The sequence below is a fragment of the Ornithodoros turicata genome, chromosome 4 (genome assembly GCF_037126465.1).
Source record: "Ornithodoros turicata isolate Travis chromosome 4, ASM3712646v1, whole genome shotgun sequence".
NCBI lineage: Eukaryota > Metazoa > Arthropoda > Arachnida > Ixodida > Argasidae > Ornithodoros > Ornithodoros turicata.
Genome location: NC_088204.1, coordinates 52,006,992 through 52,067,939, shown reverse-complemented (window position 1 = coordinate 52,067,939; position 60,948 = coordinate 52,006,992). Strand labels below are relative to the sequence as shown.

Here is a 60,948-nt window from a genome sequence, read left to right as displayed (position 1 = left end):
CCGTCTGTTCACATCTGTACGTCGCTCATAGCCATAGTTGCTTCGCGGCGCTAACACCCAATAAAAAAAAAACCTTCTATACCACTGTACCCTGTAAGTATAGGGTACAACACCTCTCTACTTATAAGGTACGCTTTCATACAATGATTACGCCTTCTTTTTTTCAAAGGTACGCAGTGTTTTATACGATACGCTGCTATTTCATAAGGTACAGGAAGGGTTCCGACACGCGTACCTTATGATATGTACCTTATAAACAACCTCACCATTGTCCGTCACAAGGATAAACTCGGAGGGTCCTTCTCTCACATGCCATAGCTCTCATTGTGCACACTGTTAAAAATTTCACCGTAAAAAAACGGGCAAATACCTGGCAGCAATGCTGCCAATTCTTGCCCGTTTTTTTTACGGTGGCCCGTATTCAATTTTGCCCGTTTTTTGTTACGGTATTTGCCAGTTTTTTTTAAACTGTCATCTGCCGTAATATTTTACGGCAAAATACTGTTCATATTTAATTTTTACTGCAGGTTGCAAGCTGTAGTAAATATGGTGCAATGCATGCTCTGTGTCACGTACTATGAATCGTGCCGAAGCGTCATCTTGAACATACGTAGTCTGCATGTGGTCATGTTAATGCATGCTGCAAGCGAGCTCGAATTAGCTAAGTGTAATACCAGAGACGTGGAGACATGTCTCTGTGCAATGTAAGTAATGAAGCAGACAGACCTACTGTGTTAAATATTTATTGAGTGCAATGATGATTATGTATGTTTTCTGGAAGCCCTGGAAAAGTCTGGATGTGAGATGCGCTTGCATTCCATTAGCACAGCATAAGAGTGGCCATGTGCCCTATGTTCGCCCAGTCGCTGATGGAACACTGGAAAAAACTGGAAGAGAAGCAGCATGTACGCGTCATGATCCCTCGGGCAGGACAAGAGAGGCACGTACCTTCAAAAAACGCAGCATAAGAGTGGCCATGTGCCCTATGTTCGCCCAGTCGCTGATGGAACAGTGGAAAAAACTGGAAGAGAAGCAGCATGTACGCGTCATGATCCCTCGGGCAGGACAAGAGAGGCACGTACCTTCAAAAAACGCAGCATAAGAGTGGCCATGTGCCCTATGTTCGCCCAGTCGCTGATGGAACAGCGGAAAAAACTGGAAGAGAAGCAGCATGTACGCGTCATGATCCCTCGGGCAGGACAAGAGAGGCACGTACCTTCAAAAAACGCAGCATAAGAGTGGCCATGTGCCCTATGTTCGCCCAGTCGCTGATGGAACAGTGGAAAAAACTGGAAGAGAAGCAGCATGTACGCGTCATGATCCCTCGGGCAGGACAAGAGAGGCACGTACCTTCAAAAAACGCAGCATAAGAGTGGCCATGTGCCCTATGTTCGCCCAGTCGCTGATGGAACAGTGGAAAAAACTGGAAGAGAAGCAGCATGTACGCGTCATGATCCCTCGGGCAGGACAAGAGAGGCACGTACCTTCAAAAAACGCAGCATAAGAGTGGCCATGTGCCCTATGTTCGCCCAGTCGCTGATGGAACAGTGGAAAAAACTGGAAGAGAAGCAGCATGTACGCGTCATGATCCCTCGGGCAGGACAAGAGAGGCACGTACCTTCAAAAAACGCAGCATAAGAGTGGCCATGTGCCCTATGTTCGCCCAGTCGCTGATGGAACAGTGGAAAAAACTGGAAGAGAAGCAGCATGTACGCGTCATGATCCCTCGGGCAGGACAAGAGAGGCACGTACCTTCAAAAAACGCAGCATAAGAGTGGCCATGTGCCCTATGTTCGCCCAGTCGCTGATGGAACAGTGGAAAAAACTGGAAGAGAAGCAGCATGTACGCGTCATGATCCCTCGGGCAGGACAAGAGAGGCACGTACCTTCAAAAAACGCAGCATAAGAGTGGCCATGTGCCCTATGTTCGCCCAGTCGCTGATGGAACAGTGGAAAAAACTGGAAGAGAAGCAGCATGTACGCGTCATGATCCCTCGGGCAGGACAAGAGAGGCACGTACCTTCAAAAAACGCAGCATAAGAGTGGCCATGTGCCCTATGTTCGCCCAGTCGCTGATGGAACAGCGGAAAAAACTGGAAGAGAAGCAGCATGTACGCGTCATGGTCCCTCGGGCAGGACAAGAGAGGCACGTACCTTCAAAAAACGCAGCACAAGAGTGGCCATGTGCCCTATGTTCGCCCAGTCGCTGATGGAACAGTGGAAAAAACTGGAAGAGAAGCAGCATGTACGCGTCATGATCCCTCGGGCAGGACAAGAGAGGCACGTACCTTCAAAAAACGCAGCATAAGAGTGGCCATGTGCCCTATGTTCGCCCAGTCGCTGATGGAACAGTGGAAAAAACTGGAAGAGAAGCAGCATGTACGCGTCATGATCCCTCGGGCAGGACAAGAGAGGCACGTACCTTCAAAAAACGCAGCATAAGAGTGGCCATGTGCCCTATGTTCGCCCAGTCGCTGATGGAACAGTGGAAAAAACTGGAAGAGAAGCAGCATGTACGCGTCATGATCCCTCGGGCAGGACAAGAGAGGCACGTACCTTCAAAAAACGCAGCATAAGAGTGGCCATGTGCCCTATGTTCGCCCAGTCGCTGATGGAACAGTGGAAAAAACTGGAAGAGAAGCAGCATGTACGCGTCATGATCCCTCGGGCAGGACAAGAGAGGCACGTACCTTCAAAAAACGCAGCATAAGAGTGGCCATGTGCCCTATGTTCGCCCAGTCGCTGATGGAACAGTGGAAAAAACTGGAAGAGAAGCAGCATGTACGCGTCATGATCCCTCGGGCAGGACAAGAGAGGCACATAACGCAGCAGAGTGGCTGTGACATTAGGTCAAATCAGCAATGCAACAGTCTTATGCAGTTGCTTGGAAAACTGAAAATAGTACTGTTTGCAAAGAGACTGGAGGAAAACAAATAAGATGCTCATCTTACCAAGTGTTAAACATGCCACTCAAAGTGCGACAGCTTGTCGACGAGTCGCAGCACCTTTTTATTGACAGGCGTGCGCTGCCTCTTCTCTGCTCTTGAACCCCGGTCAGGGTTTATCCCGAGAAATGTCCTGCGAGGACATGAAGAGCTATACAAAAACAGCATGCATGGCTGACAATGTGCACCTCTGCAGGAACTCCAGCAATGCTTGACTTTCTTGGGCATATACAAGATTCAGCACATAGTGGAGAGCAAACCAGACGCTGATTGCCGTGATAAAGTCATCGATGAGGTCTGTGACAACAATCTTGTCTACACTCAACATGAATGAGGACGGGCACCATGCAGAATCACCTGTTATATAATAATCACCAACGGCAAAAATTGAAAGACACGAGCAGGTCCGATGGTACCGGACTATCAATTCACATGCATGTACCAGAAAGCTCTGAAACCTCACCAATAACAATAATTCTTGGGCTTGCTGGAAGGTCAGACTGCTCCACATCACGGGCAGTACAAGGATCCTGTAATGTATTGGGAAAATATATATTATATTCGTTGATTTCTCAACGTATGGTACAAGCATGTGGTACGAATGTGAATGAGATGGTACATGTTCTCATCACTTATGGCAACAAGGTAGTAATAGGTAACAGTATGTCAGCTAGGAAGCAGGTGTCATATCTGTCATTAGCATGTGACATATATACCACTTACGCCACGAACAATGAAGACGGCACCTTCATTTTCCTCTAAGTAGTGTAACAGGAGAAGGGTCACTGCGACTGCCTGGTTTTGCAGTTCTGTGCCTGGCGCATCTTCCAGCTCCGCCAGGATTTGCGTGGCAGCATCACTTTTCTCGCACTGTTGTGCAAATTTCAAAATGCTCAGTCCCTTTTCCTTGAATGACACTGGGAGCACATCCTCGACGTGTATGCCAACAAGCTCGTGAAAGTGGATGAACATGCCGTCGGGCATGAAGAGGTACGGCCATTCCGACAGGAGTTCAGGGGTCTTGATTTTCGAATCGATCATTTTCCGTTGCAGCAAGTATGTCGCCTTCATCTCCGCTTTGATGTCATCTTTTTGACCAGTGTTCGTCACATACCAATGTTTTAGCGTTTCTTTTTTTTCTTCCAAGCACTCCTCATCAATGTTTTCAGTGGTAGAATCCTTGAAGCAACCGTACATGCGGGCCTTCTTTCGTCCACTCTTCGTCAGATCCGCCGTCTCACCAGAGCAACGGTTCTTAAAGCGTACACAGTTTTCGGTCCTAAAGACCAGCTGATTAAGAAGCGAATCGTGACCCGTCCCAACAACCGTGCCTTCAAAGGCATCTTGAAATGATGCTGGATACTGGCCCACAATTCGTCTTGCAATAATTTCGTAGTGTTTCTTGAGTGGGCGCTCACACATGGCTCTGGCTTGGTCAACTACCAGACGGACCATTTCACGACGCAGCCTGCTAGACGGGCGCTCCTTTTTCTTCAATGCGGATATTAGTTGTGGTGGCATGCTTTCCCAACAAACTTGGAAGTTTACTGGCCAGTTGGGGTCCACGTTCGAAGCTTTGCTTTCACACTGATGTTGTTGGGTGTCCGGCACTGAGGGGACTTGCAAAGGAGATGTGCAAGGTGGTGTCGTGCTAAAAGAGGAACCTGACTCAGGAACAGAGCCATCACCTGTAGATATATTTACAACACGTATGTATGAGAAACAGCCAATTACACTGGTCCCACTAAGGGAATACAAACAGAAAGGTTAATAAACTATCAAGGCTACAGCATCCCTAGTCAACACAAAATATTGCAACACTGTTGCGGTAATACTGTGCAGTGCAGTGTTGAAAGCATGTTGCCAACTGAATGAAATTAAAAATGGCAGTGATCGAAAAAGGAATGTATTTGTTAGTTTCATGTTCCGCCTCTGAATATCGTTTTGGTTGGTTCGTTCTGAATGAAATGTTGTCATGTCACGTCTGGATGCTGACACAGGGTTACATATACTGCGTTGAGAGAGCATCGCAGCAATGTTGACAAAGGAGTGTTTTACACATCACATTGAGGAAACACTGCGAACACATTGACAGTGCGGATGGACAGTTGCAATAATTTTACCATAAAATTTGTACAGTGTGGGCGGTGTTGCACCACTGTAACATAACACTGGCGATCATTTGCATTGCAGCAACATCATTTTGTTGCGCATACAATACTGCTGCAGTATTATTGCAACAAATTTTGTGGACTGGGTTCTGTAGCAGTCACCTCAAAAACTGCCTAAAATAAGAAACAAAAGCAAATGCTAAGTATTCACCTCTCTTTACTGTGGAGAGGAATCTCCTAATCTGTATTGGTTTCAGCACCCCACGAAGGTCTGGCTCTTCTAAGAACCTCAAATCTTCCCCTGTTTGAACACCGATTTCTTTTAATTTTGCAAGAACTGTGGAGACTTCCTGATCCGAAAGTGCTGGCAGGGCAGTAGAGACCTCGAGCTCAACAATGTCCATCTGCATAAGGTACAAAATTGTGCAATTATGAAAATTAGCAATTCCAGCAAATTGAAGCTCAGTCTTTGAAAAGAGGACTTAGCAATGCAAATTGGCAATCGTAGGTCGAAATAAAGCCGCACGGTTACTTTAACACAAGATTCACATTTTACCAATGGCAGAAATAATATTGAACGTGCGACATATGCAGCTTAGGTTCACAAATACAATTTCCATTAAGCAAGCATGTGAAGAGACGTAGAAGGATTCTCACATCAAAATAAATCCGGGTATCTTATAAGGGCCTTCCTGACACGATGTCTTCCAGGGCAAAATCAAAACAAAATATTAACGCTGAGTACAAAGAGCTTGATCACAAGTAGCCTTCCAATTCCCTGCGCCTCATCCAAACTCCCTTTAACAGGCACTTCAAGCGTTGAATAACCACTCATTAGCCACAAAATTACTAAATAGGAATGAAGTGTTTCTGCGATATGTATCGCTTCCCACGGACGACATATGAAGGCAGCGGATAGAAATCAATGAGATTGTTCACATTCACACAGCAGTACTGTGAACATTCCTCAAGTGTGTAGATGCCCAAATGACTCTGAAAGTTTCCAACATGGCACTTCAAAACAAGGAAGACTTCAGTACCACAAAGAACGACAAAGGTGATTCTTCCAAAAGCCAAATGGTCGTCATTGGTGACTGCAACAAACAAGCCTTCAGTATACGTTGTGCCCTTGTAAGTCACCTGACTGGTAACAGTACTGTTCTGTTCATCGATGCCGCATGACTTAATGGATGATTGGATACCGGCACAATATGCTGAAATCTGTATTGGCATCACGGCTTTAGTGGAGATGTCGGGCTCAAAGAATCCGTCTGAGAGGAGGTGCGCTTGGAGCATTTGGTGCCTTTGCACAAGTGTCTTACACAAGCTTTTGAAGTTCTTCAACTTACGGACGCAGTGCTTGAAATAAGAATGCTTACTCTCAAAGCGCATCGTCCACAAGTTGATGAGTGGCCCAAACTGAATCATGAGGCGAGGGTAATGAAGTAGGTAATGGTGCTTTGGCAGCAGTGGTGACGACTTGAAAAGTTCTTTCCTGTCACACAAGTACTCCTCAATTAGAACCTGGAGGTATGCTACTGTACTATTGTTTAGGCATGGTGAGCAGACAATATCTACAATCTTCCTCAAGGTCAATAATAGACACCATACAGGGTCTTCAAAATCCTGCACATAGTGGCCGATACAAAGAGGCAGCATTCTAAGTAGGGTCCAGGTTGATGCAGCTGTTCCTGCAATCTTCTTTGCGTGTTCGGCTACTTCGTATGGTTTACTGCTTGAATCTGAAGCCATGTACTTGAAATTCGCAAGTTCATAGTTCAGCTTCGGGTAAGAAAACCACTTGCGGACCCTCACAAAATGTCTGATGTAGAGGGCCAGGTCACAGGCGACTATGCCTTCAAACAGGTCATGTCCTAAGCAAGGGGGAAGTCCTGGTTGGCAAACATGGAAGAATTCCAACTGATTAAAACAGCTGTTTGTCTTTACACCCTGTACGATTGTGTTGCTGCTCTCAGCATTGGTAACAGCAGCTTCGTAGCTCTCCGTAGTACGCAGAACTCCAAGCTCTTCTGGATGCTCCACGAAGTGAGCACGCTCAATATCACAGAAACGACAAAAATGTAATGATCTGCTGAAGCTTTCCACAAATCCTCCAATGCTGTGCTGTCCCAGGTTATCTCCAATGATACAGAAGATGCTGCCTTTGAAGCATTCGTTCCCAATGGTGATGCCATTATGTTCTAAGTCCTTGAGGTCGGCTATTAGTTTGGCAAATACTTTGTCTGCGCCAAAGTTCTTAATGAGACTTTCCCTGTAGAGTAGAGTTAGTTGCAGGTGATCGCGTGTGGAACGGAGATGCTTGAGAAAGTTAGCCAAGGTAAAATACACTCCGACGATCTTGTGTTTTTTCTTCGCTGGTCCAAGAGGATTAACCACCTCAAACGCATCTTGGTATAACATAATCTCAATTTGGCGTGACCCACTTGCAGTGTGAAAAAATGGGTGTTCTTTGTGCAACGATCCATCTGTTATATCTAAGAGCTTGTCTCCGTCACCTGCCTGAACTGGTTGCCTGACGGCATCAAGAACAGCTGGAGTAGAAAGCAGATGAAGAAGGGTTTCTTTTATGGGGATGTACTCTGCAAAGCATTGCTTGTTGTTACTGTCACGGCCAATCAAAACGGACATCCCTTCAACTGGCGAGAACTTTTCCTTCAAGTATAAAGTGCGAGTGTGTGTAGTGGCAAGTCTCGTCGCATGTAATTCACCGAATACATCGCCACCCTGCATTGCTTCCAGGAGAGAACGTCCTTCGAGTGCGTGCGCATCATTCCGTAGGTTCTCCTCGAGATGAGCAGAAATGCAGGACAAGTTCAAGTGATGGACAGTTTTCAGTTCGTCTACAATGCACTGTATTGTTGAAGCGGGAACAAGCAACTTGGCCTGCAGCCTCAAGTAGAATCGAGCGAGGCTCTGCTCCACACTCTCTCTGATGTTTGTAACTCCTCTTGATGGATTCTCGTCACTTGCGTTAATGTGCTTACTTGCACTCGTTAACCCTTCTTCGATGTGTTCCATCACGTCTCGGTTGCTGGGGCCTGGGGCATCATTGACAGCTGCATCCTCAGAGGTGGGATTATGAGTTGCTTGCATAGGGGCATGGCTTCTACTGATGTGGGCAGAAAACGAGGAGACAACACGAAACCTCTTTTGACAGTTATGATATGGGCACTCGATTTCTACACCATCATGAATATGCTTTTTCAAGTGCGACACAATCTGTGCAGCTGTCTCAAACGAGCGAGAACACGGGGGTACATGACAGAGGTTGCTAGTGTCCGATTGCAAATCAAGTCGTGGCTGCCGACCAGAACTACTTCTGTGACACCTTAAGATGTGGCACCTTAAAGATAGATACGTCACAGTTTCATACGAGCATGAGCCGTGGCAGCATGGTATTCTCGTCGTCTGATGAGCCTCATTATGATGCTGAACGTAACTGGCAACAGATCGAGAGACACATGAGCAATGCCGACACGAAAACATTGGTAATGCACGGGGTTATCAATCCACCAAAGCGAGATGAAAATAACTGTTGCATCCCAAGATCAGTAACGAAACGTGTAGTCACAATGGAAGCACGAGTACGGAGAAGCAAGCAACGGGACCACAACAAACGCACAACAGAAACTAATTACAAACGACAGTAGGCACTGTGACAAGGAGTAATATCCCCATAAAACGAATCTTGCTCGTAATTTACAGCCTGAAGTGCACTAATTTTGGGATAATCATTAAGCCCCTCGTCAGAAAGAATGATTTTTACCTTCCTGTTCGCGGCGTCTCATTCACGTCCTCTCCGGCGTCTTCTGTTACGCCCGTCGCCCTCGTTGGTTTTGTACTGCAACTAGAAACAAATGAGCCTCGTCCATGTCCACACTACTTCGTTTCTCGATCTCTTTCGCGTACAAAAGATGTCAAGAAGCCTTACCGCAAATTATTGTGACTTTACTCGTGTCGGTTCTCCACAATGCCAACATGGCGGTGACGGCGATTTGCAGTATTTTGAACTCGGCCGGACCGCGCTTCGGAATGGCCGCGTGGTGGCGCCCTATCATCCGTTGTTTTACGCCGATTCAGCCGTATTTGCAGTTACGGTGGTATACCGTCAGGATAAACAGGCAGACACCAGTGGAAACGGCCGTATTTTTTTACAGTGCAGAGTTTTGCGATATGCCGACGTGAAGGCCAGCTGTTATCTATGTGTGATATGAATACCTGTCTTACTTAGTGTAACTTACCACGCTAAGAAATTGGCATGAGGGGTACTGTGTATCCATGTTTGCCATATTGAAAAGCGTCATAAGCTTTCCATCGGGCGCGTATTTTAATGAACCAAACATAGCCATAGTCGTCATAATAATAAAAAAAGAAATCGTGAACATGGCAATAGAACAGAAAAGTGCAGACCGACGGACAACACGGTGCAAAGCAGGGCTGGGTACTATTATAATACTTTGTGTAATAATAGTATTACTGTAATACATTTTTGTATTAGTATTACGTATTAAAATACAAATTTTAAAAATATATTTGTATTAGTATTATAATACGCAGAAACGCGTATTACAAGTATTATAATACCCCAGTAATACTTCTCGGATTTTGATGTGTTCGTTCACCCCGAATGCGCTATCAGCATGGTGATAATCCGGTCAGTTGGGTCAGCACACCACACGTTTTTGGTCGTCATCTCTTTGAACACGTATTCTTTCAGGGATTAGTCAGTGTACATTCTCTGGTCATAAAATTCCACAGGAAGAAAGGAACGTCTTTTGGCATATTCAATATGCCACAAGACGTTCTTTTCTTCGACCATACAGGAAAGCACTCGAAGCGGGGGCGGAACCAGACTCTCGGTTTGAGGAGGGGTTGGGGTTCTTTGTCGGGGCGCGTAGTAGGGGAGGGGAGAGAGGGAAATCCAATGTGTAAACTGAGTGTTTTCCCCCAACCAGGATCCACCACCGACTCAAAGATTGAATTTTTGAGAAAATGTTATTAAAGCCAAATAATCAGTAATGCATATATTGTTTCATACAACAGGCACTGTAAATCGTGTAATAAATGTTGTGTACGCCCTGGGCTTTTCAAAGTTATGTACTCCTTTATTACCATAATGTATTATACTGCAGTATTAGTATTATGTATTATAATACACATTTTCTAAAAGTATTTGTGTTAGTATTATAATGCATGTTTTTGTGGAGTCTTATGTATTAGTATTATAATGCGAAAAAATAGTATTACTGCCCACCCTTGGTGCAAAGAGTACAAAATATACTCAGTCATGACGGGTGGCGGTGAGGTAATCAACAATGTGTGGGCTGCTGCACTGAGAACCAATGCCAACCTTCTCTCTCCTTTTATATTCCATTATTTCGCTGTTTATTTGCACCCCTTATCGCTGAACATAAAAGGAGTAGCGGTGCCTAAAATAGAAACAAAGAAAGGAAATAAAAAACACACACGCGCGCGCAAAAAAAAAAAAAAAAACCCTCGGCAGGCTGAATTTGCGGCCGCAACAACCGGCTTGATCCCACATAATCGTGTGCGGCTGCCAGCGCTGCTTATTTCCACCATAACTCTTCATGGGAACAGAAGTTTCTGTTCTTCTTTGGCACGTGTATAGGGCTGTTGCGCTAAAGTTTGAGGCGGGCGACTGGAGCGCCACTCTGACCCCTACCGTCGGAATGCTACGACACGCGGCCGCTCTCGCCCCGTATGCATAACTGATAGCAACGGGTAGGACGCGTCAAAGAGTGCGCCGTTCTTTTTGTATTTTTTCCGAAATCGAACTCTATTCGAATGGAATCGAACTCAACTAAAAATCGCAAACTGCTGTTGTGTCGTACGCATAGCAGCAAGAAGGTGGCTACGGCAAAAACTTGCCTGCCCAAGAAAAGTCCCCGGAAAAGATGTCCCCGAAAGAAATGTCCCCGACTGGCAGCGCTATTCCGGCTGCCGGCGATATGCAGACGGCTGTATTATCTACTCCAGAACTAGCTAATCCTTAAAATATTAAGCCCTGAAATAATTATTCCTGACTGCTGCCGCCGTTGACCGTTTTCAGTCATAGGCTTACATTGCGGCTATGGGTGTAATTATTGCAGTAGACAAATATCGGCATCCGTTCTAATGAAATAGAACACAAAAACTTTGACCAGATATACTTTTCGTTTTCTTGTATTTGCTTTGCAGTTTTCTGCTTTTTATATTAAAAGTCGACTGTGCAGCTGATGCTTCGGATAATAGTCGCTGTGTGACAGTAAGATCTCAAGTCTAGTGTCGACGAAAACAGACACACACAGACAGAGTTTGGACACATCTGTATGTGTCTGTTTTCGTCATCCTTAGTCTCCGGGTCTTACTGTCATTAATTACACTCAGCAGCTGACTTGTTTTTATCAATTCTTTCACTGGGTCGTCGTCACCAGAAACTCCATATATACATATACAAAGAAAAAATATAGCCGAAGCTCTTTCGAGCTCTTACGAACATATACATATACAATATATAGCCTCGTGTATATGTGCACAACCTTTGTTTCCGTACGCATTAAGAAAAAGTTAGACGTCTCTTTGAACGAGGCGGACATATGATAGCTGATTCCAAATCTAAATAGTCGAGAAGTTCGCTCAGAGGTCCCAGGAAAGAGCAACTGTTTGGGTGTTGAACCACAAAACAGTTTGTTTCTTTTAGACGTCCCGTTAATACATATTTACATCGTGCCGCGCATTGTACATATGTTTCAGCGACTTTTTTAAAAATAATTTGTCGATCCTTTTGACCTTTTTTCTATCCGGAAAACAGATGATAAACGATAACGCCACACCAAGGTAGCCAGCGTAGACTGAGTGTCGTCTGCTAGGGAGCGGCCGTGTGTTGAAAAGGTCGCCGCTAGCGGCGCTGACACACAAGGTTGCTGCGCCACCTGGCCCAGCGGAACAGGCCTATAGGCATCGACGTGTTGTACCGAGCGTCACCACTCCCGACAGGAGCAGTGCGCGCAGAAACAGCACCGAATTTTCTATTTTTAGCCCAAACTACAACGTGTGTCACGCGGCGCTGGTGCCGTCGAACTGCATGAGTCATACCTCCTTGAGTAGTGACTTCTTTGCTCTACGCAGCGATATCAAAATTAATCGTGCATGACACGCACTTACAGAGCTGTGAGTGTTACAAGGGCGACATGTTTTCGTTGCATGCGGTTTTCGCATGTGTACCCCCATACCCAAATGAAAGACGTTTCACGTAAAACAAAAATAAAAAGAAAAAAATACAGTGCCTCAAGTCATTGCCTTATCTCTGTCTGTTGCTTACCACTATTTCTGAAACTGTGACGCACAGCACCTGTGTTGTCACAATGCATGATTCTCATCCACTGTCCACGACATAGCATACGATATTAATCGTACTGCTCCCTTTCCTCCGACGCATGCGTCTAGCTGAACTGGCTACCGTTCTCCGCTCGTGAAAAGTTTTTTTTTTTTTTTCGGCCAACCAGGCGGGAGGGAGCCGGTAAAAATGTCCCCGGAAAAAAAGTCCCCGAAAAAAACGTCCCCGGAAAAAATGTCCCCTGTGGAAAGGCTACCGGGAGCTCCCGAAAGAAACAAAATAAGGGTGTTGAGGTTAGGATCGCATGGTATTTAGACGGCAGTTTGTTGCAGCACGTTTACTGAACATCCTGTCATTGTTCATGCTTATTCTGTGCTGTGAAATGAGGTTCAACGTATTTCCAAGCAATAAGCTGAAGGTCCCCGGAAGAAGTGTCCCGTGTGGAGAGGCTACCCGGAGTTTCCCCAAAAAACAAAATCGGGGTGTTGAACAAGTGCAGAAAGTTGGGCTCGTTGATGGGATAGCACACTGCAATATTTGTGGACATGAGGTACAGACAGAACTCCCTAACCTAGGAAGACGTCGATACATTGCAAGGTTGTCTCTGTTTCACAAGTTCATTCATACCATTCCGCCTAGCATTTCCCCTATCACTTGTTCTTCCACAATCTTTCCCCGCTTCGACCATTTGTACAAGGTAACTCGTTTCGCCTTCCACACTGACATCTTTGCTAAACCATTTTTTGTAAGACTACTATTAGCTGGAATGATCTTGCCTTGAATATTGCGGAGCTCAATGATCACACCACGTTTCATAGGAAGATATCATCTACCATTTAACCATTCACAAGTAATCAATTGATTCCTTTGTTTTCGCATCCTTATTTGTCAAGTGCATTTATTATACCTAATGTCTTTGCTTATGCTTGTTATATTCATATCTGTACAACCCCACCCTCCCATGCAATGCTCGCAAGAGCCTTTGGGGTATTGTAAATAAATAAATAAATAAATAAATAAATAAACAGGCGCCAGAACAGAACGTGCGACTGAACAGAACGGGGTGTTGAGAAAACGATCGCATAGTATTTAGGCCGCATTTTGTTGCCGTACATTTATTGATCGTCCTGTCATTGCTGATGCTTATTCTGTGCTGACAAGTAAGGGCCAACGTGTTCTCAAGAAGTAAGTTGAAGGTAAGCCTGTTCACAATGACCGTCTAAGGATTCATTTGCTGTCGCATTTACATGGTGATGCTCACACAAGTATGCTTTAATTTATCTATAGAAGCAATAGGAATACCGCCAAAAAAGCGTGTAAAGCTATCGAAAATGGTTAATCAAAAAATTAATTAATGGGTTTGTGAACCTGCAGTGAACCTGCAAATGCGGCTTCGGAATCTTTGTACGCAGTACACACCGGGAGAGAAGAGCCCTTTAGCAATTACTTCGCGACATTGGACGGACGATACGGTTTTAACGTCAGCCGAACACATGTGGATCAGGAAGTACATGAATAAATATAGAATTGCAGAAAAAATAAATAAATATAATGTGCGGCATTTCCTTCTACTCGCCTCACCGTTGTTTCGTGCCTATTGAGAATAATATCCTTTATTCACTCTCGTAACTTACTCTATTCCACCCACAGTTGTAGGTATGTGATTGAATTTTAAATACCTTCTTTGGCATGATCAAAAAGTCGGTGCATTGTTTTGCGCTATAATCTTACCTGAGGGGCTGGGAACGTTGACATTTTTTTCGCGAACATTTTTCTCGGGACATTTTTTCCGGGGACACACACCATTTTTGAAGACAACATGTACTAATGCAATATTAGCACATTGACAATAGATAGCATTTGCCAGTGGGACATGAGTTGTGGCTAGGATAGCCCCAGTGGTGATTCAGTTACTGCATATGTGGTTTTACTCGCGAGGAAAATATTTTCGCGTTTTCAACGATTCCTGTGTTCGCTGACACTTAAATTCGCGAAGACGGGGTTAAAGCTGCTCTTTGCGCATAGTGAACTGACAGTTTTGCGGGAACTTCAATTCGCGAGCTGCTTTGGAAACGCGAAAAATAGTTCCACGTAAAAAAAAATAATAATAATAACTTATACAGTATTCAGACCGGCGAGGGTGGAGACGCCACAACAGCCTTACGACGCGTGGTGTTTGGAGCCGTTAACTGCTGGCTAAATGGTGTTTATCGCGCGGTACCGCGTTGTTGGTGTGATGTCACTCCTTATTTTCTTTCCCCGTAAGAAACCCTGAGACTGGGGTAACCACACAAATACGAGTGTGTTATTATGGAAACAAGTGTTTATTATGGAAACCAGATATCGCCAACTTGCCTGCTTTTCAGCCGATCTTTATGGTTTTTTTATCACTGATCATGCTATTTTTTTTTTCAGGTTCGTTCTCTCTCTTTTGTCTGGTTGCGCTCGCTCGGCGTAAATGGGAAAGAAAAAAGTTACTCCCGAATGGATGCGCCAACACGAACAAGACCAAACTGATAGTTAGATAGTTGTGAATTCACGTTCGCCAGACAAGATCATGAGCGTCGCCGCTGTGAACGGTCTATGGATTGTTTTCGGCTAACTGAGCGTGCTTTTTCGGCAAATTGCTGCGTGCTGAAAATGCCACGCAGAGGACACGTATAGTGAAGCGAATCGCCTTGATAATTTTTTGCTAGTCTGTTATTTCACTGACGGTAAACTCAGTTTGGACTGACTATCCTTTAAAGGTAGGTTTCAACTCCACTGGCAAGCATTAAAGATGTCGACCGCATAAGCCAACGACGCCCCATAGTAAACATTAAAATACCACCGTAGTCAGCGGTTTTACCTTGGACAAATCCTGACCTCATCGTCATTCATTTATCGTAGTCGTTACCTTGGGCGGAATAATCCACGTCATCGACATATTCACAAACGCATTTCTTATTTCGGATCGTAAGGGAAGAATTTACTTCGAGTGGAATGTCTCTTCACGTACGGTTTCCCTCACGCACTTTCCCACTTTGACAAAATAACCTACGGGATAAATCCGACCAGTGTGGGTTAGAGCAATGCACAAGCCGTGGCGTCCCTGAGAGTCAAAGCCCGCCCCGTGTTGCAGGGTGGGGTCTTGTTATTGTTGGAAGCACGGTCAGCCTGCAGTGCTGCGGCCTGTGGCGTCTGGATGGGCACAGTGTTTTGATGTGGCAAAAGCAACGCATATGCAACCTGTTCTGTTATTGCTGTGAAGAATATTCCACGAAGTGTACAACATTAACCGCAAAAGTGCGCTATGCAACTATTTCGTCTATTCCGTCATTCCGTTGGGCTGTAGCCGCCGGAGACGGGACTCTTTCCCAGCGATGCACTGCACATCAGGGCCGTTTTTTCTGGAACCATGCGAGGAGCGCACGAGAGGAACGGTTCTCGGCGGGCACTGCCCTGACTAAGAGGGTTCGAATCGCGACTGAGCACATAAATTTGGCTCGTGTAGTGCCCTATGTGCCCACGCAATTACCTTTTTACTTTTCCAAATCGAATTTTCGCACTATTCACGTCCGGGCGTTCTACGCAGAGGTCGCTCACTCTCAAGTCTTGGTGCGACGCACTCCAACCTAAAGTTGGAAGGTTTGATTTAAATAACATATCGCGAATCTAACAAAAAATAATGGTCCAATCCTCTATGATCTTCAAGAGTAGTTCAAGTAATCATGAGCCGTGACGACTATGCCGTGCGCAATTTGTGTGGCTCATTTCCGCAGTGCCTATGTCCGGCTATATTTAATATATGCTATCGGTGCCCTGCCGACATAGATAATTTTTTTTTTTGTCAGATAATTTGGAAACGCTCAGGATAATAGCATGCACCAAACTATCCAAGAGTGAAAAAGTTTGTCTCGCAGGTTTGAGCCAGTCGTCGAGAACACTGTCTTGTTCTCTTTCTTTCTTTTTTTCTCGGCGCCATTCAACCACTGGCCTTTGTCATAAGCAGAACGACCTTCAGGACACACATGTGGCATCTGACTAGTTCGGACAGTTGCCTTGTTATAAAGAACCGGTTCGTCCCCCATTCACTGGGGTTAGCGACTTGCATTCAGTGAAGTTCCCAGAAATCCACGGGACCCATGTGGGTCAAAGTATACCAGGAGGACAGTTTTAGCTGCAGTCTTCTCAGTAGCTTCTGCACGGCACGTGTCGCAGATGTGCTGAGGCCTCTGCAATTACTACGAAAAAACGTTGTAATTACCCAGGGCCTCGCAGTATGGACGAGGATCCGCGTGATTACCGTGAGTATTCCCCTTGTGACTCTCACCACGAGAATGAGGTTTCATTATCAGGTACTTGATTGTGAATCGTTATTCTTGATTTGTTACAGGTGCCTTTCCCGCTACCCACCGTTCCGACGGTGAGAATTGCCTGACTGGAAGCATCACATCTCCTCCAGGTTGTTACAGTTTTCTGTGGAAGGATATCTTTTCTAGTGTATCGGTATAATGTACTAGCTCGTGTTACAGCTAGGGTTGCCACCTTTTGCAGTGAAGAATACCGTCCGAGGGAGAGGAGGTGGAATAGAGGGAAAGGAGGAAAGGCTCGCGGGAAAGGGAAAGTGGGCGAGGGGTGGATGAGCACAGAGAGAGAAAGAGTGAGCGTCCTCGCTCAAGATAGTCCTTTACATGGCAGGATCATTTATGTTAGAAATTGCTATAAACATGCATGAACGCTACACTGGATCGTATTGGAGCAACCGGACTGGTCTGCCACTTACTGTGAAAAACGCATCGACGCAGACAAACCCTTGCAGGCGGGGATCTCATGATGGTTGTATACCGCATTAGTTCTAGCTGGCTCGACACAACCACCAACAGCTTTGCACAGCCACTGATCTTATCCCCTCCGAACACAAGAATAACGATGATAATTATTGAATAACGATAATAATAATAATAATAATAATAATAATAATAATAATAAATAGCTAAGAAAACGACTGGTGACTGCGGAGTTGGGTCTGTGCTCCAGGTTTATCCAAGCTATAGTGAAATGTTGAACTGAAAGCCCGTAGAGGCCCCCATGAAAGTCGTGAGCCATAAATACCGGCAAAAGGCTGCCGGTATCACCTTCCTACCGGCAACCGGCACAGCGAGGAAATAACCGGCCTGGTGGCAACCCTAGTTACAGCGGATGGCTAACTGCCACGACTGTAAGCAGATTTAACATACCTCGGAAGGCTGGGACTGCAGACACGGAAATCAACAAGAACTCTTGCTGTCTTTCATGTCTTCTGCTCCAGCTTTTAATACACACTGTGCCAGCCTGTCTATGCACTTTCCCTTCCGTCGTACAGAGACGTCCATGACCAACCCAAACACAAGCCTGATGCAGTTTATTCTCAATGCTTGATGTCACGAAACTAATTGGCCATGTTTCAAATTGTTACGTAGGATTTCGTTCTACCCCCGTCCATCGGCACTATGTTGAACCACGACACAGCAACCCACCAGGGATGTGGCAGCCATATTTTACGGATTACAATGGCCATTATGCTGGTAGGTAACCCGTTGTAGCTTGTTACTTTGCCACGGCCACCATTAAGGCTTCTGTTACCGCAACAGTGATAGATGAATATCTGCAGGGGCATCTGAATCTGAATCTTAAAGGGGCAGATAATATACTAAAGTGTACCCTAGGTACCTGGTCTAGGCACCAGTCGACCTTACACTCCACCTTATCAACATGTGTCCGCACCATACAGAACAGAAGCGCCCGCACGAGGTGAGATGTTGATCGAATTCCTACAAAATGAGAAGCCCTCACGCATGCATGTTAGATATTACCGTCGTAGCTGTTGAGGCGGTAGATATAGACTCAAATGGTTCCTACGTAATCCTATAGGTACCACTCAGCCTTGTGCACCACCCCACCAACCTCGTTATGTGCTATACGGACCAGCATCAGCCGCACAAGGTGAGAAGTTATCAAAATTTTTACAACGTGGCGATAGTAACTGTGCCGCTAGAATAAATATTCATTCTACACTACTGTTAGCTATTTTGCAACATAACGTAGCAACGATACAAGGCATTTCTAACTCCTATGCCCTACAACAGGTGATCTCACTACAGATCTTGGAGAAGGCGCAGGTCACATGCTTGAAAGTCATGCCGAAGACCCAGTGCCAGTCGCAGGTATGTGTCTTTCATCAATGAGACACTATAGTTTACTGCCCTTATTCTCTTGCACACCACTTATGCGCCTTACATTAATAGATTAAGGATCAGTACGGTGCAGACTGCTATAATGCCATTTTATTTCGCGCCCCCTTACCGCACTCGAAAAATGAACGAGACATCTCCTGCCCCCCCCCCCCATTTTTCGCCAATAGACGACACCAAGTATATTTGTGCCTCCTATTTTTCGCAAAATTGACTTGAATACCACGCAACTGTCATTTATTGTGAAATTTTTCGTGCCCTTTATATTGCCAAAAATTAGGCACAGACCATAGTAAAACGTTTTACATTATATTGTTAGTAGCCGACTTGGTAGTCAGCGTGTCGGCTTTCCAGTGTCAAGGTCGCGGGTTAGATCCCGGCCGACAAGGCTAGCTATTCGGTGGCGGGTACGGATTGCTTACGCACGCCGTCCCTGGAAGGGACGTTAAAGGTACTGTAAAGCAATAGACAAGCATGATATTCCGGTGATGTGACTAGAGACTTTGTTGCTTCTAAATACCATATGCGGAAGCATACGACCAACAACGCGCTATAAATATTTTTAATTTGCCATGAAAAATGTGGCGTAGTGGAGCGGTGCGACGCTTGGTGTCAAACAACCCAATGTACAGCGGGCAACACTGAAAATTGGTATTACATACTATTACATCGGCTTCACTGTTGCCCCGACCGCCCCTTCAGTGGCACCATGGACACTGCCGAGCCCATCCCTCTCGATACACATCCCTGGCCTCCTGGGGCCGAAGAGCCAGATCCCCGTTTCGGTTCTCAAGCAGTCTACTTTGGAAATGATGGATACAAACTACAGAGGCCGCACGGCTGTGTTCACAGATGGTTCGTCTACGTCGGATGGCTCCTCCGCTGCCTTTGTCATACCGGAGGAGTCACTATCATGTGGGTTCCGCCTGTCACATCGCACTTCGTCGACCTCTGCGGAGCTGTATGCCATCTTGTTATCTCTAAAGTCTGTCACAAAGTACCCTCCCCGTTCCTGGGTGATATACACCGACTCAAAATCAGCCCTGCAATGTGTAGGAACCATGGGCATCCGCGGCTCGTTGGCCCCGGTGGTTGTTAGTATCCTGACGGCGCTCAAGGTTCTCGGCGAACCGGGACACCGGGTGACCCTACAGTGGGTCCCCGGCCACACCGGCATTTAGGGCAACGAAGAGGCAGATTTGGCGGCTGCTGCGGCCCACCGTATCTCCAGAGCCCTGCCCATTATCCTCTCCAACGGGGATAGGCGCTCCTACTTGTCTGCGTTGGTGTCACCCTTGGCCCGCCAGCAATGGCTGCATGACATCACTCAATGGTCGCTCCTCCATGCAGTGGACCCGTGATTATCATTTAGGATGCCAGGTGGCTTCCCTCGCAGCTTTACGACACTCCTGCGGCGTCTACGACTCAACGTCGCCTTCACCCCTGCGTTCCGTGCTAAGCTGGGTTACAGTAACACGGCGCTGTGCCTAGCTTGCCGCACCCCAGCTACGATCCCCCATATCATCGAGGGCTGTGAGCGGTACACGTGTGAACGCCGGGTACTTCGACGCCAACTTGAACTCCTCGACCATAGACCATTCAGCTTGTCCAAAGTACTTGGCCCATGGAGCTCCCCTGAACATCAGTGCCGGGCTCTTCGCTCCCTTTTTGTTTTCATGCAGGCCACTGGACTCCTTGAAGAGCTCTAAACAGAACTCCGACCTGTCGTTGCTTCATTCTCACCATAATTCATCCTCTCATATTAACCACTGTGAAATGGGGTAGTGTCCTGTGGCTACCACGGGGAAACATCCCATGTCATCATCACTTCTTCATTTATTGTTGTTGTTGTCGGAAATTCGTTATTTTAGTAACCATATTATTAGTTTCCCTGTTTACCTATGCATTCTGAAATCCTGTTAACAGTGTTTTTTGCGAAGTAACCCAGCGCTGGCCGCTGTTCGATGGAGGCTCTCCCTACTTCTCTACTGCGCCTGCGCGGTCCTTCTGTTCGCGGCCTCTTTCGAACGAACAAACTCTCTGCGAACCTCTGTGAACAAACAAGTCCCGACGCTGTCTGGCTTGTTGAACGTCTGACACATTGTTTTCAACGGCTCAGCAATTCATTTCAGTTCGCTTATCCGTTTATCCTCAGATGTGGATCGTTGTGTGGATTCCAGGGGCGGATTTTATGGTGGATTGTGGTGGATTGTTATGTGGGGCACAGTGTTATACCCCTGTCAGACGTACTAAGTTAGTGTCATTTTCGTGAAGTGCACTTCACCGGAGCGAAGTTCACTTTCACTGCGTGCTTGCTACACGAGATAAGTAAGTGTCACTAAGGGATGATAGCGATGACGATAGAAGAGGTGGAACTTCGACGCTCCATGAAGCAATTCACAATCATTTATGCCATGAGACGAGTTTTGTCTCTGTAGAAACGATGGAAAAAATTTACTAGCCTGGTCAAAAATAAATAATTGTGACCAAGCGCCACATGCCAGAACAAGTATGAAGTAGATCCAAAATCCACATGCGAACATGGCGACCGCGTTTGCGACGTGCGACGATCCCCCAAGAATGGATGATGAACGCAAGAAACATCTTGTGTCGGCGCTGCTGTACTTGCGAGCTAGGCGGCAGCATAACGAAATGCTTGACGAAATGCATTTCGACCTAGATATAGACGTAGAGGCAAGGGCACGAATTTCAAGGCATATTGAGGACCAGCTACATGCCAACATGTTCACAATAGCCGCCGTCATCGCAGATTGTGTTCCGAGAGTGCATCGAAGACGGTGGGTCTTCGAACGCAACGACAGGTGGTTCGAGGACACGTTGCCGCATTTGGGGGACTTGGGGGACAAGCAGGCCCTGCGTGTGTCACCAAGTACATTCCGGTACCTTCTTGAATCACTACGAAGCCTCGAGCGTGAAGATACAAACATGCGAGGAGCAATATCGCTCGAGAAACGAGTTGCTGTCGGTCTCTACAGGCTGTGCTCGACAGCAGAGGACAGGACAATTGCTCATCTATTCGGCGTTGGTCGATCAACAGTGAACACAATATTCAGGGAGTTTTGTTGCGCAGTGATTGAGCACCTCGAAAGCGAGTGGCTACGCATGGTGCGTCCTGGTGAAATGGCGTCACATATGCGAGAGTTCTTTGCTCTCAGCGGCTTTCCACATGCTGTCGGCGCGCTGGACGGCTGCACCGGCTACCACAACTACAAGGGGTGGTAAGTTATGTAGCACCTTTCTTTATCAATTTAGTGCTGTAATACCACATCTCTGTGTGTAGAGTGCACAGATAATTACTATGTAGGGCTGATTGAAACTATACAATCACGTACTAGGATTACAGCACAAAAAGAATGATTAAAGTGTAGCAGTGTGTAAATTGTAAGACTTTGAAGTTAAAGGGGTTGCGACAAGTTATCCCAGATAAATACAAAGGACTGTTCGTTGCATCGACGTGAAGCAGCATTGAAAGTTTCATGGCGAAGAGGATAATAGAAGCAGAGAAAATTGGCATCGCGGATGCGGAAACTCACTTATGCTGCTCTGACATCGCAGCCCGAGCTGCTGCCAGTGAGGAAACCGAACAGTCTCTGTTCGAAATATTGATGGCTCTTGTTCTGAGACAATTCCCTACGTAGAAGAATAATTATTTTTTCCTCAGTGTCTTGCATAGGTGGGGAGTAACGCGTTACAAAGTAGTGCGTTACCGGTAACGCGTTACATTTGAGTAGTGAAATATGGTAACGCATTACATTTGGGAGAAAAGTAATGAGTAACGTAACATCATTACATTTTTAACAACTAACGCGTAACGGCGTTATGCGTTACTGCGTGTTCGGGAACTTGAAAGCTTCTGCGAGGACCGTGCCTGCAGAATCCGGGAAAATCCCCGATTTTTTCTATTCATCTTTAACAATGACAAGAAGGTCACATTGGCACCCACGAAGAGCGCAAAAGAAGGGTTGTTGACCTACTTTGGTTGAGGTGTCACCTTTGTTTACTACCTCTGTTTTTCATTCCCTCTGGTATTTTTCGGACGAATAGGGCAAAAGCGACAGAAAAATAGCCTCTACCCTCTGAAGAAGTAACAAAGAACCAAGGAATTGGCTGTTTGGATTTGCACTGTATGAGATAAAAGGTCACCGTCTCTATCAACCTTGACAAGGAGCACTCACTGGTCATTAGGCGTCCTGTCAGCCCAACGGGCGACGCTCACCGATGAAAATTTTGAACAACCGCTTCTGCGTTGCAATAAACCGTACATGTAAGTTATGTCCATGCGTGGGTCCCTATCAAAAGGCCGAAAATCAGAAGGCCGAACTATCAAAAGGCCGACGCTCAAAAGGCCGAAAAATCAAAAGGCCGAATGATCAAAACGCCGAAAACTCAAAAGACCGATTGTTCAAGAGGCCGAAAAATGAAAAGGCCGAAGGGTCAAAAGGCCGAAAAGTCAGAAAGCCGAAGGGTCAAAAGGCCGAATGCTGAAAGGCCGACAAATTACAAGGCCGAATACCTAGAAGGCCGAAAAGTCTTAAAACTGGCGCGGGTTAAGGGCCGGAAAGGGGGACTACCGCGTTTGCTAACCTTTCCCCTTGTCCTTTTTTTTTTCTTTCTTGTCTTTTCTCTACAATAAATATCCTCCCGCCTCCGTTTGCGGGCAGGTTGACGCAATAAAGTGCCCAACCTGCGGTGTAGTTCTGCGCGCAATCATGCTTGTGCAGATAAGAGCCAGCCCGGTGCCCAGACGAGCACCGGGCCCTGTGTTTTATATAGCTGGGAAGGGAACAACACTTGCGTTCGGAAACACCCTATAAATATGGAGATAGAAAAGGCACAGAAAGTTACACCTATTTAGCACCTTTATTATTTCAACGGAGACAAACTAACTCAATACTACAAAGAAAAGTTATGGGCCACGCCGCGGAGAAACTGTTCCACATCTCGCGTATTTCTGTTATCTAACACTCGCCTAAGGCGCTCTTCCCGGAGTCGCTGCTGCTTTCGTGGAAGGGGGAGGGCTTCCCCTCGGATCAGCCGCTCGATGCGTGTCTCTGTCGTCTCCTGTTCTGCCTGCATTTGGGTAATCAGGCTGAACGTGCCCACATGCTCACTCCCCACCAACGTGTTCCAACGACGATGCCAGGCCTCAACACCATTGTTCGTTCGCGGTTGTTCGTCGTTTGTAAGGTGACACACATTCCAAAGAGATGGCGGGAACGTGGGGGTACTCCTGATGACAACTGCTTGGCCGTCAGCAGTCGTGCGGCGCACTGGCCTTCCCAGTACGTAATTTGTCTCCCACCAGTCGAGCAAGGTTGATGATTCCGGTGGAAACAGCGGCTTGACCGCTGAATATGCTTCACGCACCTCTTCAACAGGAAGGAACGCCAAGGCAGCAAGCTGTCTTACTCTTGTCGCAAAGTCATTAATGTTTTCGACATACAGCCTGGACAGCCCTAAGCTCTGCACTCTGCGCCACAGTATTTGGCACAGGTGAAAAAAAACACCCGTGAATGTTCGCATCAGGCAGCTCTACTCGAACAGCATTGATGGATGCGATCTCAAAGTCCACAATAATGTCTGAAGGGGAAAGCAGTACTTGGTGCTCTGCTGCGAGGTCAGTCACATCGCGAAGAAGCTGCTGGTAGGCCAGCTGGGTTCGCCGGGACATCAAACAGTACACAAGCGGGAACAGAGCTCCGTGGACATACCCGTGGATAGTGTACATTTGTTCAAACAGTCTGGACACTGTTTTAAACGTACCGTCCATTAGCCAAGTCGCTGATGACTCAAGGTGTCGCAGGTTCTCGTCAGTGCAAAACACAAAAATTCTTGCCCCATCATCACAAATACTGTCACGGCGAAGAAATGACTTCCCTTGTAGTGAAAACCTGAACCGGTCACCAATCACCAAGTCTTCGACGGAGTCCGGCTCGCGTGGAAGGCCAGCCTTGCGCACCCGCCGAACCAACTGCCTCATTGCACTATCACTGGGTAGCTCCTGCCTTGCAGCGACGTTGACCGAGTTGCAGACTTCTTGTACAACCCTTGCTGGAGCTTCGCGTGATGTTGGCGCAGTGTCCCTAATGGCCGCTCGTGCGTTGATGATGTCTCCCCGACAGATGTGTGGAGCATGCAGATGACACTTGGTTTCCCTCTTCAGGACATGCTCTCCGTTTACGAGTTCCGTTATGATGCGCCCGTGACATTCCATCTTGCGCTCACAACGCCAATAATGCCGACTTGCATTAACCTTGTCCAGAATATACACATGGCCATCGTTACAGCCAATTTTAACTTTACCTTTCTGCGAGGAAAGCGTTCGCAGGGCTCTACCTTCCATGTCTACTTCGGGTCGCACGTAGGTCTATGCGGAGCAGCTACCCGTAGGCGACTGGACGTGAACGTAGCGGGCAAGAAGGGTAACAAAGGACAGAAGGCATTTAGTCCATCCGTTTGGGGGTTACGACCTGAGTACACCCTGAGTACACCTACAGCCTACTTTCCCGTAAGCCTGTCTTTAAGGAACAAGAGAACAAAGGACAGAGGCCGTTACTCCTTTCGCTGAAGGGTCTCCTCCTCATATCACCATGAAACCTGTTTCCCCCTACGACGGAACTTTGTCCTTTTCTTGGGATCCGTTGTCCATCTCAACATTGTTTTATTCATTTACTCATCGACCGTATGGTCTTTCGAACTTTTTGAGCGGTCGGACTTTTGATTTTTCGGCGTTTGAAGCGTTCGGCCTTCTGTTTTTTCGGCTTTTTAAGCGTTCGGCCTTTTGACTTTTCGGTATTTGAAGTATTCGGCCTTTTGACTTTTCGGCTTTTTAAGCGTTCGGCCTTTCTATCGTTCGGCGTTTTGACTTTTCGACCTTTTGAACGTCGGCCTTTTGATAGTTCGGCCTTCTGATTTTCGGCCTTTTGATTGCCACCCTAAAAGGTCACCGTCTCTATCAACCTTGACAAGGAGCACTCACTGGTCATTAGGCGTCCTCTCAGCCCAACGGGCGACGCTCACCCATGAAAATTTTGAACAACCGCTTCTGCGTTGCAATAAACCGTACATGTAAGTTATGTCCATGCGTGACCCTTGTTTGTGCCCAACATCGCTCGTATTGATTTGCGGAATTCACGTATGTGACTCAACCAAAAATGGGACATATTATAAGGACAACTGGTGAAGTAATGCAAAAGTAACGGCATTACTTATCAGAAGTAACGGCGTTAGTAACGCGTTACCTACTACCGCAACAGTAACGAATAACGTAACGCGTTACTTTTCGATAAAGTAGTGAGTAACGGTAGTGCACTACAAAATAAATGTAACTTCCCCACCTATGGTGTCTTGGCATGCAGTACAATGGGACCATGGTGTAGAGTCACGTTTATGAAACTGTCCCAACCCCTTTAAGAGTGTTTTTTTTTTCGTCCCAGACTCATTTCAAATTGACTGTTACTTATCCTATCGAATCAATATACATGCAGTTTTATCTGTGCTCTTTGTTCCATTGCCATTAAACGTATAATCTCTCTCTCTTTTTTCCGTGCAGGTACAGCATCATACTCCTTGCGTTAGTGGATCACCACTATCGGTTCAGGTACATCAATCTGTGCTCTTTTTTCCATTGCCATTAAACGTATAATCTCTCTCTCTTTTTTCCGTGCAGGTACAGCATCATACTCCTTGCGTTAGTGGATCACCACTATCGGTTCAGGTACATCAATCTGTGCACTTTTTTCCATTGCCATTAAACGTATAATCTCTCTCTCTTTTTTCCGTGCAGGTACAGCATCATACTCCTTGCGTTAGTGGATCACCACTATCGGTTCAGGTACATCAATCTGTGCTCTTTTTTCCATTGCCATTAAACGTATAATCTCTCTCTCTTTTTTCCGTGCAGGTACAGCATCATACTCCTTGCGTTAGTGGATCACCACTATCGGTTCAGGTACATCAATCTGTGCACTTTTTTCCATTGCCATTAAACGTATAATCTCTCTCTCTTTTTTCCGTGCAGGTACAGCATCATACTCCTTGCGTTAGTGGATCACCACTATCGGTTCAGGTACATCAATCTGTGCTCTTTTTTCCATTGCCATTAAACGTATAATCTCTCTCTCTTTTTTCCGTGCAGGCACAGCATCATACTCCTTGCGTTAGTGGATCACCACTATCGGTTCAGGTACATCAATCTGTGCACTTTTTTCCATTGCCATTAAACGTATAATCTCTCTCTCTTTTTTCCGTGCAGGTACAGCATCATACTCCTTGCGTTAGTGGATCACCACTATCGGTTCAGGTACATCAATCTGTGCTCTTTTTTCCATTGCCATTAAACGTATAATCTCTCTCTCTTTTTTCCGTGCAGGCACAGCATCATACTCCTTGCGTTAGTGGATCACCACTATCGGTTCAGGTACATCAATCTGTGCTCTTTTTTCCATTGCCATTAAACGTATAATCTCTCTCTCTTTTTTCCGTGCAGGTACAGCATCATACTCCTTGCGTTAGTGGATCACCACTATCGGTTCAGGTACATCAATCTGTGCACTTTTTTCCATTGCCATTAAACGTATAATCTCTCTCTCTTTTTTCCGTGCAGGTACAGCATCATACTCCTTGCGTTAGTGGATCACCACTATCGGTTCAGGTACATCAATCTGTGCTCTTTTTTCCATTGCCATTAAACGTATAATCTCTCTCTCTTTTTTCCGTGCAGGTACAGCATCATACTCCTTGCGTTAGTGGATCACCACTATCGGTTCAGGTACATCAATCTGTGCACTTTTTTCCATTGCCATTAAACGTATAATCTCTCTCTCTTTTTTCCGTGCAGGTACAGCATCATACTCCTTGCGTTAGTGGATCACCACTATCGGTTCAGGTACATGAATCTGTGCTCTTTTTTCCATTGCCATTAAACGTATAATCTCTCTCTCTTTTTTCCGTGCAGGCACAGCATCATACTCCTTGCGTTAGTGGATCACCACTATCGGTTCAGGTACATCAATCTGTGCACTTTTTTCCATTGCCATTAAACGTATAATCTCTCTCTCTTTTTTCCGTGCAGGTACAGCATCATACTCCTTGCGTTAGTGGATCACCACTATCGGTTCAGGTACATCAATCTGTGCTCTTTTTTCCATTGCCATTAAACGTATAATCTCTCTCTCTTTTTTCCGTGCAGGCACAGCATCATACTCCTTGCGTTAGTGGATCACCACTATCGGTTCAGGTACATCAATCTGTGCTCTTTTTTCCATTGCCATTAAACGTATAATCTCTCTCTCTTTTTTCCGTGCAGGTACAGCATCATACTCCTTGCGTTCGTGGATCACCACTATCGGTTCAGGTACATCAATCTGTGCTCTTTTTTCCATTGCCATTAAACGTATAATCTCTCTCTCTTTTTTCCGTGCAGGTACAGCATCATACTCCTTGCGTTAGTGGATCACCACTATCGGTTCAGGTACACCAATCTGTGCACTTTTTTCCATTGCCATTAAACGTATAATCTCTCTCTCTGTTTTCCGTGCAGGTACAGCATCATACTCCTTGCGTTAGTGGATCACCACTATCGGTTCAGGTACATCAATCTGTGCTCTTTTTTCCATTGCCATTAAACGTATAATCTCTCTCTCTTTTTTCCGTGCAGGTACAGCATCATACTCCTTGCGTTAGTGGATCACCACTATCGGTTCAGGTACATCAATCTGTGCTCTTTTTTCCATTGCCATTAAACGTATAATCTCTCTCTCTTTTTTCCGTGCAGGTACAGCATCATACTCCTTGCGTTCGTGGATCACCACTATCGGTTCAGGTACATCAATATGTGCTCTTTTTTTCCATTGCCATTAAACGTATAATCTCTCTCTCTTTTTTCCGTGCAGGTACAGCATCATACTCCTTGCGTTAGTGGATCACCACTATCGGTTCAGGTACATCAATCTGTGCTCTTTTTTCCATTGCCATTAAACGTATAATCTCTCTCTCTTTTTTCCGTGCAGGTACAGCATCATACTCCTTGCGTTAGTGGATCACCACTATCGGTTCAGGTACATCAATCTGTGCTCTTTTTTTCCATTGCCATTAAACGTATAATCTCTCTCTCTTTTTTCCGTGCAGGTACAGCATCATACTCCTTGCGTTCGTGGATCACCACTATCGGTTCAGGTACATCAATCTGTGCTCTTTTTTCCATTGCCATTAAACGTATAATCTCTCTCTCTTTTTTCCGTGCAGGTACAGCATCATACTCCTTGCGTTAGTGGATCACCACTATCGGTTCAGGTACATCAATCTGTGCACTTTTTTCCATTGCCATTAAACGTATAATCTCTCTCTCTGTTTTCCGTGCAGGTACAGCATCATACTCCTTGCGTTAGTGGATCACCACTATCGGTTCAGGTACATCAATCTGTGCTCTTTTTTCCATTGCCATTAAACGTATAATCTCTCTCTCTTTTTTCCGTGCAGGTACAGCATCATACTCCTTGCGTTAGTGGATCACCACTATCGGTTCAGGTACATCAATCTGTGCTCTTTTTTCCATTGCCATTAAACGTATAATCTCTCTCTCTTTTTTCCGTGCAGGTACAGCATCATACTCCTTGCGTTAGTGGATCACCACTATCGGTTCAGGTACATCAATCTGTGCTCTTTTTTCCATTGCCATTAAACGTATAATCTCTCTCTCTTTTTTCCGTGCAGGTACAGCATCATACTCCTTGCGTTAGTGGATCACCACTATCGGTTCAGGTACATCAATCTGTGCACTTTTTTCCATTGCCATTAAACGTATAATCTCTCTCTCTTTTTTCCGTGCAGGTACAGCATCATACTCCTTGCGTTAGTGGATCACCACTATCGGTTCAGGTACATGAATCTGTGCTCTTTTTTCCATTGCCATTAAACGTATAATCTCTCTCTCTTTTTTCCGTGCAGGCACAGCATCATACTCCTTGCGTTAGTGGATCACCACTATCGGTTCAGGTACATCAATCTGTGCACTTTTTTCCATTGCCATTAAACGTATAATCTCTCTCTCTTTTTTCCGTGCAGGTACAGCATCATACTCCTTGCGTTAGTGGATCACCACTATCGGTTCAGGTACATCAATCTGTGCTCTTTTTTCCATTGCCATTAAACGTATAATCTCTCTCTCTTTTTTCCGTGCAGGCACAGCATCATACTCCTTGCGTTAGTGGATCACCACTATCGGTTCAGGTACATCAATCTGTGCTCTTTTTTCCATTGCCATTAAACGTATAATCTCTCTCTCTTTTTTCCGTGCAGGTACAGCATCATACTCCTTGCGTTCGTGGATCACCACTATCGGTTCAGGTACATCAATCTGTGCTCTTTTTTCCATTGCCATTAAACGTATAATCTCTCTCTCTTTTTTCCGTGCAGGTACAGCATCATACTCCTTGCGTTAGTGGATCACCACTATCGGTTCAGGTACACCAATCTGTGCACTTTTTTCCATTGCCATTAAACGTATAATCTCTCTCTCTGTTTTCCGTGCAGGTACAGCATCATACTCCTTGCGTTAGTGGATCACCACTATCGGTTCAGGTACATCAATCTGTGCTCTTTTTTCCATTGCCATTAAACGTATAATCTCTCTCTCTTTTTTCCGTGCAGGTACAGCATCATACTCCTTGCGTTAGTGGATCACCACTATCGGTTCAGGTACATCAATCTGTGCTCTTTTTTCCATTGCCATTAAACGTATAATCTCTCTCTCTTTTTTCCGTGCAGGTACAGCATCATACTCCTTGCGTTCGTGGATCACCACTATCGGTTCAGGTACATCAATATGTGCTCTTTTTTTCCATTGCCATTAAACGTATAATCTCTCTCTCTTTTTTCCGTGCAGGTACAGCATCATACTCCTTGCGTTAGTGGATCACCACTATCGGTTCAGGTACATCAATCTGTGCTCTTTTTTCCATTGCCATTAAACGTATAATCTCTCTCTCTTTTTTCCGTGCAGGTACAGCATCATACTCCTTGCGTTAGTGGATCACCACTATCGGTTCAGGTACATCAATCTGTGCTCTTTTTTTCCATTGCCATTAAACGTATAATCTCTCTCTCTTTTTTCCGTGCAGGTACAGCATCATACTCCTTGCGTTCGTGGATCACCACTATCGGTTCAGGTACATCAATCTGTGCTCTTTTTTCCATTGCCATTAAACGTATAATCTCTCTCTCTTTTTTCCGTGCAGGTACAGCATCATACTCCTTGCGTTAGTGGATCACCACTATCGGTTCAGGTACATCAATCTGTGCACTTTTTTCCATTGCCATTAAACGTATAATCTCTCTCTCTTTTTTCCGTGCAGGTACAGCATCATACTCCTTGCGTTCGTGGATCACCACTATCGGTTCAGGTACATCAATCTGTGCTCTTTTTTTTCATTGCCATTAAACGTATAATCTCTCTCTCTTTTTTCCGTGCAGGTACAGCATCATACTCCTTGCGTTAGTGGATCACCACTATCGGTTCAGGTACATCAATCTGTGCTCTTTTTTCCATTGCCATTAAACGTATAATCTCTCTCTCTTTTTTCCGTGCAGGTACAGCATCATACTCCTTGCGTTAGTGGATCACCACTATCGGTTCAGGTACATCAACCTGGGAAGCCCTGGGAGGTACCACGATGCGCATGTGTATGGGCGCTCCAGATTGTGTGCTCTTGTTAATGGTGATCATTTCCGTTCACCAGTGACTATCATTGAGGAAACCAGCGTCGCACCGATAATACTGTGTGACCAGGCACTCCCGCTCACTGCAAATTTGATGAAGCCATTTGCAAATGCATCGAAGGACACGCCCGAGGCAACATTCAATTACAATCTGTCAAAAACAAGACGCATTGTTGAAAACGCATTTGGACGACTGAAAGCACGTTTTCCATTTATAATGAAGCGCATGGAATGCCGAATTCCAACAGCAAAACGTGCTATCCGTGCTGCTTGCACATTGAACAATATTTGTGAAGCCCTGAAAGACAGTGTAGAACAACAGTGGCTGCAAGAGGCACAGATTATCGACGGCCAGTACGGCCAGCCTTCGCACAACACGGACGTGTGCAGCAGTAGAGGTGATCAAGTGAGGGGTGCACTAACGAAGTACTTCTGGAAGAATGCTCCACACAGGAAAGAACACTAGGACGATATGACTGTGGTAATGTGAGCTCTTGCGAGCTCAAGGTTAAATATATGACACAAGTTGCATACTAAAGCTTTTTTTTTAATTTCGTTGTTGTATCTCATTTTTGCAAAGCTTCAGTAAGCACGTTAATAAGTGCTTCCTCCCTTTGGGCAGCACCTTCTTGGAGCTCCAGCTGCCGCTCCCGAATAGCTAGCTGCCGCTCCCTGAGCTCCAATTCTTTTGCCCTAGACTGCTCAAGGGCGTACCTGAGCTGCCTTTGCTCCTCAAGCAGCTGTGCCAGGAGCGTGTTTTGTGCTGCCTGGCGCTTCTTGCTCGTCTTCTGAGGAGGAGGGGGTGTGGCACGTGATGGACTGTTGCCACCACAGAGCTCTGGTGAGCCAAAGGCGCACTGTGATGGCTCCTCTGCTGATGCTGCAGCCACCGGCGCCACATCGTCGTTCTCCAGGCCGTCCTTGGACCCTGATGCCCCCACCATATCCAGGGAGAGCTGCAGTTATGTGTAGCCAGTAAAATCAGACATTCACAAAAGGGAGCACAAAGTGATGAACAACATGTTGGTTTCATTTCATTTACAAAGACCCTTAAAGGCATTATGGCATTACATACGGGGTACAGAGATAACATACAAACACATAAATAAATGACACGATGGGACGTGTCATTATCAGCTGTAGTGACATGAAAACATATGGGTGTCTATTCCAAAGTTTGATTGAGCAGGATCCCGTGTCTCTCAATATTTTTCCTACATTCCTCATCAGTGAGACAGGACAGATGAACAGCAGCCGCACTTTCTACCGGGCGAACAAGTGTATGTGTCATATTTGATTGCAGTGCCATCTCGAGCAAGTAACCTTCCTCTTCTTGTATTTCACATAGTAAAGGTTTAAAGCAGGGATGGCACGAATCCAGAATTTCGAGAAATCCAGAAAAACAACTTTCGGGAGATGACATACCCACCCAGTCAGCACAAATTGTAGCAGTGACATTGCAGCAATAGTGCCATGCAATATTGATATTATGTTTCTAATGGCTGCTTTCGTTATGCTGCAACGATGTTATTGAAGCAACACTGGAAAAATGTGACATCGCAATGCTGATGTGTCATTGCTAACGACCAGCTTCGTTATGTTGCAACAACATTGACAACACTGATGCTATGGAAGAACGCCATATCGAGGATCAGCGCGCATTCACATGTGCGTAAGAATGGATTGCAACGAACTTCAAGTTCTCAGTCAGATTAATTTTCTTTGACATTATGTTGTCCTCGTCTCGATCCTTTTGTCAATAGTCACCTCCCATAGTGCGTCTGCGGTGTTGTCCCAGAATGTCTCTCTTCAGTCTGAATTAATTCTTCCCATAATGGTCACACTAACTGTAATGTTCCGTCACTGCAGCACATGAAACAATGCCTGAGCAACATATTCGTAATGTTCAAAATGCTGCACCAACATTTCAAAAATTCGTTCATTCAAAATGCTGCACCGACATTGTACTTGGGGCATTGTGGTGACATCCCATTTGTACATGAAACATTGCCACAATATTTGAACACGTTATCAAACACAAGTTGATAAATGGCGGGTGAACGTCATGGGAAGTTCCGAAGATTTCATTCTCTGTTTATTGGTGGGAATTACAGATAGAACAAGATCGTGCAGCCATTGTGCTCTGGCGCACTCGGAGCAAGTGCCTCAAAAATGCTGCATGCAGAACGTGCAACATTGCAGAACTGTTTGTTTCGATGTTGCTGCAATGTTTCAGACGTTGCCTAGAGGTCACATTTCTAAGCTGCGACGTTTCCCCAATCTACCAGGTGCCACATTGCTCTTGCAAGATAATCACACTGTCAGCTCTACCCATCCTTCGAAATACAGCAGACACATTGAGTATAATGATAGTAATGCAACGCTAACATTAAGTCGCTGAACATACAAACGCAGTTGGTGGATTCTACAGACTCGATTCGCCGTTTTAGGCACTGGGATTTGGATTCGCGAATCTCGAATACCTACCTAGGATTCGAGGATTCGATTGGCACATCCCTAGTTTAAAGTACTGCTATGCTGTTTTTTGACCTGTGTTACCGTCATGTTGTCGCCACTACTCTCGATATGTGCCCAACAGGTTGTGTCTGATATGTTCATATACAAAAGTTCAATGCCTATATCTGCTATGTCTGGAGTCAGATGTTTGGAGTTTCTGGGGCTCCCTCTCCAACTTCACTTTGGCGCTATAGACCACTTCAGTTCGAGAGCCAAGCTCACCTGCTCTGGAGAGGGCGCAGCAACAGACTCTTCTGTCAGGCTTATATCATTTGCCGGCAGCGTCCCCAAAAATATGTGCAGGTCCCAATAGGACTTCCAGGTGATGCTCCCCGAGCCAGTTGTTCTTGTTCGACACAGAGACCTGCGAGAAATCATGTTTTAACACACCCTTAATTCAACAAGAATAATTCGACATGCTAATATGGAAAAGCAAAACTGTGGAATGAGCTACCTGCTTCTCATGTCAAATGTTTTACGCTATCGAGAACGAAAAACCTTTCAAGACAAAGCACTGTGCTTGTTGTTTCCACTCTTCCCACTGTCGTAATCTTATACCTCAACATCTACTATTGACCCCTTGCCTCATGACAATACTATTTCATCATGATATGCCTGTTCTTTTAATAAACAAACAATGAACCTCATTTACAGGCTACTTACCGAGGACTGCATACAGCTTGGGGTAAAGATCATTCTGCTCAGTTTCTCTCTCTCTCTCTCTCTCTCACACACACATTTACCAAATGCTAGGCAGCAGAGCAGCGAAGCACTACGGCGACTGATGGGATGACGAATGCCGTCCATCGCTCGGAGCCTTCAGATTCTCCAATTCCAGCAGTTACTACACAACACATAACGTTGTATTAACGTGTTGCAAGTACGTATATGCAGTGAACTTAATTATAAAACTTTTGTGTCACTCACCTGTACTTGTTCGCGAGGTTCTCTATCTTTTTTTTGACCTACTTGACTGACTTGGAGACATCCTCGGCTTGTAGGGCGTCCGCGATGTCGGCGTACACCTTTGCGTTCCTTTTTGTACGTCGCAGGTCCGCCAAATGGTCTTCCCACGTCCTGATCAGAGCAAAAGTCTCTTGCTCTGTCCAGGACGTTCGATCTTTGTTTAATTCTGCCATCGCAGCACCAGCAAAAAACAAATATTGCAAATATGGCCTCCCGAGCGCAGCCACGGCAACCACACAGCGCGTAGCTTTTCACACGCTTTTAACGAGAGTAACTACATGTTGTTTCGGCAGAATGTTACACTGTGCTTATAAAAAATAAACGCGCAAGTGGAAATACTCGTGCAGAAATGTTATAATCGCAAGGACCCTTTGATTTCTTCAGTATTTTTCACCTGTGCGCCAAAGCCTGCCGGCGAGGCTACGCACTTGGAACGCCGAAACCAAGTGAAGTGAGTTTGGGGAACTCACTAAATCGTAAGTGCACTTTCTACCGAGTGTCACTAAACGATGTCGTCTGACAGCACACGAATGACACTAACTGCAAGTGACACTCGTTGAAAGTGACACTAAATTAGTCCGTATGACAAGCGTATTATACACATACAATGTGGTTGCCGCCGTATGTGGCAGGAGTACGGATTCATTTCGAATATACAGTGTTGCCCGTAATCTTTAATTGTCATTTTCCAATTAATTGCACCGTCAATTGGAATGAAACCTGCGCAGGTTTTGTCCTGGTGGCTTGGACTATCGAATAGACACACTAAATGACATTTGGTCGGTGCTGCTTTACAGTATCTTTAGGCCGCGTGCTCATGTGTGAGAGATTTCACGCACTTTACACTTGGAGAACTTAGCACTTGGAGAACCCTCATGTGGGCAAAATTAATCCACAGACCGACCACAGTGGCGTCGCACATGATCGTAGTTGTCTCGCGACGTAAATCCCGAATTATTATATTGTTAGTGACCGGAGGTATGCGGCGGTCCGTTAGGTTGGGAGCAAATGTGGATGGTCACAAACCTGCGCAGTGACCAGAAAAAAAAAAAAACACTGTGTGACATTCGTATTTCTATTTCAAACGCTTCGCTTGAAGTACAGGCACCAAGCAACTGCGCCCCAAGAGGACGACAGTCTACGGAAATACCAAGAGAGATGGTAGGACTACACTATTGTCCTCAGTGCAACTTTGGCCCGAAAAGGTTCTGTGCGTTTTCTGACCACATGAGGCGGTATCACCCATATCACAGATATTATTCATGCAGCAGATGCGGTATGAGATTCACATATGTAAGCGGGTATCGGACGCACTATCGTAGGTGTTCCGGATTCCCGTCACATGACGAGCAGACCACATTCTCTTCGATAGTTGATGAGTCACCTCCCGATAACCCGTCCATTTCCGTAGAGGACAGCGGCAACGAGTTGAAGGCCTATATGGAACAGTTATGTCGCGAACTAGAGGGCAGGCACAGAGTGACAAAGACAGCAATTGATTCTGTGGTTCAGTCTGTAACTGTCATGCTTGAAAGCCAAGGAGTCCCAACAGATTTCGCTGCGTTTAAAAGCAATGCGTCTCGCCTAAAATCCTATAAGGACAGCGGTCTTTACCTCCAGCCAACGAAAGTTAAAATTGGTCACGAGAGTGAGGCCTATGCTATTTCATTGAAGGGACTATTATCACATCTAATGATGCATCCGGACTTCTACAAAGCATTTTCAAGTGAGACTCACTTGTCTAGCCCCGGCGTCCTCTCAGATTTTCAAGATGGGATTCGTCCGCATAAGCACCAGTCAAAGTCACACTCTCAAAAGAACGTAGTGCGCATGCTGCTCTACTGTGATGATATAGAGCTGGCAAACGCGCTGGGAATGAAACGAGGGAAGAAGGGGAAACTGACTGTCTTTTACGTTTCCTTTTTGAACCTGCCATTGAGACATCGTTCACATTTGCGCAACATATTTCTCCTCGGTGTGGGACATGCGTGCGCGTTGAAGAGCATTGGTGCAAAAAAGGCTTTGCTCAGGGAAGCCTTCACAACTATCAATACCCTTTCGACATCTGGCATGGAGTTTTCCACCAAGTGTGGTACCGAGAGGTTTCAGGGCTATTTAGTTGCCTTCGCCAGTGACGCGTTAGCCTGCCACAACGTGCTCGGCTTCCAGGAGTGCTTTAGTCCCTTAATTAGACGGCCGTGTGCTGTTTGTTTTGAGGGGCAGAGCAATTTTCCTTTCCTCTTCTTCCATGGCGAGCGTGCCCTAAGAACTGATCAGCAAATTGCAGAACATGCACAAGCAGTGAAGCAGTGAGCAGGTAACCGCAGCGGAAAAGCGAAAGCTGTCTTCCGCAACTGGCATAAAATGCAGGTCGCTCTTCACCGACGTCCTATGCTTTTCTGTTACAAAAGACGTCTTGCTTGACCCCATGCATATTTTACTTGAGGGAATCGTCCCGCGGGAAATCAAGCTTTTCCTAAAACATGCCATACACGAAGAACATTGGTTCACACGTGAACAACTGAATGCTTCCATTGCCTCCTTCCAGTTCCACGCCAATATTAGCAGCAGTGACTGCCCCCGGCATTTTGAGCAAGATTTAAATGTGGTAACGTCAGCTAGCTCTTCGTGGATACTCGTTTTGCACCTCCCTTTGATCCTCAAGGAGCATCTACCAGAAGAAGCGACTGTTGTGCGTTGATTGATAAAGTTGATAACACTGTGCCAGGTTATTTTGTCCCCTGTCCTGACAGTCTAATCGCTCGCGCGTCTCGAGGAAATTATTGCTGAGCACCAACGCCTCTTCTGCTCATGTTATGGAGAGGAGTCATTCTTTGCGAAGCTCCACATGTTAATACATATTGTTGAGCAGATTAAGCAGCACGGGCCGTCGAGGCACCACTGGGTAGTGCGTTTCGAAGGCAAAAATGCAGTCCCAAAATCAAAAAGGTTTTTCAACTTCCGGAATGTACCTCGCGCAGTGTCTTGGTACATGCAACTTCAGACATCTTTCTTGATGTGGAACTCGACTAATGACCAGAAACGTTTCCACAATTGTGAAGTAAACTTCAAGCCGAAGTGCGTTGGGAGCGTGACGTTGACATCTGCCTATGTAAGTGCTGGAGTGCAAGTGCGTGAGGTCAGAAGCCCGGCGCACATCAATTCATGCGGCACGGTGCAAGGTTGCTTAGTTTAACCTGGTGCGATTTTAGTATTTGGACGGGCAATCGATCCTCTACGATTTGTGATGATAAAAAGAATTGTTGATCATCGAGAAGTTACTTACTTTGAGTGTACACCAATGAACGTCATTCGCTACGAGAAAGCTATGAACAGCTTCGTTGTGAAAGATAGCGTGCACACGGTTGTACTTCTTGAGAGCGATGTATTGTTACCGTGGCCCGTGTTTTCATATGAATTTCCAGACGGCATCATGTGTGTGCCAAAATGCATTCATGTTATTGCCGATTGATGAAATCTCACCTCAGCACTTGATGTCCTCCGCGCAGCCTTGTGTTTAACTATTATTCATGAATGATCAGAAACTGAACAGTATTTGTTCTCGTATTTCAACTGGCAGGATCCTGTATTTACGTATATATATATATATATATATATATATATATATATACCAGTAAGATGCACCATGCGAAGTAATTTACACCACAGAGTCATAATTATCGCAGGAATTGAATTTAAAATACGCCGCAAAAAGCGATTGAACGCTCGCTGATTGGCCTAGAGAAATGTTGTCTGCTACTCCGCTGTCGTCTGCTACTCGGCTGTTCGGGGTCCTGATAAAGCCTTTCTCCTTGCTCGGTAATGCTTCGGCCGCTCCTTCTATCCCCAATTCTCCGGGAGAACTGGCAAAACAGGTTTACGGCGGCAAAGGGACAAGGCGCTGACCCCCACTGACCGGCGAACCAGAACGGGTCCCTTATACCGTCATCGGTCACGTGGCATCATACCTCCTCATCCTCGTTATAGCTGGAGTGGCGAGTTAAGGGTGAACGCGCGGAGCTATGTTTATGTGAGTTTTTTTTCTGGGAAACAAATTGCACACATCAAAACCTTTCGCGCTATTCGGTATAATGACACACATACTTTCATCAGATGTCTTAATCTGAAATTTTTTTGGATGGCCCTCTGTACTCCTTTAAATACCTCGAGTGAGTAGCAATCTTAAAAAGAGCTGCTACACCCCAGACTAGGTGGTAAAGCGGTGTTAAGTGAGGCAACAAACGTAGAAACACTGTGCTTCGTGTTGTGGGCAGTTAGTTTGACCAGCTGGTGCCACATTACTGAGGAAGAGGCCATGGGACGAAAGGAGACACACGGTGACTGAGAATTTGCGACGTTCGTTTTGGTCTTCCTTTGTCTCATGGTTGTTTCCTCAGCTTTTATCTGTGTTTTTCTTCATAAATGTGGCGGTGCCATTCTACAAATTTCAGCACAAACGATTTGATAAATGTGGGGACAACGGCCAAACGGAGGTGGTTGTACAACGGCTTAGGTGAGGCCCTCGCGGAAGAGTACCCAGACATGCCGTTTCCGGAGGGAACACCGGGTACGAAGATTGCTGAATTGTCCAACTACCCGTGGGTAAGACGTAACTGAGGAACATGCTTCCTTTTTTTTCAACTTTTTTTCTGTGCTGGAGCTGTGTTTACTTTTCACACGATGTATTGTACACTGTATATACTATTGCTTTTCAGGGTGTCTTCATGCATCGCCTGTCACTGGCACGCAAATTGAGAAGGCTGCGCGCCAGAAAGAGGGCGGTGAGGCGGGAGGCTCCAGCTCCTGTGGAACATGCCACGTCGCCTGTCTGTGACGTCGGCGGATCTGTGCCACTTGAAGAAGCACAAAGCGAACTTCAGGTAGAGAGTTTTGTCGCAAATGCTGACACGCCTTGTTACCAAACATTTGCTTTGTATTTCGAGTGCCGTTGACGACACTGTTAACGTATCGGTTCTTAGATGCTGGACACGACTCCAGGGGTCGACATTGGCATCAGGAGGCTGCGAGCGCTTTTGGCAGCAACAGTAGATGCGAGACAAGCCGGCGTGCAAAAAATGCCGGCATATCTGTCCCAGGGAGCATATGTAAGTCTCAGCGGGTCGACCTCGTGTCAGCTTTGTCTTTTCACGCTTGTATCGTTCTTCACGTTCATTTTTGTTCCCCAGCTTGAAGTTGAGTTCGAGGTGAGGTTTGGCATCACGTTTCAGGAGGGCTCGACCGTATGCGAAGGATCCTGAGCGTATTTCAAAGCATGTCCCTCGAGCCCGACCTGACCTTTGTTGACCTGGATAAGTTTCTGCGTCCGCGGAACTCGAAATACGAGCTGGTATCTATGGTGGGCACAATGCTCTATTTTCCTTCCTACTGCTTTGTTCACCTCGCAAATGAAAATGCAGTATTCGTTTTTCGCTTAGTCTGATTTTCATCCAGGAAGCCGCACTTCCCGATCTCGTGTATCGCTGTCCACGTGTTGCTGTTCGTCTCCCTCTGTGTGTGTTGTTACACACGCGTTTCGGAGACAAAAAATACTATTATTATCCTATTTCTCCTCCAGGGCGTGGCGGAAGCAATGCTTTCCCCTGGCCCAAAAGTGTTTCTCGGCGTCGAGCGCCAGTTGTGGTGCGGAAACGGCGACACCGTTCCATTGGAAGAGGAAGTGACCACAGAGACGGCGCTGATATATTGCCTCACAGTGTATTATGTGAAGCAGCTGACGTATCCTGCCGCATTTGGCCAGCTTCTGGGCCTGCTCCAACTATACGTAGTTAGGGACCAGTCGTTTCCAAAATTGTACATGAAGCCTCGTTTGTGTGACCTGCTAAAGAATCTGAAAGTGCTATAATTCAATAAAGTATTCTACACAGCACGCACTGTTTGCTTTTGTAAATTTCTCGTCTGCATGTATGACTGGCAATATTGATTCAACGTGCAGGCGCAAAGAAAAACACCGAAATTGTGCGACCTATAACTATGGTGGAATCGTACCCTATATTCAGGATTGCCCTGGTACCTGATGCACTACGTACCCGATAGGTAGCGAACCTTTTAAGTACCGTACCTGATATTCTACATACCTTATACGACGAGTACCTTATAAAACGCATACCTGATAGGAGTCGTAACGGATATTCTGCGTACCTGATAAGACGTATACCCGATATTTACCGTACCTTATGTTTGGCGTACCTTATGAAACGCGTACCTGATAGGAGTCGTAACGGATATTCTGCATACCTGATAAGACGTGTACCTGATAGTTACCGTACCTTATGTCGGACGTACCTTCTACGGCGCATACCTGATAGAAGTCGTAACGGATATTCTGCGTACCTAATAAGACGTAAACCTGACATTTACCGTACCTTATGTTTGCTGTACCGCATGTAACATATACCTTACACTCGCCATACCTTATAAACTGCGTACCTGGTGCATGTCATACCTTATATGTCCAGTACCTTCTGTAGGATGTACCTTATGAGATCACTGTGTATGATGAATGGCTTATGAGACAATACAGCTCGTACCCTATAAAATATAGGGTACATTTTTGCAAAAGTGTACCTTATAAACCGGGATTTAAGAAGGTACAGTGTTTACAGTGTAGCGGCAGCCCACGATTGCGCACACTTTCCTCCACCGGCAATGTATCAAAAAAGGCTTCGTACGGTTGTCTTCCTGATGAGGTACATTATAGCGAGGAACTCGTGATCATCAAAATGTTCAAAGGGAGTTTGATGACCCCTTATTGAACGTCGTCGCACAGTGGCAGTGTCGTCAGCGCCCAGTTAAAGGGCAACGTGGCACGAAACGTAATCGATGAACGCAGCGAACGACCTGTCTTCCGCCAAATTCGAGTTGAAACACGTTCTCGAGGTAGCACCGATGCTACCTCGAGGCTTTCGAGGAATGCGCGGGGGAATTCCTCCACTCGAGGAGCGTTTCGAGTCAAGGTCGATTTATGAAACGCAAAACCGGCCTAGAGGAAGAGCTCGAATCGAGTTTCGAGTCGAGGCTTGTTCATGAATTCGGCTGTAATTCTTCACTAACAGCGGTCTCATCTGGCGTACACCAAGGATACGTCCTGGGCCCTATACTGGTCCTCATTTTCATCAAGGACTTACCCGATTGTGTCTCCTCTTCTATCCGTCTTGATGCCGATGGTTGCGTAGTGTATAGGCCAACTGCCAGCTCGACTGATGCTAGCATCCTGTGATCTGATCTGTCCTCCCTCGAAAATTGATGCACTAACTGGTCTATGAAATTTAACATTAGTTAGTGCAAACACCTCAGAATCTCTCGTTCACATAAATCATCATCTGTTATCCATAACATCGATGATGAACGACTTGAAACAATCTCCTCCTTGGTGAGCACATAACATCTGACCTCACGTGGAAGACACACGTTACTCATATTTGCAACGCTTCAAACTCATCTCTTGGCTTCATCAGGCGCACATTCCCATCAGGCACCTTCCAATATTAAGCTTCACTTGTACAGATCCCTCGTCCGACCCAAACTAGAATACGCTGTTCTGTTTGGGATACCACCTGTGACCGCCTCATAAAATGCTTGAGTCAATCCAGAGCCGCCAGGTTTATTCTCTCTAACTACAACCGCATATCCAGCGTGACTCAAATGAAAGAGTACTTAAACCTACCACTCCTCTCTAATCGTCGCAAAGTTGCCCGTCTCACCCTCTTTTTCAAGATATACCACCCCCATGATGAGCAGTTCTCTCGTCATGCCTTTCATCCCCTAGATACGTCTCTCACCTCATTGACCGTTTTCGAAAAGTATATATGTAAACACTGGTAACACTAAATCCGTCGGTATAAGGTCGGTCCATACTTGTGTTTTAAAAAGGCTTTTACACCCGTATGCCTATCGGTGATTAGCATATCGATCTCCAACCCTTTGCTGATCAAGTAAGCTAGAGCTTCCTCAAGGCCCTTCTTTTCCATGTTGTTGCTACTGCCCACCTCAGTTGACTGAAATCAAATTGACAAGTTGTTGCACCTTTGGGAAATGATTGAAACTAGCCAGCACAATTACCGTGACAAGCTCAAAGTGAACTATCTTTTTGGTGGGGGCCTTCATTAGTGTGTAAGTTCCCATTAAAGCACAGTGACCGGGAGAATCGCATCTTGCGTCGCCAGCAAGCACCAATTGCTTATCCTTCAGCTCTCCAAGCACCGTGGCCTGCTCATTTTCCCATGCCTGAAACAGGGTTGTGCGACGTATATGAATGTGGTGGCCTTTTTCTTAACACGTCGCTGTACAATTTATCCTTGCAAATCAGTCAAGACTGCAGCATACCGTGCACTGCAGTTCCAACACAAGTCAGGAATGTTGATCAATTTGTGGTCGTTCACATCAGCAGTTGGTCATTGGTTCATGGGTGGTTCCAGATCATGCATTCTGGAGAGAAACTGATGTTCTGAGGCTGGAACAACATAGAGGGGACAGATACAGCTGGCTAACCTTTTCAGTGACTTTCACCTTTCATCATTCATGCATTCTGGACTTTTGGGGCCAATAATTTTTGCAATGGGTTACGCATGCAAAGGTACTGAACTTACTGCTTGTATGGCTGGAAACAGGTAGCAACGCTGCATTTTGAAATACAGCGTGCGTTTGATTGCTGCAAGTCGAAGGAACTGGAACATCCGCAGTACCTTTGCCTGACTCAAGCCAGCAACCAAAATGGCAGCACTCATTAAAATGTTCTCTAGAGGCTTCTTTCCTATGAGCAGCTGGCTAACCCAAAGTCTGCTGTGCCCGCTTGTGCATGTGACCTTCGCGCGCAGCATTGACCCCTTGCATGTCAATTTGATGTCTGCCTTTGTCAGGCAGCTTGGGCGTGTCTCTAGGAGCTGGAGAAGAGAAGATTCTGCCACCATGAACATGTTCACTCTGATGCCTAGGCTTTCCTGAACACCTTCGAACCTAGAAGTAAAAATTACAGGAGCACACGGTAATATGTTAATACGAAGAAATATGCCGTATACAGCATGTGAAGCATACCCATCACTTTCCCTTGTACTGCCTGAAGCATGTTCGATTCTCCCGCAATCCTGGGACATGGAGCTGTCAGATAGGAGCAATGCTGTTTCAGTTTGGAAACACCTTTCACCAGAGGTTAGAAGAACTGAGCCGTAACAGAAACCACATAAAAACGTTATTTCATGCTGACGAAAACTTACACACACTGGCTTTACGTAACAATGAAACAAAATTGTTTCAAAGTTAGTTCATACTGCACATGAACTCATCTGATACGTAGCTGGATAGAATGGTGTAGCCTATGTAATATTAAATAGAATATAACTAAACAATCACTCTGCATATTTTCCTTTTTTATGTTTTCCCCTGAATTGATATATATGACGTGTACCAAGATTGATTCCCAGCCCATTTTATACATCAGAAGAGGGAAAGGCTGCTGCAACAAGAAATTCACTGGGCCACGCAATGAGACCAAAGACAAAAAACAAAGAAAGGGAGCACTTGTTTTCTCCTTGTACTTACTGATTCAAATGCTTGTCAAATGAGCTGTCCATGTCCCTGAAAATATTACTACTTAGCGTGGTGCATCAAATCCATGTAGGAAGGAAGCACAAGGAGCGGCCCCTCCGACAGTTTTCTATCGGGACGAGCGTAGCCGGCCTCGCATTGCATTCTGGGATGCTCCTGTCTACCACGTGACCGTTCACGTGACCCTCCAGACAGCATGGCTCCAGCAAAGCACACGACGCGAGCTGTAGTTATGTTGCACTTCTGATGGCAGTATTACGGTGAACGCGTGCTTGCACTTTATTTCTGTGTGTTACGAATGTTTACTGTTCTATTAGAAGACCAGTCACAGTGTGCAGAACGCAAAAGGAGTACGCGGGACCGGAAACCTTACGTGTGGCAACGGTTACTTCCAACGTATGTACTTTTCTTGACTAAGTGGTTAAGAATGCCGTTCCATTAATCAGATTTGTACAACAACTGAAGATATGAAATGAATCTGCGGCAGAGTTTGAGGTCCCAAATGAACAATTCAAGATGACCCGAAGACACATGGGCGACTAAAGCAAGTTACCGTGTACTTACGAACAAAACGCGTTCCCGTGACAGCTGATTTCAGTTCAACGAGAGCGGCAGCCGGGACAGGAACACATTACCATACGTCGTTCCTACGACGGTGCTCACATTTTCACAATAAATTACTTCCAAGAAGCAAAATCATACGGGCAGCAGCGCGAGAAACAAAGCTTTGCAAAACCGAAACTTTAGAGGGGATCACGAGGTGGACAGGAAGCAATGGCGATTTTGACCCGAGCGACCGCTAGAGGGTGGCTACGCTAGTCTGGAGGGAAGAGCCGCTCCTTGTGTTTCCTTCCTCCATGATCAAATCAGGATAGCGGCCATATTCCCCACACAAGTGCAAATTACGTCCACAGAAATAACTGCACAGGACGTACACCTCAGTCTCATCCGGATCAAAGGTCAAATCATTGGGGTCCCTTGTCCTGCAAAGAAATGGGGACTTGGTTGGAAAACTGAAGGTACTGAACAACAAGACAGGCACAGGAGTAGTGGTCCATGCTAAATGTAGGTTGGCTGTTTTGTGCGTACTCTGACATGCTGGAATCTTCAAGTAATTCCACTTGATAATTTTGTGATGGAGGATCGTCGTGGACGATGGATGACATCCAAGGGTCAGTGAAAGTTGGTGTCGAGGTACGTGGGTGAACAAAACTGCGTCTCTTCTCGGGATCTGTTTGCACTTCTGCTTGGCCTTTCTGTGGCTGAACTTGTGTGCCGACATCGTTGTGTGCAGTGCAAACCTGCGTGCCGACGTCGTTACGTGCAGGTGGCTCGATTGTTTGTGTTCCTGTGAATAGCAGTGAAGGAAAAATGTACACAACACAAACCGGTTTTGTACTCATTTGCCCCGATTACAGCTCAATACACGTTTGTTATGTAATCTCAAAGTTATGAGTCTAAAGAAAGTACATATACGGTTTTGGCAAGGCTATCTTGATGCAAAGCAATACAAAGCAAATGTGCATACCACACCTCCTTCTGCTGATCACCATTTGTGTTGCGCTGTCACATGGAGGAGTTGTAGCAATGACGTCCGAGTCAGCTGCGTCATGATGTTGATGAACCATCGCCTCGGGACGACCTGCTCAGAGACATCGACATGTGACCTGGCATCAGCGTAAATCCAGACACTAATGAACGAAGAATAGATAATGACACTGCTGCAGAGCACCAAACAAAAAGGTGTAGCGAGTGTGGATCATAGCGAGAGCGCGGGTTTTCAACTCACTCAGGACCTCAACATGTTGTCTCTCCTCAAACTGAACGGTCTGATTCGAGCAGCAGTCATCTTCTGATGGGGGACACCTGTATCCCGTCTCCGAAAGCTCCGGTACGGCTGCCGTCATCACGCTAGCCTCTTCCATTAGTTCTTGCACAAGCTGTATGCAACATTCCGTTCCATTATTTTCATTAATTCTTGTACAACAATCAGTAATTAATTGCGGCCACGCAAAGCGTCGGATACGTGGTCGAAATGCATTCGTCGCTACTTACTTCCTTTCGCCTCCTCTTGGCGTAGGTAGCCCGTTGCACCGGCTTCAATGCTCCAGGAAACAGCATTGGTACTGCGTGATGCGCTAAAAGCCGACGTCCTTTTGCCACTCAGAGTTCCCGCATGAGCCGTCTTTTCGTGTCGAACATTCCTGGCTCAAAATGATGAGAACATATCGTGCTCAAGCTGGTCTTCCTCCACTTGATTTTGCGAAGCGCCATTTCCCACTCCAAACGACGTTGTGGGTCCGTCGGAAACTTGAAATATGCTACGTCTGTTGTTCTATCCGACCGGTTGCCACAACCGATTATACAGCATGTCTTGCCGCCCATCCTGGTGGGTGTAAGATCAGTGTGCGACGTAACGAATACGGAAAATTTCTTTTGTCAAAACGGCCAAAACACACAGCAAAGCGAGGCGGACGGCACGGGATATCTCGCGACTTGCATCACACTCAGTGTTGCTTGCAGAAAAGCGCTCGCGGCTCACATTACCCTGTCACCGAGCGCGTCATAGAAGAAAATCATTTTCCTCAAGTTTGACTCCGTTTTCGAAGGAAATATTTTACAGACATGGTCGTTGATGGCTAAAGGTGACGAATATTCGAAAATCTCGGAAGGGACCTTATGCGGATTCTCCCTTTAAGAGCAATGTTGAGCAATATTGCGTTCCTTGGCCGTGATAACAGGCAGAAGCAGTGCTTTGCACAGTACATCCCCATAAAGTCTACTCTTCGTAACTTACTTTCAAATCTTAGTTTTTGAACTTGTCACTCGACCAGCGCACGTATCTCATAACGATGAACTGTTCGGCTTAACAGATGGAGCAATCTACCAGGGCAATCCATTTTTTTCCAACATTAATGAATCGAGGAAGCTCGAAATACTGCTCTATCAAGATGCTTTTGAATTGACCAATCCCCTGGGACCAGTCAAAAAGAAGCACAAGCTGGTTGGTGTGTATTTCACTCTTGGTAACTTCACGAAGCATCACAAATCCACGCGTGATCATATGCAGCTGGCACTTCTATTCAAAGAAAATGACATGGAGGCCTTTGGACCAGATAAAGTATTTTTCAAGCTTGTGGCTGACATAAAGGATCTCGAGGAAAATGGTATCACTGTTGGAGACACACACCTTAAAGGCACACTCTTCTGTATAATTGGTGATAACTTGGGACAGCACAGCATTGGTGGCTTTGTTGAAAGTTTCAGCAGATTAACACACTTCTGTCGTTTCTGTACTGTTGCACGTGAACAGTTCCAGGATCATTCAGAGAAACTTGGCATTCTGCGTACAGTGGATAGCTACAAAAATGCACTTGAGGAAGCTGGCCCTAGCGGCTGCATAGTGGACGGGTAACAGCTGTTTCAACTATCTGCGCTTCTTTCATGTGTGTGGGCCTGGGCTGCCTCCATGTCTGAGGCATGACCTGTTTGAAGGCATAGTTGCAGTTTATTTAAAGTATTATATATATAGTATAGTATATACATATATTATAGTATATAATATGTATAAAAGTAAGTATATACGAGGTCGAAAAACTGGATTTCCTATGGCAAGCTGAATTACATTATCGAGAATTTCAAGTACAAGGCTTCCGATGCAAACAGCAAACCGTATGAACTGTCTCAGCATGAGAAAGGAATTGGGGGAACGGCTGCATCAACCTGGACATTACTTCGGCTGCTGCCTATCTTCATCGCCCAATATGTGCAGGTTTTTGAGGATCCTGTCTGGAGCACACCCCCGAACTTATGGAGAGTAGTGGACATTGTCTGTTCGCCTTGCATAAAGAAGGGTACAGTGCATGGCCTACCTGCAGGCTGTGGGAAACTTCTCTACCTTCTGTCCCTCAAAGGACGGTAGTCCCAGTCTCGGGGTCGTCCCCGACCCATTCACCCTCCCGGAGGAAGTACAGACAACATCGTAAGGAACAAAGCAATGGTTTATTTTACCATTCGATGCACACCGCAGGCTGGCTCGGCTCCGTTCCGTGACCCAGCTCCTCCCGGGAATCGGATACTCCATGATCGCCTTTAGCTTGTCATCGCTAGGACTGATGGTTCCTCCGTGACCATGAAGCCGAGAAGGCTGATCCTAGGCGATGCCAGCTGCACCTTGCGGGGGTTGATGGTTAGCCCCGCCTGCGTCATCCTTGCAAGGACGATTGACAGGTGTTCCAAGTGTTCCTGAAAGTTTCTAGAAAACACTACGACATCATCCATGTACGCCATCGCGAAGTTATACTTCACATATCCTAATACGGTATCCATTAGCCGTTGGAAACTGGCGGGAGAGTTAGACAGACCGAAAGGCATCCGTACAAACTCAAACGAACCCCTATGACAGGTAAACGCTGTTTTCGGGACATCATGCGGGGCAACTTGGATTTGCAAAAACCCTCTACTACAATCAAGCGTTGAAAACACTGTAGCGTTGCCCAGGGAATACATAATAGACTCGATGGACGGAAAGGGGTAAGAGTCCCGTAAGAGTCTGCGTTAAGTCGACGGTAGTTGACGCATAACCTAGCCGTACCATCATTTTTCGGAGCCAGGACGACAGGAAACGCCCAATGGCTCTGGGACCTTTGAAGTGCACCGGTTTGGAGCATTTCATCAAGAGCAGCGTCTAACAAAGCACGCTTATGCACACTCAATGGGCTCGAATTACAACGCCAGGGCCTAGCGTTACCCGTGTCTATGCTATGCTGTAACACAGACGACATACCGTGTTTACTTACTGTGTTACATTACTTTACCGACTTACCGTGAAGACGTCGTCAAACTGCCGCAGTACTTGTTGAAGCTGACGGCGCTCCTCCTCGGGACCATGGAATGACCCCAAGACAGTCGGGAGCGGGGACGGTTCGACGGACGTTGCTGCAGCTTGCTTAGTTGAACTGCCGTCCTGTGGCACGGCGAAAGGAAAAAATCCCGACGATCCGTGGTAAACGTATCCTCCATTAGGCAGGTCCAGCACAAATTTCTGCCGGATGATGAAGTCCCTGCCCAGGATAACGGGCACTGCCAGGCCAGGAAGGTGGACGAAGCGCTGCTTTCGTCGTCTTCCGTCAAAGCGAAGCCAGAGCACAACTGCAGTTTGTGCTGGAATCACGTCATTTGAAGCAAGACGTAAAGTGACATCTGTGGATTGCAATTCCACATTCCGTGATGCGCAGTGCTCATAAACACAATCGCGAGATAAGGGAGACTGTAGCTCCCGTGTCGATAAGGGCGATGTAATCTCTCCCCAAAATTCGAACAGCGATGTTTGGCTCTTTGTCCTCGATGTTATCTCGGACGGAAAGAGCAACAGGAGCTAAAGCGTCTCCTTTTTTCTTGCTGCTTGCAAAGCCAGAGTCTGAATTATCCGGGTCACGGACTGTAACCGTTCGTTCGCTCTTTCGGCAGATAGCCGACGTCGCTGAGCGATTGTTTACCGGCGTCGGCTGCGACCGTTTCCCGTTGGCACATTACGGGGGTTTGTCTTTGCTGCGGACAGACCCGACGAAAGTGGTTCGGGCTGCCGCACGTCCAACCGCCGGCTGGCATTCTGCGTTGCTGCCGCGGAACATGCCGCTGCTCCTGCGGCATCCTTGGGGTTTCGCCAGCTAAATAGCCGGGTTGACCATGATTATGGGACAGGACGGGTCTGCCAAGGCTCGTTCCTGCGGGGATCGCCCTCTGTTCATAACAGAAGGGATCAGGTGCTCGGCGTGATGGCTCCGCATAATAATTGCGGTCGTGCTCATCCAGTCCCACTGCAGGTGGGCGCTCAACCGAGGCTGCTCCCGCTGACCACGCACAGCGCGGTTCTAACGTCAATTCAGAGGGCGGCGGGGGCCGATACTCGAGTTCTGCTAAGAGGTCGCCTTCAATGCCTCTTGCGCAGGCGCTTCAAGGCTATTAAAGCGATGGGCTCGAAGATAGGGCCGGTAGCGAGGATGACACTGACGGATAGCCCGTGTCACACGCTGCTCCTCTGTAGCAGTAGGTTCAGCTCTGCTATACAGGTCTTGCAAGGCCCGAACGAATTCTGCTAAGGTCTCATCTGGATGCTGAGTACGCTTATACAGCTCCTGCAGGATACGATATTCGTAATCCGGGGGAAGAAATTCGCTCTTAAACCGCTTCTGAAAGTCCTGAACGGACGTAAACCTCGACTGCAGCCGAAGCTAGCGAGCGGCGTCTCCGATCAAACCAACCTGCAGGATGCGTTGTATCAGGACCTCATCTGAGATTCCCATACCAGTCTGATAGGCTGTAAGGTCATCCAAGAAGTCTGCGACCGACTTTTTATCGGTATACCCTGAGAAGGTAGGGACCAGTAAATTCAGTCGTAGGGGCGCTTGTGCCTGCGGCGGCGAAACCGACCCGGCATCAAGGCGTTGTGCCACCAACGAACATAACTCCGTCATGCGTGACAAGAGTTCTGTCGTTATAACGGAGTCAAACTGCGGCACTGCAGGTACCGTAGTTAACGTACCTTGGGACGGAGGCACTGCATATGCCCCTTTGTCCTCGACTGGTCCTCTCGGCTCCGAAGGCGCCGAGTTGTCCGAAACCAGTCTCTCCTCTGAACGGGACCGCTGATTAACAGGGCCTTTGTTCCGGAGGTTGTATCTGCCTGGCGGCGAATGGTGCATCGGCTCCGGTGCTCGGGCACCGAGTGGGAGCTCTGAAGCACTCAAAAATAACTTAAACACACTCAAAACAACAACGCTAGCTCAAAAAAGGAAAAGAAAAAAAAATGACACCCCCGGAAAAAGAACACAAACAAACCGGCGGGTCCTGAATGAAAGAAAAGAAAAAGAAAAAACGTACCAAACGAAAAATGAACAATGCGTGCTGCGTCTTCCCCGCTGTCGAACGGACGAACTGTGACCCCAAACGCCGTCCGTTCCGTCGCCAAGGAAGACACAGCAAACGAAAAGGTTCAAACAACAAGCAAGCATTTATTACATACCGCTTTCGAACAGAAAACAGCCGGCAGCCGCCGATACTCCTTGAGTCACAGCTCGAACTCGTTGGCTCGAAAATTGGGCTTCACTTCGGACGTTCAGTAGGGTTGTTTCCTCTGCGACTGAAGCGCGGAAGGTCGCATCGGCTATCCGTCAGTGCCACTCACGCGTTCGCCCAATTTTCGAGCCCGTCACTTCACCAGCCGGGAAGGATGGCGTAGGAGGTTCGTGCTATACAAGGCGACCTCTTAGCTGAACTCGAATTACCACCCCCGCCTGCGCCGGATGAGGCGTCAGAACCGCGTTGTACGTGTTCGACGGAGGGTAATCGTGCTTGAGTGCCGACGTGCAGTCGGATTAAGCGAATGATATCATGCTCCCTACATCGTGCGTCCTTACAGGACGCGTGAGTTGCAGCCTTTGCATCGGTCACTAGAATCCAGTGCTCTCGATCTAATATGGCATCCGAATATTCGGGGTGATTTTCGTTTGAACGAAATTCACTAGTTTCTTGACGGAGGGCTTGACAGACGACCCCGAGAGTGGGACTACCGTCCTTTGAGGGACAGAAGGTAGAGAAGTTTCCCACAAGGTTCTCATCGAAGAGTACCTCTCTGACAGGAACGAGCTTTTCGGGTCGTGTCCGCTTCTATCAAAGCACCACTATTTGGTTCACTATCCCCGTCTCATCCTTCAGTTTGGGCCAGTAATCAACATGTGGACCATGCGCTTCGAAAGCAAGAACTCCTATTTCAAGCACTGTGTTCGCAAACTGAAGAATTTCAGATCTGTGTGCAAGACACTAGCGCAGCGACACCAGATGCTGCAGGCGTAACTCTTATCAGACAAATTTTTCCAGCCTAAGCTTGCCACTACAGCTGTAGCACCGCTAACTCTGTTGGCCTATACCGAAGATATCAGATCATCCATCATGTCTTGTGGCATCAACGAGCTCAACAGTGTCGTCACAAGTGAGATCACTTATAAAGCAACTGCTTACAGCGAAGGGTTGTTTGTTGCGATCCGAGAAAATGAGAGTCTCGCCTGCGGCAGAATACTTCTAATTGTCCAAAACAGCCTGGACACATTCTTCGTATTGGAAGTCCACACTGCAGCATTCCAATCTCATTTGGGCATTTATATGTTGCAGAAATCATCACGTCATTGCTGTGCAAATGTCGAATCTCTCGTTGATTTCTACCCTCTGGCATCATACGATTTGTTGGGCAGCAAATATATTTTCCAGAAGCACTTCCTCACAACAGAATATGCGGTTCCTTAAAGACGCTTTCGTTGAATATCGTTAGCTCGAGTTCAAATTGTTTGTGCATCCCTCTAAAGAACAGCAATGAAACCGAAAGGAGTGTTTCTTTTTATCAACTCTTCAAACACCCGCGCAATAGCGTGTTTCTATATAAAGTTTGACCACTTACAGGTGAGCCATGGAGCTTCAGCTGTGTTAAGCTGTGAACTCTCACGAAATAAACTTTGCACTGTGGTGGTTTTTGTGGACATTTTTCTGCCTTCGTTGTGACCGCACCGCTCTGGCATTACCTGAGGTATGTGTCCTGCTGTTTCCCTGTTATGTTATATATGAGGTGAAAGGGTGATATCTCAGTGGATATCGGTGTTACTTCATTGCTTGCAGATGGGCATTATTGAGCTCCATGTTTCGGTTCGTCTGCCGGGACTCCCGGAATGTGAGATTCGCGCTGTAGCCACAAGGCTGTTTGACCTTGGTGTGGAAACAGCTGAAGATTTCAAGTTCGTACATGAGCAGGACCTGCAGTGAGTATTACGACCAATACAAGCGTGAAGGTTTTTGTCTGCAGTTAAAACATCAGGTATAGCACTTATATTTTTTGTAGAAAGCATGCCATTCGTTTTACCTTGCAGGACATGCAGGAGTAAGTTTTTTTTCAATTGTTTCATTTCACCTTCGTTGCTTTTCATTCCTTTTCCCAGTTTTTACGCCGTTTTTGTGTTGAGAAATGCATGATTTGCTCAATGCACCAGCTGACTTCTTTGTCTGTTCTGTTCTTTATGGGGAAGGGGAGGTTAGCTATCCTGGAGGAAGCTTGCTATCCCATATTTACTTCCGGTGGCTTTGGTAATGTTGAAAGTATAGTGGCTATGAAGGCATATTACGTAGGATGTAGAACAATGGGAGCGACTGTTGTGGAGGGTCACCTGATCATTTTCCTCTCTTGTGCAGATGACAACTATGTGCATCAGCCCGAATCTCCTTCCAACAGTACACAGTCATTTCTATCATCGTTTGCTCCTCTTGTTGAGGAGGAGCAACCGCACGTCTTCTCAGTTCCTCCCCAAAGAAGCGAGTCAACGGCTTCATCTTTCAACGCTGACACCAACTGGCCAACCAAATTTCAAGTACCTTGGAAAAGCATGCCTCCAGCTCTGACAAAAGTGTTGAGCAAGAAGGAACGACCCACTAGCAAGCTGAGGCGAGAAATGGTCCGCATAATAATTGACCACGCAGTGAAGACCTGTGACCGTCCTTTGCGAAAGCATTTAGCTATAATTTCTCGAGAGATTGTGTCTCAGTACCCGTCCTCCTTCCAAGACTCTTTTGAGGGCACAGTGGTGGGCACCGGGTATGATTCTCTTTGAATCAACTTGTCTTCAGAAAAGAAAACTGTATCCGTTCAAGTCGGAGCTGTGGCACTTTTCGAGCAGGAGGACTTCATAGGGATTCCAGTAGGTATGGTTGCACCAGTCGACAGTCAGATGACATCGACGAAGAAGTCATGACAGAGAAGAAAGAATCTTTGAAATTTTTGCATCATCAATTTTTGCTTTGTTTGCATCAAAAGAAGGCCAACGAGACATTGTAGATGAAGAAATGAAACTGACCTACCCGTTGCAAAGGAAAATGGTCAATTCCAGTATGACAACACGTGAACTACGTACTATGTACGTACGTGAACTATTTTATGTTACGTAGCAGCATGTTGTTCACTGATTGGAACATGTAGTACATGTTTTGTGGTACATTCCAGGAGTTTTTCACAGTACGTGATATTGAGAACTCGTTGCTTCCAGTCACGCCTCGGATTATTGCGCTCGGTGAGTTGAAACTTTGATGGCTCTAGTCAAAGCTTGTTGCACTTTTTCTTTTATTTAGTTTCAGGTCTAGAAAAAAAGGTATAACTGTCTCATAGGCTGGCAGATAGGATCTTTTTTTTCTTTTCTCTTTTTTTGGTGCGTGTGGGGTGGTATGGTATTACACAAGCGCATGTCTGTAGGCATTTGCGAGTTGTATACTTGGTTACTTTTTTTCAGCACTGGTCTCTCTTACTACAGGTTTTCCCGGCGATTTTAATCCAAGTGCCAGCTAAATTAATCCATGCCCCATAAAGTTTGCATGGCATGCGGACTAATTTCGATGGCGCTGGGATTAAAACCACCGGGAAAACCTGTAGTAGGAGTTGAGACAGATTGTGCTCTTGTGGTTTGAAGGGGTGGTCACATCCCCTCCCCACCACCCCTGGATCTGCCCCTAGATTCTCCCTCAGGATAAATTCCTCTTCTTGGAAAGTGGTCATCTGGGTTCGAACATGTGATTAGCTGTAGTGGTCTCAACTATGTGACTGGCTTTCTGACACTGATTTTCTTAGTGGCAGTATCGTGATTGAGTAAACATAGAACGCATACTGCTTCGAGCAAACACAATAGCGCAGCGCGTGCAGCCGTTAAAACTACCAGTTTGATGGATCCCACAGCGTCCCCTCATTAAGGTGTACTATGGTGTTACAGGTGATTCGCCATGGGCGGACTCCTTCATGATAACTGTAGCCCATACAGTTGTTGTATACCACGTGTCCCATTTTATAACTGCAGTTGGTGTCTGGTTCTCACTGCACTATGTTCTTAACCTGGTATATGCTGAGGAGAGCCAAGCGTTTGCTGAATTCCTCCAACGGTATGTATCAAGTTCTCACAAAGACTGCGTTTGTCTTCTACACTCCCTTTGCTTTTGCTTCGCAGGACATTGCTTTGCATAAATCCCGATAGAGGCTCTAGGGCACAAAAGCGTCAAAAAACACCCGTCAACAAAAAAGTGCTCCGTCTAGTAGACAAGCTTTCAACCTTCGAATGGAACGTATAGGGTTCCAAGATGTACGTGAATTACTACAGCCGACCTTACGTCAACAAGTCATGGGTGCACATGTTCCTTGTTATGATGTTCATTTGACAAACGAAACAAAACAAAAACGGTGAGCATATTTGCATGGCAATTGCCCTGCTTCCTGTAACAGTTCCTCTCTCTTTGCAGCGTTTTGATGTCAGAGCTTGACTGATGGTTGCCCATGGCACCTTCTTATGTTCTTCTTTTGAAAAATAAAACTGTGAGTATAAATACATGCCAGTTGCCCTGATCCTGTAACAATTCCTCTCTCTTTGCAGTGTTTAGATGTCAGAGGTTGGCTGATCGGTGCACATGGCTCCTTCTTATGTTCTTCTTTTGAAAAATAAAACTGTGAGTATAAATACATGTCAGTTGCCCTGGTCCTGTAACAGCTCCTCTCTCTTTGCAGTGTTTAGATGTCAGAGCTTGGCTCATGGGTGCACTGGTGAGTATAACTGCATGTCAGTAGCCCTGCTCCCTATAACAGTTCTCTTTGCAGGGTTTTGATGCCACAGGTGATTGGCCAGGATTTTTACCACTATGTCCATAGAAAATAAATCTCAATGTGACAAACACCGCGATGTGTTGTGCATGGTCATTGCTTAAACGGCGTTCACTGCTACGACTATATGTAGAAAAAAGAAAAAAAAACCGGGGCTCCAGCGATGGGTACAGCATGATAAGGGTAAACAGCACAGTTCAGATAAAATTACTGGCAAATTCAGTTTTTAACGACCACACTGTAAAACATTTCACCGTAAAAAAAGAACGGGCAAATGCAAGGAAAGTTGGCTGCCAAACATTGGCCGTTTTTTGTACGGTGATCCCGTATAAGTTGTGCCCGTAAAAAGATACTGCATTGGCCCGTGATTTTAACACGCATACGCCGTGACCACCGTGCTGTGGTCGTTAAAAAAACTGCATTGGCCAGTAATTTTAACTGCAGAGCAATGTAATGGTACACGGCATATGCCCGTTAAAATTACTGGCCAGTACAGCTTTTTAATGACCACAGCACAGTAATGCTACACAGCGTATGCCTGTTAAAATTACTGGCAAACGCAGTATTTTTCACAGGCACAACTTATACGGGGCCACCGTAAAAAGAAACTGCCAATGTTTGGCAGCCAACTTTCGTTGCATTTGCCCGTTTTTTTTACGGTGAAATTTTTTACAGTGTGGCCAGTCACCTAGTACATCCTTGAGGTCAAGAGGGCCGTTGTTCTGTCTGACCAAGGTATTCCGGAGAGCATCATGATTTGCAGCGAATCGCTCGCAGCTGAGCAGTATATATTCAGTGTCCTCAACCACACCGCATTGGATGCAGTCTGGCGACAGAGCTATCCCGATACGACCGAGGGGAACACTCAGCCGAAATCGGTGGAGTAAGGATTCCAGGGTCCTTGACGGTACTCTATATGGGAGGTGAAGATCAATCCTGTGGAGCAGTTACGACGGTACCCTCACGTTCAATCAATCACGTTTTACCAGTGAGGTTCGCAGAAGACCGATGGTACGTTTCGTGCCGGAACAGGTGAAACGTGTGGGCGCGCGCTGCTAAGCATTGAGTGCCACACGGTCAGCTACTTCGTTGCCGCGGATGCCCACGTGATCCACTGTAGCCTAATGGCGTGACCTTTGTCAAGAGCTTCGGTGAGCCTGATGTCCTGGACCAAAAGTGAAAGGCTGCTGGTTTCCTTTGCTGATGTCCAGGAAGATCGATACGACGATCCACCAATGAGCAAGATCATGTTGGACTGCAGAGACAAGGTCGAGAACCGTATCCATGAATCTTTGGTGTCGACGAAATCCAGCTATTTCGTGAGGAAACACACCTTGCTTTTCGACCCACTAGTCGCGACGATGCAAAACCATTCTCTCCATCAGTTTTCCCATAGAGATTGTCAGGCTCACAGGGAGATAGGAATATAGGGCATTTGGGGGACTGTCTAGTTTCAGGAAGGAAAAAACTAATGCCTCCTTCCAGGTTGATGGTAGATATCCCTGTTGCCAAGAAGTATTATACACATGAAGGAGAGCATGGAGCGACCACCCGTCAAGGTTTCGCAGTGCGGTATAGGTGATTTTATCGGGTCATGGGGACGAGCAGAAGTTCGAAGCTTCAACGCTGTCTTTCGCTCTATTAGAGTGAAGTCACGGTTGATATAACGGATGCGTCCGTACAATCGGGAAGCTCAACGTAATTCGGGAGTCTCCCAGATAATCCGGGGGGGTTGGTAGGTATTGTGCGGGCGGGCGAGTTATACCGCTGTCACATGGTTGTTTCAATTGTCTTCGAAAAGGAGGAAGATTGGACTGAATGGTAATCGCACACTGCTACACGGGCAATTTGAGTTACCTTGAACCGGATGGTCCTCAAGTCGATGGATCGTCCATGACTCGCCCTTGAAGCTGTCATGGGTACTGAAAAACTACCGCTGGCAGCGTGATCAGCAAAAAAGTAAACGCTAAACGAGCGCGCACAATAAACTGCGAACAGTGCTATGAAACGCAGGCTATCACACTTGTATGAAAGTGCAGGTTTTCTCAGTAAAACGAAAAGTCGTACATCTTCTGTGTAGCAGTTATTACGGTTATTACTTGTACCTAGCTCTCGCAAATTTGCGTTTCTACTCTGCCAGCACGAACGACTGCGCTCTTGGGAAGGAGCAGGAGCGAAAATGTATAGGAAACCTTTAACGGTGGATGACTATAAGATCAACTGTGCGGATGACGATAACTGGAACAACTGCTGGTGATGTGCGCATGTCACGAGCATCAATGGAACAATTGAAAGGGCCTTTCAACTTGTTCTTGAACCTGCGTGCAAGAACACGTTGAAAGGCTCACAAATGCTGAGTACGACGCAGAGGTAATCTACAGTGTTTGCTGTAAGACCTCGAAGTCCATGGGTAGAGAAAAAGTGCAGCCTGATCTTGCCAACAAACATCTTGCTGTAATCCCATATGTTCACGGGATTTCCCATAATTTTAAGAAGACTGCGCATAAGTATAACGTCTGTGTTGTGTTTTTAGGCGAGTTATCTGGTCAGAATGTTGTTTATTACTCAGGGAGATACTCAAGTTAGGCATAGCTACATTAAGCCAGCCACAATCGGATAAACTAGGGGAACCAGTAAACATGCGTGACTATGCGACCGTTCCTCAATGAAATATAACGGGCAGACCAGCGGCGCAAGAACTCTACTTCACCTAGCACCATCAACTGTGCATCTAACTGCACCAAATATACTTGTGTAACGACCAGATAAGAGGGAACATCACACGTATGCTGCGACTCTGGGCGACGGCCCTGCACCTGTTGCGCCACAACACGAAGCGGGCAAAAAGATGCCACTAGCAACAAAAACCTGTCGGAGACGCGCCTCTACATGCGGCGCCTAAAGGCGAAAACCCGACAAGCGAAGGACCAAAATGTCTTAGCAACGACGCACTCTTCTAGAACGTGCAGGGTCGTTTCCGCAGAGCGGCAGTTGGTTCACAAGGGGCTGCTGGTTACATCCAAACGTCCTAGACGGTCTTTTGTGGGGACGACTCCCCACGCTGCTTTCCATAAAAATTCGCGCACCATCTCTGGAAGGCAAACTGAACCAACGTCTCTCGAAGCTAAACCCATCTGAGACAAATTATTACTACGTTCTTCAACAACATTATCTTCTCAGCAACTACAACAAGTTATCTTCTCTTACTCACAAGGTTTGTCAGAATTGTGAGGTAGGTATCCTGTTGTACGATTTGTCATGGCTCCCGTTTTGTCCCTCGCAATCAAGGTGTTGTATACGACATCCCGTTGGAATGCGGAAAATGGTATGTGGGACAGGCCAGAATGTGTGTAACACCAGGTTAAAACATGATCACAACAACGGGGGAAAGACAAACAATACTTTATCGGTGCATATCTATGATTGTCGGTGCAAGGCCTTCCTTGATAAAACTGAGGTCAAGCGTACATTTTGCAAACAGAAAGAGAGGGTAATCGCGGAAGTAACCCATTAACAAGTTGGGTGACAACTGCCTTTGCACGCCCTCTGTGATTTTATCAAGAAATGAAGGGAGTAGCTTGACTGCCTTTAAAGCTTACGAAACTCTTTGTCGAGGAAAACTGTTGAAATTGCGCTACGTCCTGTCCGCTCTCTGTCCGTCTCTTTCTCTGTTTGAGCGGTTTTATTATGAGTTCAAAACAACAGGCCCCCCCAAATTGCTCTACTCACTTCTTAAATGTGAAGACTTCGGAGACGAGAAGGAAGAAGAGGTTAGTTTCATTTGTTTTCATTTTATTAAAAAAAAAAAGAGAGAATAAGGGCCAGCTACAAAAGGTATAAGGGAAAGTTTGCAGGGGAATACCAAAAGGAATGAACTTGTGCAACTGAACATGGCTGTCTTTACGTGAAATATATTCTCGGAAGAAAAAGAACATCGGCAAACTGTCTGTACACTGGCCACACACATGGCCTGTGCCAGGCACAGGTACAGGGCACCCTGTACCCTGGTTACTTGACTGGTAAGTGGTTCGCGAAGAAATCACGCCAGCGCAACTTCAAGTTTGAACTGTTTATGATGCCAACTATATTACAATATTAGAACATTTTATGTGGTGTTAGACGGAAGGCTTTCCCAAAAAATCGGGAAGCAGCGAAGCTCCAGGTATATTGCAGTTAGAACGAGACAGTTAGCTCCAGAAAATGAAGTATGCTTTAATATGTACTTATGGCGGCAAAACACCTTTCTTTTAATACCACAGAAAGCTTACGTGGAAACCTCCAGCATCGAACGCAGGTCTTGCGCAACAATAAGTCTTACACACACGTTCACTGACAACAACTACGAGATGAGCTCATTTTGAAAGACCTGATTGTTCCCGTGAAGTTTCAGGAGAGAAGTTGTCAAAGACACCTCTAGCCTTGAAATAGTGTTCAATCATCTCCAGGGTTACGTCTGCCTCGAACATGTTTACGCCTATTGTTCCGACAGACGAATTTTCACGAATAGATGTTTTGTCGGGGTGATGTGTCACGTCTAGCTTATGCTCGGTTATTGCAGTCCGTCTTCAGAGGAGCATAAAGTGGCGGGGAATTTACTCTTAAGGTCCTGAGGCCAAGTCAGGAATAAACAAGTCGGTCTCACGGTTTCAAGTGTGAATGTCCTTTATCAACAGGCTTGCCTGTTTTCATGACCTTCTATTTTCCAGAGAATGTTCGGACACAGGGTTGTTTAGAAAGGAGGGCAGAATACAATATGCAAAAAAGCGAAATATCAATTAATTTTGGCCCTTCATATTGTGCTGTTGCCTACAGGCAGCAGTACCTTCTATTTCCAGCAAACCATCAACACCAAAGATATATCCCAGAAATG

The 60,948-nt window shown here is 46.2% G+C and overlaps 2 protein-coding genes across 3 annotated transcripts; both read right to left on the bottom strand.

Annotated features, from left to right (window-relative positions):
* Positions 1-733: 733 nt before the first annotated feature.
* On the bottom strand, positions 734-9,108 carry LOC135391542 (uncharacterized). 2 transcript variants are annotated; one of them, XM_064621833.1, is made up of 21 exons: positions 9,009-9,108; positions 8,844-8,924; positions 5,268-5,460; positions 3,669-4,633; positions 3,409-3,475; positions 3,134-3,302; positions 2,952-3,078; positions 2,691-2,763; positions 2,557-2,629; positions 2,423-2,495; positions 2,289-2,361; positions 2,155-2,227; positions 2,021-2,093; positions 1,887-1,959; positions 1,753-1,825; positions 1,619-1,691; positions 1,485-1,557; positions 1,217-1,423; positions 1,083-1,155; positions 949-1,021; positions 734-887 (listed from the first exon to the last, which is right to left on the bottom strand). In XM_064621833.1, exons 3-7 carry the CDS (start codon positions 5,458-5,460, stop codon positions 2,958-2,960), a joined length of 1,515 nt encoding a protein of 504 aa, XP_064477903.1. In that variant the 5' UTR covers positions 8,844-8,924; positions 9,009-9,108; the 3' UTR covers positions 734-887; positions 949-1,021; positions 1,083-1,155; positions 1,217-1,423; positions 1,485-1,557; positions 1,619-1,691; positions 1,753-1,825; positions 1,887-1,959; positions 2,021-2,093; positions 2,155-2,227; positions 2,289-2,361; positions 2,423-2,495; positions 2,557-2,629; positions 2,691-2,763; positions 2,952-2,957. The 2 variants fall into 2 exon arrangements, with proteins under 2 accessions (XP_064477903.1, XP_064477904.1); XM_064621834.1 differs by lacking the exons at positions 734-887; positions 949-1,021; positions 1,083-1,155; ... (9 more) ...; positions 2,557-2,629; positions 2,691-2,763 and having other exon boundaries at positions 2,994-3,302.
* On the bottom strand, positions 5,906-8,170 carry LOC135392433 (uncharacterized). The gene has a single exon (XM_064623145.1). It carries the CDS (start codon positions 8,168-8,170, stop codon positions 5,906-5,908), a length of 2,265 nt encoding a protein of 754 aa, XP_064479215.1.
* Positions 9,109-60,948: the final 51,840 nt, after the last annotated feature.

Excerpts from the sequence above, each read along its gene's own strand:
- LOC135391542 (XM_064621833.1), bottom strand. The coding sequence starts at position 5,460 with ATGGACATTGTTGAGCTCGAGGTCTCTACTGCCCTGCCAGCACTTTCG. Across the intron at positions 3,476-3,668 it reads CCGTCTTCATTGTTCGTGGC|GATCCTTGTACTGCCCGTGA; the intron begins GTAAGTGGTATA and ends AATACATTACAG. Across the intron at positions 3,079-3,133 it reads TTGCTGGAGTTCCTGCAGAG|GACATTTCTCGGGATAAACC; the intron begins GTGCACATTGTC and ends ATGTCCTCGCAG.
- LOC135392433 (XM_064623145.1), bottom strand. The coding sequence starts at position 8,170 with ATGCAAGCAACTCATAATCCCACCTCTGAGGATGCAGCTGTCAATGAT.